The following is a 52,195-nucleotide window of genomic DNA, read 5'->3' on the forward strand; positions in this document are numbered from 1 at the left end:
GCCCATGCAGTGCTTCAAGCCAGCAAACTGAACCAGACCACAGCTGAGCTGGAAGAAACACCTCAGCCTCCCTCAGCAAGAACCACACAGGCCTGCCTTATCGCAACAAACTGTGATAAAACTCTGTTTGCTACCAGAACACTGGCACCTAATCCCCTGGTGAAGTCAGGGAGCAGCTAAAGAAGGGCAGACAGATAAAGAAAAGCACTAAACCCACAGTCCCTTACGGCACACAGTGGCAAGTGAAGCACAGAGCACAATGCCAACCAGACCTGATTTTTCTCTTGGCGACCAAGCACACACGCCCCAACCAACCCAACCCTAGAACTGCAATCAGACCTTTAAAGAGGTTAATAAATCTTTATTTTCCTTTAATAAAGAGCAGGGTGCAACCATCCCGCTGTTAACGGAGTGACTTCATGTTCATTTACAAATTGTCTCCTCTGTTTTAAATGTAAGACAACCTTATACAATGCATTTCTCTAATTCCTTTCATCTCAAAGTGCTTTACAAAGTGACACTGGAGGAAAAAAATCATCCCACAAACCAAAACATCTCCTACAGAGAGATCATCTCATTCCCAGTGCTGCAATGCAGCCACATCTGTTGTGCAATGTAGCAGCTAATGATACAGGATGACATGTAGAGATCAAAAGGTCAGGGGCAACAGGTACAATGAGAAACTGCCAGGGATAGAATTTACCTGAGCTGAAATCTGCAGCTGGGGAAAGACATTTCTATTTTCTCCTCTGGAAAAGCTGATGTCAAATTACCACAAGTCTGCGGAGGCCAAAGAGATGCGGGTTTATCACTAGCTCAAGACCCAGCCAGAATCTTACCCAAAGATGTATTTTCCAGGCTTTTACTCCACATTTGAAACGTATTCCTTTGGTGAAGAGTAGCAGCTGTACACACTCATCTAGCTAGGGTAAGGCAGCACGAGTTGGGGCACTCAGCTGTGGAAGCTAAAGCAGAACTAGGCTGTTAACGACATGGACTTGGAGGTCAGCCCTTTCCGAGCTGCAGGAGGTGGATTCAACGCTACTGTGTATTGTCAGGAATGCGTTCTCCCAGCTCTGGGGATGACAACTCATGTTTCACATACCTACTAACCCTAAGCAAACAATTCTATATGCCAGTACAGCTATGCAGAAAAGGGTCCCCTGAGGAGCAACGCAGCAGCATACTGCAAGTGAGCTCAGCGACAGGAAAGATTGTGCTCATGGGTTCTTCCACAGAAGGTTCTCAGATCTGCTGTGAAGCTGTCCTTGGATTAGGTTCCAAACCAAAAACTTTCATTTTCCTCATCTATTCCGCTCTCCCCTGGACAAAAATACAGCAGCTGTTAATTTTCCTCCACTGAAGATACAGAGTTCCTACTGTAGCATCTCCCAATGGAGCTGACAGTGGTGATCTGGTTCTGGGCACCAACTTGCTACGATGGGAGTTACAATGCTGGCAGAGGGACAGGGTGACATGCATCAAGAGTGCAGAAATGCCATGAGAGATGAAACCTCCAGGGTGGGGAGTGGCTGAGCTCATTCCACAGTCACTAAAAAAAGGGCTAAATTGGCTACAAAACACTGTGACATCCCTCCCAGCACATTTTGAGGCATACAGGAACCACAGCCACATCCCTCACGTGCTCACAAAGATGGCTCAAATTTCCTCACTGGGAATGGCAGCCCAGAAGAAGCTAGGCTTCCCAGTAGATGCGTATCTCTAGGTCTACTGTAAGGTTGGGGAGGAAATCTTGGGGCCTCAAGATAGCTCCCAGCCTGGACATGTTCCTTCTGGAGACAAAGAACCCAGCCTGCGACCATGGTTTTTAGCTGAACAGTGGGAACAGTACTGCCCAAAGCTCTCTCAGAGCAGTAACAGCTCATAGGTATATTTGGGGGTGAAGTATGTACCTAAGAGCACCATGGGGGAATTCTGCACCAAGGACTGTCACAGGGCACCACCCGTCAAGGTCTGCATCTGCTTGTGGCAACTGCAGCAGATTCTCTAGACCAGGAGAAAACATCCTGCACCAACTGCAGCCAAGCTGTGGCTAGCTCTGAGTTCAGCAGTTTCCCTGCTTGCTTTCTTCTGGTGAAGGCCCCAGGTGCACAGCTCCAGCCTCTGCTCCAGCTGTTCCCCCAGCCTGGATCACCCAGTGACAAATTGCAAGCTAAAAACAGAAAAAAAAAAAAAAAACCTCTCTGACTCAGTTGGCAGAAAGCTTCTCTTGAAGGCTCCTTTAAAGGGAGAAAGGAAGTACTTGGAAACAGGCTGTTCATGGCTCTCCATAAAATTATTTGTGTGCTGCTGGCATTTACAGGGCTGTTAGGGGAGTAAGTGGTCAGCAGGACCTAGGTGTACGGCTGGGCACAGCACCCTCCACTCCACAGAATGAGTGGAACAGATGGACAGACAGCCAGCATCCGTCCTGAAAGACTTGCTTACAAAGAGAAGGTCCAGGACTCCTGCCTTGCACAGGGCCAGCCTCAGACTATGACAAAGCAGACTGCATATAAAAACAGAAGTTTAAAAAAAAAAAAAAAAAAAATTGATATACACTGCATATAGGAGACTCCATAGAGGACAGTCTGTAGACGGCCACACCAAAGCAGCCAGGGCCAGCCCAGCTCCGAGGCGGTAGCTTGGCAGCTGCATTCCAGTCACAGTTGGAAGAGTGGGACAGCTGAAGGTGAAACTTGTGCTTCTTGCTCCTTGATCAGCTTTAGGCAGAGGGAGGGTGGGGAAGGAGTAAGGCCCACTGGAGGAGAGGCACTGCTTTCATCTGTTTGGCAGACTGCATTTGATAAGCCATTCATCCAGGAGCAGTTTCTTCCATGCTCAGGCCTCTGCTTACATCTCACTGGGATAAAACCCAAGTTTGGCCAGAGACATCTCCCTCCGGAGCCGCATGACCTCCCAGTACATCAGCTCCACTGTGAAGCAAAATGAGTGTGGGGAAGAGAAGGGGAAAAAAAAAAAAAAAAAACACCAAAAAAAAAAAATTAGTAAGCAAGGTACAGCTGGACATCACCTCATGCTATGCTGTGCTCCCAGTGCAGCCCAGAGCCAGGCTCATCCCCAAAGTGATGAAAGTAGACAAGCTGGAGGGTCCAGCAAGACAGACCCATCAGGTCACCCCTTCCCAGCTCCACCCCAGGGCAAAGCTCCCAACAAGCCAATGAGCAAGGAATGGGCCCCCCTATTCCTCCAGCTCATGTCTTTCTTTTGTCATTTAACCGTTTCTCAAAGACACAAGGAGCTCAGGGTAGCCCAAGCTGGCCCCATTCCTGTCACACTGAATAGGATCTCTTAATTCCTCCCAATGGCCCACCAAAGGCATCCCCACCACAGCCAGCTACCATCCCCTCTTACCATCCTGCCTCACCAAGCCCTGCTGGATGTAGCGAATGTACGTGAAAAAGTTGCACACCGCTGTAATCTGAGAAAGAAAGAAAGAGAAAAAAAGTCAGCTACAGAACTGCTTTGTCTATCAAGATATCAAGAGGCTTGCACAGCACCCAGGAGAGCTCTTGGTGTTCAGTACCTGAGAAATAGTACCACATACTATCAGATGGAAAGAGCTAGGAAGAAAGCTGGTTAAAACAAAAAATTAAATTCCAAATTCTGGGCATCTGCAATCCCATCCCAAGATATTACACTATCCATGAGACATACTGTGGAAGAACTCCAATCTACTGCAGATTTGAGACACGAGTAAACACTACTTAATGTGGCAGCAAAGTCCATGATTTTCCTGCAAAGAGCACTATTGTCTGACTGAATGAAAATCTTTGGAGTTAAAGGTTTGTGCAGAAAGCGTGTGTGCAGGGAGGTGAGGGTGTTCATGACACATTACGTGCGAGTGACAAAAATCAGTCAACTTAAGTCCATGCACAAAACCAACTTTTTGTCTCGGAAATAATCACGTTGCAGGATCAGCTCCTTTGATGTGCAGCTCAGGAAAGAATAAACTTTTAAAATTCTCCATTGAATCAAAGCCTCAACAGCAACATTAACAAATCATTCACCTTCTCCCTTCCCTCCAAAGAAAGGGCAGATTGTTCTCATAACTGCTGGAGTCACTGATCTGTACTGGAACAGTAACAAGAGCCAGCATTTAAAAAGCAGAAAATTACTGTGTTTTACAAAGGATAATTAAAAAAAAATAATAATAAAGCAAAACAATCAAAGCCCTGTACTGAATCAAGCCATGGAAAGCAAACACACTGAAGACAGGTTACCTGAAGGAGCATGAGGCAGGGCTGGAGACCTGCACCCTAGTCATTGGCTAAGAGCCACCTCGACTTCAGGAACAAGCTCAAGCCCCACAGGTCTCTCTCAGTTTGAGGCTTGACCCAAGGGCTCCTCCATCTCAGAGCCTGGAGCAATTCTGGAGGGTCAAGGCACCCTGGGAAGGTGGAAGACTCACCCTGGCCCTGCAGGATGGTGAAATGTAATAGTAATTCCCAGAATCCCCCAGCATGATGCGGTGCTTGCAGGTCCTGGGGAGGCCACTCAGAGCACATTTCCTGCAGGCAAAGAAAAAAACACTTCAGCCTTCAACAATCTAGCGGCACAGCGGAACACAACAGTTCAACAACCTCAAGACTGTCCCCAAGAGATGGAAGTGGGAGCTCAGAAGCCAGACCTGTGTCAGTCAGCATGAAGAAGAAAAAAAAGCCATGGCTGATATGAGCCTTTTGCTCCTAGAAAGATTCCAAAATTTCAAGTCTGGAGACCTTAGGCTAATTATCTGGAACCACGAATTATTCCCTGCCCAAGCAAACTAAGGCTGTACCCTTTGCCTGGCACACAGCCCAAGACAAAACCACAGAAAATATTAAAGAGGTGTGGCTGGACCAGAGTATAACAAATGTCATCTGGTCCCTGCACGTCCCCTCCATGTTCCAAGCAAGGCTTTTGCTGAAGGAGTTCTGCTCAGGTGTATCAGCTCCCCTGATGGGATGCAAACACGCTGGCTGGGAACCAAACCTGGTCTCAGAAGAGGTCAATCCAGAATTTGAGCAGAATTTGCTCATCCTGAGAACTCAAACCAAGTGACACTGCAGCCTTTATGCTAGGCTCCTATTCATTAATTTGGGCCTGATTCGAAGCTACTCTAGTTGAAGCCACATGAAGCAATTTTGTACTGACTTCAGGGGGCTTTGGATAAGGCTTGCAGTTCCTAAGAACAAGCCAATCCCTTCTAGTGCAGACAGAGAAGAAGGTTGGCTTCACAACTGTAAGATTTCAGACTAAGTGAAGAAAATAGTCTTTTCAAGACAGCTCAGCTCCTAAGGAGACCACCAAAAGATGCAATCAGCAAGGGTATAGCATGCCTCTATTCTCTTGCCATTTTCTTCTCTTATTTGCAAGACGAATGGCTCCCAGCACCAGCCAGTTGCCCCTCCATCAAGGCAGGAAAGCAGCATTTTCTGCTGCATAGTCATCACCACATTGCCCAGAGACATAGTGCCTACATAGTGGGAAGAGGGACATCACTTCCCAGCTGCAAAAAATTGCTCTGTGGGCCACAGAAGATGACAACACACAGAAGTAGATGTTTCAGAGAGTTTCTGAGCATGTCTCTGTGCTTGCTTTCCACTGCTATCAAGGCAAGTATTAGCTAAGAGTGGCTGTAAGTGTTCAGATGCAATGAGAAGCAATCACTGATCAATTATTAACACAACTTAAGGAGACGGAATCCTCAGAAGTTGCAGGATGACTGATACCTTTAAGAGGTCCCAAATTTGAGCATTGCAGAATACTGGAAGAAAGAGAATCCTGCCGGTCACTCTTGGCTTGGTTGGTACCACTTGGTGTAACCCCAGCTATCACCACTGTAGCTAGAAACAACCTAAACCACAGCACTGGGACACCTGCCCTTCAGCACTTGGCACACCCCGAGGCATTTTGCTGGGCATGCCACCATGAAAGCCAGTTTTCCCAACACCTCCTGGCCAGCATTTTTCTCTGTTGCTATACAGGCAATGTCATACAGTGGCCCACTCAGTCCCTGCCTCTCTAGGCTCCTGTTGCACTGAGGTCTGCACAAGCAGGGTACAGACACGTAGGTCTGGTAGGTCCCAGCTTGGGCAGGGACCGCAGCTTTCTCCTTTCTGACCCACAGCATGTCCAAAGTTGCCATAAAAATCAGTGTTTTACACCTGGGGAATAAGCCCCTTTTGGGACCTTTATTGCCAATAGCAAGATTCCTTACCATCCTGTCTGCATGGAGATTGAACGGGGTTAAAACGTTACTTAGTTCAGTTCTAGACTCGAAGCTGCTAAATTGCAGTAAGTTAGTAACTTGTTAATGGATTAGAGATCTTTGATCACTGACTGAAAAATAAATACTTCACTTACGTTACAATTTGTGACCGGAACCCACTGTGAAGACACAAAAAAAAAAAAAAATCAAAAGGAAACCAATAAGGATAAACACAGGATGGGTTGTTCTTGGAACAGGTCTTTACACATACTCATGGAACAATTTGCCTAGAGATGACAGAAAACACAGAAGAGAGTGGTAGGAAACCTACACACGAGCAGCATTTACTGTTACAGGAACACCTTTGCTTAGAAGGTGCTCTGCTTGAAGTAAGGGAGGGAAGAACAAAAAGAGAGAGCCCTGACTAAATTTAAATTTAATAGCAGAACAAAATCCCCTATCTTCAACTGGAATATTATGTCGCTCCTGCTAGTGCTCCTCTTCTTTCAGGCAAATCTCAAGTTGTCTCTCACATCAGATACAGTCATGCAAGCTCTGGAGCAGCCATAGCCCCAATTCTGGTGGCAAGGTGACAGCATCAGGTGGGGAAGACTATATGCAGCAAGAGGAGATCTCTTCTGAACTAGGCTCAAACCCACGTGGTGCACCAGCAAGGTCAGGAGGGTAAGGCAAGTTCAAACCTCACGAGATGCAAGAACTTGAGATAACGCAGCTCTGACTTAATCCTTTCACCCGATGTTATGCACAAACATACCTTCAGAGAACATTAAACAAATTGCTACCTTAAGGGAAAAAAACCCCACAAACCTCTCCCAAGCCAAGAGCACTAACACATCACTCGATTAGCCCCCAAAACAGCCAACTACAGTATGTCATCTGAGCTGAGCTAATTCCTCTCTCATGTAAACAGTTGAGCTGAACTACCACTGGTCATGGGCTACAACACTCAGCTGAGCCCTTTGAACTGCTCAGCTCAACTGACTGATCAAGGCCTGGCCAAACTCCACTAGATGGTACAAGAAGACCAGTAGCAAGGAAAAGACAAGAGAGATAAGCACGGTTCCTTACTTTGGCCCACCGCACTCTTCTGCTGACACCTTCGCCACTGGCAGTGTCTGCAAAGCAACTGGCTCAATTGTGAGTGTATTCTCTTCCACAGCCACTCGCACCAGCTCTGACAGCTGCAGCAAAGACAAATGAGTGCAGATATGAATGTGCAAAGGTCACCTCCATAAAGGTGCAGCTTTGGTGCTCTCAGACTGCACAGGTTTTGTCCTCCTTTTCCAGCACTCACCTCCTGCTTAGTGAAGTCCAGACAGGGTCCTACATCTTCTCGATAAATTCTGTCCAGGAAGGAGCAGGATTTATCCAAAGTTGGAGATTCCTTCCAGGCCTGGAACTCAGCAAATAAAATGGAGTCGACCTGCAGCAAGAGTCCAATAGCAGTGGAAAGAGAGAGATATACCATATCAGAAGGTATGTGTTATTATGCAGGTAACCTAACTACAAAATATCTGCTCTGGCATCTAGAAAGGCTCAGACATCACAGAAGTGTCTGAGAGAAGTTGGCTTGTTCCAAGGATGTTTTATCTCCCACCCATCGGCAGTTCTGTCCCAGACGGATAAAGGCATACTGGGCTTATTCCACGAGAAACCTGCAGGCACAGCTCTATCCCATCTTCCTCCAGGACAGGGCAGCACCTCTGCTGCAGGAAACTCACCACACAACCATCAAACAGACCAAATTCCCACTCATCCCACGGCAGGAACGATGAGAGCAGCAGAATGGCAAAGCACAGTGGCAATGGCACCCAGGAGGCAGAACCCTTCTGTAAGGGAAGGACTGCTACAGAAAAGGATGAATTGGAGAAAATGGTGAGGCACTGGAACAGGTTGCTCAGAAAAGCTGCAGCTGCCCCCTCCCTGGAAGGGTTCAAGGCCAGGTTGGACAGGGCTTTGAGCAACCTGGGCTGGGGGAAGGTGCCCCTGCCCACGGAAGAGGGGCTGGAACTAGATAATCTTTAAGGTCCCTTTCAACCCAAACCATCCTATGATCTATGATTAATAAACAGCCATCACCAGGACTACATTAAGTGAGCCCAAGTATGAGCTCACAGGGTATTCCAGCCCTTTAAAGACCACTCCAAGCCCAGAATTCTGGTGTTGGGGAAGTTGCAGAAGTAATGGGAACACTGGGCAGCCACACAAGCTTGCAGAGGCAACCTGAGTGTAGGAAAGGAGATCTCCCACAGAGAACTCAAAGGGTAGCAACAGCTTTCCCCATTCTAATGTTTGCTCATTGCATTTTAGAGTTGGGCCTGCAAGCATTAACACTGCTCAGCAGAAAGGAGCCCAGGCCGGAACTTGCTCCCATCCCCTGAGCCAGTAGGAAGGTTGCTCTCTCCATCCCTGTCTGGCTGAAAATATTTCAGTCCTGGAGACTCTCTGGGACCTGACATCTAAACCCCAGATGGATCATTAGCAGAACCACCAACCTGACTGACAGGACATGTCCTTAAAAGGCCAGCAAATCCTGTTAAAGCTGCCAAAAGGAAAAACAGAACTAAAGAGACCCTGCTCAGCAACACAAAGAACATAAGTGAACAAAGCTGAAAAAGGTGTGGGTTCTAGCACACTCACTCGATGCTATGGAGACTGCTCGCCTGGTACCAGGAGACAGCTTCAGAGCCACAAGATGGAAAAAAAAATAAATTGAGAAAAACATAAACAAAACAAACAAACAACAACAAAAAGGAGGTTAGCATAAAAGGAAGCTAGAACTGAAAGGCTGGAAGTATGAGAGGCAGATGGGTCCCACCCCTCCCCAATGCTGTCCAGAAAGGTTACCTGCCGCAAGGATGAGGAAACATCTGCCCCCAAGGCCTGCCAGCCTGGTTCATAGGTGATGTGGATAGCCTTCCCAGGGATGATACAAAGGAGCAGAGAGAGGAGAGCGGGTAACCCAGACTTTGAGGGCAGAGGAAGAGATAGACAGTGAAGGAAAAGGTTTAGAGAGACGAGCAAGAAAGAGAAGTAAAAAACATGAGACAAAACAGAAGATTCAAAGAAAGGCTCAAGTCCTCCCTTCCACGAAACTAAGCGTGCTCCTCAAGACATCACAGGGCCACAAGCCACACGTTTAGACTTCACGTTGAGGTGCAAAAAGGGATCAGAAATTCTGTCATTTTTAGGCTCAATTTAAGCCAGGGCACATTTTTTCCATAGAGCATCAAGCACCAACTCTCTGAATGCCACGTTCCCTTTTATCACCTCTCATATACACCACTAAGGAATCTGAGAGAAAGAAATCAACAAGTTAACAAAAACCACCCCACCCTTGATATACAAAATTGTCAACTTTGGAAGCTGTAGCCCTCGGATTTTAAACCCCAGGATAACTGCACCACGTGGAAGTTACCTACAGAAAGAAATGACAGGTCCAAATCCTTAACAAGCAAGTCACAAGAGCTAGCATTTCTCTAAAGATCGTCAACACAAGCTTTGCCGAGACTGAGCCAAGAACAGCAAAATGAACTACCCAGTAGGCAAAAGTTGTTGCTCCTTACTGTAGGCAGAGGGGAGGGTAGTCAGTGGCTCAAACTGGGCTCTCAGTTTGGAGCCCCTCTGTTCTGAATGGAGGAATGGTTAGCCTTGGGAGAGGTCACAGGACCTTAAAAAGATTAAAACCTTTTTCTTCCTGGCCCTCAAAGCAGCTTCTAATTGACCACACCTGGCTCCAACTTCCAGCCTATCTGGACTGTTCCCTGCTTGACCAAGAGAAACCAGTACATCAGGCCTTCACAGTTACTGAACTGATAATTTTTCCTCTGGCTTTCTTTCTGACATAGCCTTTGTTCCTCTCTGCCTGTGAACAGAGTTAAAGATCTTCATCTTTTGTTGCTATTGCTGTCTCAGGACAATGGCTATAGCCAATGGTGCCTGAAGCATTTCATCCAAACTCTAGCAACAAGAGCACTGTGCAGAAGCTGACAAGGCACATTCATTGAATCCGCTGCCAAAAGCGGACGTTACCAGCGTTGCCAGTGCAGTCCTGTTTGGTGACAGCATTAATTTCACAACCGGCCCTTCTACGTACGTTGTCACACAAGCCAAGTGACCAGGTGCCTCTGTGTTCCCTCAACAATTTTTCATGACTGAGGCCATAGCTTCCAAAAAACCACTAGGGAGACATATTCTCCCACCACATTCTCTCTCATTTTCATTCTTCCTGACCAAGTGCCCCCTTTCTGCTCCCCAGGACAGCTGTGCAAACATCTGGCTAGTGGAAAGTTCCCAGACTGAAAGATCCCGCTAGCAGCAAGAAGCGTTACATCCATGGTCATGGCAGGTAGGGGACTATCAAAGGAACACCGAAGCAAATTAAACAGGGTTTGAAAGATATTCACAAATGCCTTCTAAGCTTCTCTACACAGTTCCTTCCAGTGAGGTAGGAATTAAGTATAATCAATTAAATATATGCTCTGCAAAGAAAAAGAAGAATACGCCCAAAACCACAGATCAAGTGACTGAGAGTACAAATTGATGGAGGTGTCCTGACATCCAAGCCAAACTAGGTAGAGCTAAGAAACAACAGCAAATCACGCTAGAGCAGGTAGTGGACTCAACTGCCAAGATGCAGCAGAACAATTGGCTTCTGCTCAGCAACTCCTGACATTCTCAGCACTGGTAACTCCTGGATCTGGCCATGCCCTCAGGGACCCCTCAGCTGCTTCCTCTAGCAGTTGTCCTGACACAGCCTTGAACACGCTTCCCAGAAGACGGAAATCTCCACAAATGGAAACCCTCCAGAGCTTGCCTCAGCACAAATTTAGGGAACAAGCCGCTTTACTGCACAAACAGCTTCTCCCAACACTGAAACCACAGAGTTCTCCAGGAAGCTCAGGTCAGAAGCCACCCAACTCCCCAAGCACAGTGACAGCTGCGGCTCCAAAGCCAATGCAGTGAGTGGCTCTCACCCACCTCTTTGCACTCATGACTGACTGGCTCTGGAGTCATGTTCTGGCTGGCAGCTGAGACCATTGCGCTGCTGGTGCTCTTGTTTCGCCCATGGCCCTTCCTGAACACAGCTTTAGAAGGGCTCTGGAGCTGAGGGTGCAGCTCCCGGTTGGGAGAAGAAGGTGTGGATGTGATCACCAGCGTCTTCAGAGCTGTAACCTCTGCCTGCAGCATGTCGATCTGAGGAGACAAGGCAAGAATCAACAGCACCTTCAGCTCCTGCTCTGCTCGAGCTTGCTGCATCCCACCAAATGTTAAAGCCACAGGGAACCAGCTACAAGCCCAGCCACGAAGCCTTCTCCCCATTCTCCCAAATGCCCACCGTCACCCAGAATCTTAAACAGGGCTAAAGAGCAGCTATTTGGGAACCTATCCCTCTGGTCCTCAGTCTGAGCATGTTCTGCTCCAGGCTCTTTTTAGACCAAATAACCCAGAAGAAATTTCTCCTCAAGAAGGAACCAGTTGAGCAGCCCGGTGATGCAGCCTTGTCAGGAAATTCCAACTCCCCAGCTCCCGGCCCTAACCATCCCCAAAGCTGTGGCAATTTAACAGCATATCGCTTCGCTGTGGCTCCCCTGGCATCCATTTCTCAAAGGGGAGCTGGGTCAGCAGCAGACTGCAAGGATGCCTTTTTCCACTCAGTGTCTGCTGGAGAAGGAACAGAGCAAATGCAGCATCTCAGAGAGAGTGAGCTGCAAGCTCTTCTCCAGCCAATGAACAGCACCATGGGCAGGCTGGGCAGGGATGGCACCAGCCTAGCATAGAAATCAAGTCACAGAGATTGCAATTCTCACCTTCCCCCGTGCCTCCCTCAGCTGCTTCTCTGACGCCGCCTGTTTAGTGTTTGCTTCTCTCACCATCTTGTGTGCTTCCTGGACCAGAGAGAATTTTAGTCTGTCTGCTGCAGCCCCAACTCATAAAGCCACCAGAGCAGGCCAAAGCTCTGCCGTATCACATGCTCTGGGCAAGCAAGCAGGGGGACAGACATCACTGCCACATCCAAGGGTTTTACTCTGTCAGCTGTGAAGAGCCTTCCCCCAGAACTTCCCAGAGAAGGTTCTCAGTGCCAGAGCCTGGAGCACATCCCCCTTCTAGGAGTGTAGTTGGCTAAATTAGAGAGTTTAGCTGGCTGAGTTCAAGGTCATCTCTCACTGATACGGGCTGCTGTGAAGAAAGCTAGAAGCAAAAGCCTGCCCCTCCTTACCCTTGGAAATTGCTTTAGAGCTGAGGCTTTAACATTAACACTCACTGTGCGACATCACAGCTGTGTCTGCCTCCAGTCCAATATCTCTGTGACTCTGACCTTGACCCAGCCCCACTGGCTTGGCTTTTTGGCTTGACCTCAGGCCTGCACTGTCACTGCAGACTCGCTGACTGATCACTGGACTATTTTCTGACCCTAATCACTGGCTGTGGCACAGATCCTGATCCAGATTGCTGCTCTACATCTTGCCTTCTCACTGACGAGGTCAGTGTTCTTGCCTGACATGTTGTTGCACTTTGCTCCTACTTTCCTTGCAGAGCGGCCAACCGCCGCTGCTCTGGGCACGGCTGCAACACAGCAAGAGCTGTAGCTCAGGTGGGGGTCAAATGATGGAGGCTAGCTTGAAAGCATCTCCCACAGAAAGAGGGGAGCATTGAGAGTCCCAGCTGAGGCCTCCCCGCAGCGCTGTCTGGAAACAGTCTGTCCAAGGCCACCAGAGGAAGGGTCAGCTCTCAGCTACATTATTTCTACGTTTTCCCTAAGCCCAGGCAGCCAAATCTCCAGGAGGGGGATGCTCTCTTGGCCCTCACACTCAGCACCAGCCTGTGTTTCAAAAGTACAGATGGGTCCTGGCTTTCCTCACTGCCCAGCCAGATCCAGACATTAGAGCTGCTGGTAAGTGGGATTTTGCCAGGATAGAGCTTGGCAAGAATCATGTTATGAAAAAAACAACCAAAAGGCCTTTTGAACACTCACTGGAACAGAGTACATGAGGACATCCAGCTTGTTCCCACCCCAAGCAAGGGCTGACACGAGCCAGGGAATCATCTCTATTACACAGCAGTTGCTCTCCAGACTACAGAGCAGGAACGGGAGAGGGACAGAGAGCTATGCTTAGCTCCAGCTACAGGCTACAGACACCCCACATCTGTTTTTACTACCAGATGTACAGACCTGTAACTACTGTGCTCTTTATGCCACCTCACAGCTGACAGAAGGGGAAAGAAACACATGCAAATGCTCCCCAGGAGCAGGTACAAGCCCCTGCTCTGAGGCTCTGCTTGTAGCACTGCCCAGCTCTGCTTCTGCAAGTGGGAAAGAACAGAGGAAAGGAAGAAACTGTGGGAGTTCAGGGAAAGCCTGTCTTAAAGGAGCTGGATGTAAGTTTAGCTTAAGAAATTATGGGAAAAGGAAGAGGGTGTTACCTCAAATAGGCTAGCTGTTAACTCCTCTAGTTCCTGCTCCAGTTGTTCTCTGACTTTTGACAATCTCTCACATTCTTTGTCCTTCAGCTTCAGCTCCTGTTGAGGAAATGGAGAGGGACACGTGAGCTCATAGCAGGTCCCAGTAGTGCTGATGCCTGCCAGCCCCACCTGGCGATCACCACCTTTCCTCCTCACCACAGCATGGACCCCTGTCATTAAATTTCACACCATGCTTCATGTCACCAGAGGCATCCCTTCACAGGTTGTAGCAGGCTTTTCAGGCTGGAGTCACTCATTTGCCATTAGCCAGGAGCCTCCATAGTAAGCACTGCCTGCCTCAAGGTGCTTTCCGCAGCAGGTTTCCAGGACTAATTTGGATGTTGGCATGGAGGCTTTGGGTCAACCTAGCAACTGATATCCTGCTCCAAAGCACTTCATGGCCACCTCAGCTCAATTCCTCTCCTCTTCTGCCTGCTCCAGACTGCAGCACAATCACATTCAGACCCTGCTCCCCTCAGCACCACCTCTAGGAAAACCCCCACTGCTCAGATCTGTGCCATCATCCTCAAGTGATCTCACAAGCCCCGGACCTTACCTTTTGTGCTTTGTGCAGCTCTTCCTTCAGGAATTCAGACCCCTTTTCACGAATCTCCACTGAAGAGCTGCGTAGACGTGACACATTGAGCTGCTCGGTGGACTGAGTCTCATCCACACCTCCAGCATCTTGGCATCCAGTCTCTGGCTCTTCCTTGCTGCCTTTGGACGGCATTAGTGGCTTCCAGTGTCCCACAGCTGGTTGCTTCTGGCTGTCTTCCTCAAAACTGGCCTGGCTGTGGGGTACCAGCACAGTGAAACTTTATATGGGGGCAATTCACAGGCTTCCTCTGACCCTTGCAACACACCCACCTCCAGCCTCTCACAGGCACTGAGGTGAGGCAGGGAGGGTGTATGAAGAGGGCAGGATGGGGTTAGAAGACCTGCTCTGTGCCCAGCAGCAGCAGCTCCTTTACCCCACATGCAGGCACCACCTCCCTATTGAAGTACTTCACCCTTTTGGCACTGATTGCTTCCACACCAGCAACAGAAGAGACAACAATCTAAAATAAAGACTCCACTCCTATCCTGAGATCTTTAAGAATCACACCAAGTCTAGTTTGAGATGCCTAGACTGCACTCCTTTTAAGAAGGGATAGCTTCACAATAGTCAGTACTGCCTCACAGATAATTCTAGATACACAAAACTTAGTAGGCAAAGCAATGCTATTAGTAAGTCCTGGTTTTACTCTTCTCAACCAGCATGTTCTAGATATTATTAGCTCAGGATAAAGCAGGAGAACTACAGACAGCTGCTCCAGGAATCCCACTCTCACCAGCTTCCAGAGAGCAACAGACTTCAGCTGGTTTGTTTAGGACTCCAGTATACACCCAGTAGACCCAAGTTCAGAGACAGCTTCCCCAAATGAAGGAGAGTAGCAAGAAAAAGTGAGTACAGCTCTCGCGTTCCCTAGAAACACACAGGTCCTAATCCCCTCCACTGCAAACCCAGCCTTCCTCTCCCCCTCACCCCTGCTTCAGAGGGAAAGGATCTGTTTTTAACCTACTGGTTTCCCACCAAAGTCCTCCACAAAGCTAAAACAGCATACTTCCATCAAGCTGAGATGAAGCCCTATTTTTTAGTTTCAGTGGCTGGCAAGCAGAGATGCACTAGAAAGAGAAAATCAAGAGTCATCCAGGACACCATTCCCCAGTGCTCAGCAGGACTTTTGTCAATTGTCAACAGACTAACACAGACCCTGGAAGAGGCTGATAAATTGAATAGGCTCTGCAGCCACTGGGGTCTTATGAAAGGAAAACGTAGGCTTGAGAGCCTGCATGACAGGGCACCACAACCACAATGCTGCCTAGAACATGCACATCACCCCCTCCTCATGCTCTGAACTGTCCTCACGTGCTCGCTTGCCATTTGAAGTCAGCAGGAGCGCGATCAAGACTTGCACACGTGGAAGCTTTCTATCATGTCCAGCCACTCAGCAGGACACACACACACACTGCACTACAGATTAACCTGCTGCCAGTTATCTCTGGGTCACAAGCCTTAGCTGAGCTGTGGTGCTGTCCTGTTCCACAAACAGCACCAATTCTTCCTGCACGCACCTTTTGGCTACGACTTCTTGCCCACTGCAGAGAAGATATCGCCTTCTTTTGGTTAGGTTCACTTTCTCCTCTTCCCTTTTCCCAACCTCTGTATTTCCCTTCCCTGAATTTGCCCTACCTCCTGCATCCCAGTCAGGCCACGCTCTTCCCCCCTTGCTCTGACTCCAGCCCCATACGGCCCAAACGGAGACTGGGCTTATCTCCTCAGCCTCGTGCTACTCAAAAGGAGCCTTGTTCTCCCTCATCTCACCGAAAACCAAAAGGCAGTCAAACCATGAGGCCCAACTACTGACAGGCTTTTTTCTCCTAGGCTATGCCACCTGGCAACAGCGTGATAATACCGCCTTTTCTACTCAGATTGCTCCCTTCCTGCCCCCCTCAAAGCCATCCATGAGCAACAGCTGTCCACAAGCATTTTTCAAAGAGGGAAAGAATCAGCAGCTACCAGCTAATTCAGTTCAGGTAGCATGTGGAAAAGCACACGTGGAAAACTCTCTGAAAGCCTGGAAGATGAAGGGCATGAGATCACCCTTGATGCCATGCCAACTGGACAGCATTTTGACTACAGAACTGGAGGTGGGGGACACGCAGTCGGTATCACAGATTTTGCCGACCTCTGCTGAGCAAAAACGAGTGAAAGCACCAGGATGGTCACACAGTAGTGCTAAGAAGTTAGGAAAGGACAGGAAAAAGCAGCATCCTGTTGACTTCACCTGGTTTTACTGAACATTCACTGGGAAGATCTAGAAGGGGAAGCTTATCCTGGCGATACTACTTAATTTGGAAGTGTACAAAATAACATAAAAGGGTGCACGGGGGAAAGGTCAAGAAAATAAAATTAGTTTTGGCCAGAGGAAAAAGGACAGACAGTGCCTCCAAGCAAAGATAATTCATCTTGAGCTATTCAGCAGGCTGGGACTGCTTGATAAAAGCAATATGCACAAACACGGAGGCATATGCCTGACTGAGCAAGCCGTGACCAACAGAAACTCCCAGACTGGGCAGGCATCTAGTCTGAGGTGCAAGAGAGCACGCAAGTGCAAACTACACGGTGTTCAGAGTGTGCAGCGCCTGCTCCATCCAGTTAGGCTGCTCTGTTAGTAAGTTTGGTTAATCAGAGGAAAGGCAGAACGGCACAGCAGAAATAAAATGGTTAAGAAAGGTCAAGATTAGCTAACATGGATCACTTACCTAAACAGTGACATCGCTAACACGATAAGGAGGTCTCCAAAGGCTCCAAACACTAAGGAAGGGGAGGGGTCATGCAAGAGAATGACCCAAAGGAAGGAATAAAATCCATTACAGGAAGGTGAAGACTTAATGAGAGCAATTCATCCCATAGATCAGGGGAGGCTCTCTGCAATGGATTTGCCATGGGGCATGGGAAGCATGCCAGAGAGAAGTCTATTCAGCAGTTAAACCATTTCTCAGGTGCCATAGTGGAAAACCTCTCTGCTATGGACTTTTGAGATTAAACAGGGCAAATTGCAGAGAACGCATCTCCCCAGGTACTCCTGGATCAGGCAGGAAACACACCAGAAGGGATGAAGCCAGTCCAAGCACCTCTAGCTTCTGTGATCAAAAGGAAACAAAAATCAGAGCACAGAGGAAAAGCTACATTCAGAACCAAGCAGCTAGTAAAAAAAATAAAAGCAGCAGCAAGTCAAAGGGAAATTTCAACAGTCCACTAAACTACTAAGACAGCCAATCTAACCTATACATAACAGGAAGAAAAAAAAACAATGTTGTTTCTTTACAACGCTCTCAAGTCCTCAGATGAAAGTTGTTTGTCTTGGGAGACAGGTATTCCAGTATATTTCCACAAGCTATGGAAGAAAACCAGAGGACACAGAGGATCGGAAGAGTCCTGCCCACACTCCGTAATGCACAGGGACCCACAAACCTATCCTGAAAAATCACCCCATCTTTTTTGACGGAATAGCGCATTCTCCATGCCATGCAAACAGGATCTCCACGAAAGCCTTGGCTATGCTGGCTTCTGCCCAGCCAAGCCCCAATTTCCAGTGTCCAGCTGGGGCTTTGAAATACAAACCCCCCGAGACTAAAAGGCCACCACGTACACTTGCACTCTTGCTGTTGCTGGTCTGGTGCCTCATCTTCCTCAGAAAAATGTATCACATCCTAAAGGTCCCACACTGACACAAGACATGCAAACTTATACAAAAAAAAAAAAAAAACAACAACAAAAAAAAAACAACCAACACCCCACAAGCTTTTAAAGCCGGTTTCTGTAGAAAAAGCAAAAAAATGTGCAGGATCCGCACTTTTTCCAGCGGGCCCCACATGTTTCCTGCAGTGCTGATCTGACAGGGTTATTTCCCGTACAAACAGCCCGTTGGTCTCTCCAGGTTAAACTCTTGCCCTCAGCTGAAGAGAACCTGACTTTTCCATCGCGATCGGGGCAGAAGCCTGACCGCTACACGGTCGGACACAGCGCAAAGCGCATTTTGTGTTTCTTACATTTGCCTCAGCACACAGCGATCGCCCGCCGCGTCCTCACGCCCCAGGGCTGCCGCTGGACACCGTATCTCCTCACGCCGTCTCCTTGCCTGACTTCCATACAACCTCCCGCACAAACACCCGCCTGCGGGAGCCTCGAGAGCGGGCTGAGCCGTGGGGCTTTCGGCTGCCAGGGCTCAAGGTGTTCGTAAAACAAGCAACAGAAAGCCAAAGCCCGGCAAGACACCCTTGTCCCGGCAGCCGCAGGCGGGGGCGGCCCGCCCGGGCCCTGAGGTGAGGGGCAGGTCCAGGTCCGGGCCCGGCCGCCTTCCTCCCCCCCACGCCCCGGAGGCTCCCAACCCACGGGTGCCGGGCTCCCCGGACCTACCCCCGCCTCATGCTGAGTCCCACCGACGCTGCTGCGGCTTTTCACGGAGGAGCGCCCACCGCCGCCCCCATGCCCGGACCCGGACCCGGACCCGAACCCGGCGCCGCCTGAGGGACGCGCTCCCGCCGCCCGCGGGGGAGGAGCCGCGGGGGCGCGACGCCGATACCGCCGCGCATGCGCGCTGCCGCCGCGCCACGCGTGGCGCGTCCCGCGGGTGGAGCGGCCGCGGGGCTGAGCTCGGCCCTTTTGCGGCTTTGCCAGCGGCAGGTCTCTTCGGGGACGCTCCGGCGGGTGGTGCTGCGCGGGGGCCGGTTTTATCCACCCCACGGTCCTGCGTGTTTTCCTTAGAGCTGCGGCTGCCCGAGCTGGGAATCCCGCCCGTTTCCCCTTTCAGCAATAAAAACAGGGATGTTTCCAGAGCTGTGATGCCACGGAAGAGTTTGCAAGCCTGCTGAAAGGCCTCAGGGATAGACGTTAGAAAGACAAACCCCCAAATTACCATCAAGTGTCGTGATTTGGGGCTCCTCTGCCTCACGATGTCTGAGGTGTGTGCTGCTGGGGTGAGTGAAAAGCCTTCCTACAAACTGAGGCTGCAGAGATAACCCTTGCCAGGATGCTGGTGCAGGGGAAGCTGTGGTAGATGCGAGAGGATGTCACTACAATTTGCCCTGGGAGAAGCTGTGTGCTCAGCCAGGGATTCAGACTGGTACCAGTACCTCGTGACACCCTTATGCTCCCCATAAACACGTCTTCCCTCCCTGGCACGGAGCGTGCCCTCAGACTCCTGCTGAAACAGCTCTGTGGGGAAGCCTGGGATGTAAAAAAGTGATAATATACAGAAAGGTGAAAGGATGGGGGAAACCTGGTGGGGGGGTGAAAGGCCTGTGCCGGTTAGTGGTGGGTAAAAATAGGACTGTATTTTTAAACTTGGCATTCAGGGAAAGCACTGGGCATTCCGTACTCTTACATGACTGAGAGAACTCAGTCTTGTTACTGAGCTTTGAACTTTGGATGCTGTGGCTCCAATTCTTAGCTAGCTCATCCTTCCACTCACGGTCTCCAGGAGGCTGAGGGAGCAGAGCAGCTCTCCCAGCAGATGAGAACAGACACATGGCCATACTGATTTACCTCTTCTCTGCAGAGCAGTGGGAACAAACCATTCTCCGTCCACCCATTCTCCTCTCCCCTGCATCACCAGCTGTGCGTGGAGGAGCCCCTTTACCCAGGACATATTCGTCCTGAAAGCCTTTTCCTCGCTTGCTCTGCTCTGTTAGCACAGAGGGGCAAAAAGGGTCAGCCCCAGGTGATTCCTGGGGCATTTGGAAATGACCGATCCACTCCACAGCTCGACACTGAAATCAAGAGGAGCTATGTTTCTAGGAAGTTCATCTTCTCACTGGGGCTTTACCTACAGGCAGAGACAACTCCCACTCGCAGCACTGTGAGGTTCCCACTTCCCCAGTGAGTGCTCCAGGGACTGCAGAGCACATCGTCCCTGTCGCTGGGCGCGTGTCTGCCTGCGGGGAACAAAACAGGCAAAACACTCCTGCTGTTACCCCACCACGGATCCCACAGCCGCCTTTGGATTGACAGAATTTTGATGACAGTGCCTCTGTTAGACCAAATCTGCCCCTGCCCTCGCAGGTCACCTCAGAGTATGTTTTCCAGATCGATCCTTCCCACAAGTTTCCCATTGCTTCCTACCTTGCCATTGCCCTGGGTTTTCCTCCAGGCAGCGGTACCCGCTCCGAGCCTTCGCACACAAGGGCAGCTCCCTCCCTGGTCTCAGCTGCCCCATCCTCTGCCTCGCTGCCAGACAGAACACCAAAGGCAGGCAGGTTAGACATGGTGATCCTTGTATCCATTTCAGAGTGCCGCTGTAGATACTACACAGGGAGCAATTCCCTGTCCCAGCTTCTCCTGGGTGTCCATGTCATCTACAGCCCTGTCCTACCTCATGGCCAGGATCCACGGTGACAACAGAGGCCAACCCCATGCTCTGAAGTCTCGGAGCGAAGTGTCCGAGAGGTTTGTGTCGATGGCTGTAACCTTTGTTATCTTCAGGGAACTTTTGGGAGGAGGGGAAAATCTTCAGCTTTGCAAGGCAGCACCAGAAGTAATTGGTCTTTGTAATTATTAACTCCCAAGGCTTGGTTGGCAGGGACGGAGGGTCCTCAGATTAGAAAGGTAGAACTTCCAGGATCCAACAAAGGCAGGAAGAAAGAGGACTGATAATGCAGACAGGAAGCATTAAGGGAGGATGTGCTGGGGATGCTGAATCCCAGTCACTTGTAAAAATAACTGGTCGCAAGGTGAGCGTGGCCTGTGCTCCCCCTCACACCAGCCTCAAAGAACAGGCAGAGCTATTGAGAAAGCCTGGACAGACCCTGAGATTTTTCTAACCAGATGAATGGGCTGGCCCAGCAGAACAAAACTTGGCAGATAACACTCCCAAGCCGAGGGTTATCATGCAAGCTGCCTCCAGGCAGGAAGAGCTGCTGCCTTCTCCATGCCCTTTGCACAAAGCTAGCTGTCCTCCAGGCCATGGTGTGAAATGTCCCAGTGTCCAACCCGGCAGCTGGTGAGACACAGGTCCATCTCCCAGCTCTGCTTTAAAGACACAACAAACCACCAGACAACCTTAAAGCCTCTGTGCAGCTGGAAGCTCTAACCTGGCACCATCGTCTCACACCATGGAAGTACCTCGCTCTCTCCCACATTATTTCACTTCACCTTCAGTTTCTCAACCTCCCACCTCCTTCAGGCAAAGCAGCATATTGCTAATGCTTTCTGTGTTTTCTTGAGAGTCAGGTCCCTTGCTCCCCACAGCTCTTTCACAAAGGAAGGGCCTCTCCCAATCCTTCCTCTGGGTTTCCGAGACACAGGGATACACTTGTGGCACCCCATTGTGTCCTCTGACCCAGCTTTGCATCTCCAGCCTGAACACCTCCTCCAGCACTCCGAGCAGACCCCTGTCACTTCTGGAGTCCCTCCAAACCATTCCCCAGTGATCTCCTTGCAGCGCAGGCTATGCAGCTACCTTCATATTCCCTCCCAGAGTGCCCACATCTTCCTCTGAATGGGTCAGAAATGAAGAGCAGGACTCAAAATCCTGAGTTTGGTTCAAACAAGGTGCAAGACCAACCTGCAGAGCAAAAGCAGCTCTCAGCTAGGACACCCTGCCCAGCACAGATGCCTCCTAGTCATGGGACAGAGCTCAAGCCTTCTCTAGGCTGCCTTGTCTGCTCGTGGATTCAGATCCTACTACAATATATAAAAAACAAAACAAAACAAAATCACCAAAAAAAAACAAACAGGCCCAGGCTGGGAAGGGAATGAGTAACAGGGATTATCTCAGAGCTTGGAAAGCAGGACTACACCCCTGACCCAGCAAACACAGACCGGATGTTGTTGCTGTGAAAATGAGAATAAAAACAAATGGCCTAAACCTCCAGGCTTCATCCACCCACTCGCTCCCCTCCCTCTCGCCTGTCTCGGCCAGCATGTTTGCTCAACTGGCTACAAGGGCTTCAGCAAGGGTCCTCTGGCATCTCTGGGTCTAAGATCTCTGATTTCATGGAGGGGATCTGCCTTGATTACCCAACAAAGTGCAGCCCCTGTTCCAGGGCAACAGGGTGAAAAGACTGAAAAAGCATGCTGAGCTCCTGACTGAGAACCAGAAGAGGGGGGTGGTGGGTAGCCCGGGGCAGCAGTCAGTGCTGTGTTGCTCAAATGGACGCTGCTAAGAGCAGTCCCACTGTGGCACTGAGCAGGGACCCACCGGAGACATTGTGATTCCTGCCGACAGCCCACAGCAAGCAACCTCACACTCAGCAGCATCCTTTGAAGGATGGGTTCAGCCTGAACCCAGGGGAAGAGACACCAGGTAGAAAAGGAAGAATAGAAGCTGGGAAAGCCAGAGAGAAGGGAGGACTGTCCCTCAGCTTTTTAGGAAGGTCTTCCTGTCTGCTAGCTGATTTGCTCACTGTTTATCCAACAGAAACTTCTCAGTCCTGCATCCTTCCCACAACATCAGGAAGGAGGTAATAGGCAGTCCCTAGAAGTGACATCCAGGACCAACACATTCAGTCCTCTGGAACTTAATCCCCACCATGGTGGCTAAGGCAAGAAAAGGGGGACCTCGCTAAGGACATCATTTCATGGCTGTACAAACAGAACTATGCAACATCAGAGGAAGACAGAGAGATTTGTCACCCTCCAGGCCCCTGAAAAGTAAAATGCAGAGGGTCAGACAGAGATTGGCGTTCAGAAATGCAGGGAGATGCAGAGCTTGGCACTGAAACCTCAAAGCAATAGAGAGTTGTCGTGCTCATATACTGCTGATTTCTCCTGGGCAAAGACATATCTAGATATGTCAGGGAGTGATGGCAAAAAAAAAAGGCTATGAGGTACATTCAGTCTGTCTGTGTACTGAGCTGTTTGTCCAGGATTCCCAGGCATCCTGCCCTTTGGTCCGTGCCATCCCAAATGGCTGCTTATACACACACACGCCAACTCCGCCTCACAGGAGTAAGGAACCTACTGCTACCAGATGGTTCTTGATTTGCCACAGAGCTGGGAAAAGATACGAAGACACTTGTAAAAAGCAGAAGAGCAGGCAGGGACATGGCTTCTTCCACTAGAACAGCAAGTTACCCCCTCCCTGTGTCAGAACAGCACATAGTCCTTGAAAAAAGACATTACCACACTGAGCTCGAGTGCTACAGGGGGGACAGGCAGCACCCTTAGTGTGCCTCCAGCTCTCAGGGCCCCCCAGGATGGCACAGAATTAGTGATGAGTCCTGCAAGGTAAGGGGAAGAAGTCTGGGGGCCCTCACAAAAGCACTGAGGGTCACTGCATCGTCTTCAAACATTCACGGCCAGCTCAAACCTCAGAGGGAATCCTGTCTGTGCAAAACACCACCTCCTCAGATACTTTCTATTTTTTTTTTTTTTTTATTACATTATATTTCAGGAAAGAATGTCAGTTTGAGAGACACCCCTGATGACAGCTCCCTCTATGTCTATCTTAGCACTGAAACTGGAGAAGGGAAAAGGATTTCACCAAACTTTGGGACCCAGGGCATCCTTCTGAGAAAGGCACTTGTTATTCTCTGGGAGACAGCAAGGAGGGCACCATGCCTTTCCCAGACAGCTGCAGCTAACTCAGCACAGACAGTAACCCTTTGGGGTTCCGAAAGAAGGGATTCACTTCCCATCACAGTAACTCAATCTCTGCATCTGTAAAATGGAGAAAATTAGAACAATTCTCCCGGGCTGTGAGGCTGAGGATGGATGTCAGCACCCCCTTGCTTCCTCCTCTGTTTCTGTGCAAGGCAGGCTCTCAGAGCAGCGTCTTCCTCACGGTCTGCAAGGACTGAGGCCACAGGGGACAGGAAAAGAGATCTAAGCAGCGCTGCCATGCTGGTAGCCCCTCAGTTATTTACTTTTATATTAAATTCCACAAATATTTCATGCTGTGCTAGCAGCAGCTCTGAACCACACCAGCTGCCAGCTGAGCTACTCTCAGAGGGGGGCAGCAGAGTCCCCCAGATGCCAGCACATCCCTCCACAAAGAGCAGGACACTTGGGGGTTTGCTGTTTTGTGTTAGCCCCCAGGGCCAGCTACACAGCTCCAGCAAATGTCTCACCCAAACTATTTTCATCCCCTTGCCACGTGTGGGGATGAGGGCTCAGGCACTGAGACCCTCAAGAACTGTTTCAGTCTGCCTGTTCACTAACTCCTCTCTGGATACCTCCCCAAAGGGGGGACCAAACCATGGAGTGGCACCCTTGTGTGGACCACATTGCCTTCAGAGAGGATCCATCCCTGTGCCCTCCCAGCTCTTACCACCATTCACAGCACTCTTTGGTGTTTCAAGACATTGCCGCAATCCTGAATCACTTGGGGACCCTGTCCCAACCCTGTGACCCTGGTCATAAAAGGGCCTTTTGGGAGCAGCCACAATTTAGAAGCAAAGTTTCAGGGCTCTCATACCCCATAACAGAGCAGATAACACAGTAAGTACACCTCTGAGGGGCAAGACTGTCCCAGAGCCTCAGCGAAATGGCGGCACCCCACCTCCTGTCCCAGACATGCCACTCACACCAGGGTCTGAAACAGCACCCCTGCCTCGCTGCTCACCCAGGGCAAGGCTTCAGAAAGGCAGGACAGCTGGGGTGTTTTGGTGCTGGTGAACACTTCTAGGATGCCTAGAGAAGAGAAGGCTCTAGGGAGACCTTACAGCAGCCTTCCAGTGCTTAAAGGGGGCTACAGGAAAGATGGGGGGTGGGCTCTTTATCAGGGGGTGTGGGGATAGGACAAGGGGTAACAGTTTTAAACTGAAAGAACGCAGATTTAGATTAAATAGAAGGAAGAAATTCTTCCCTGTGTGGGTGGTGAGGCGCTGGCACAGGGTGCCCAGAGAACTTGTGAATCCCCACTCCCTGGAAGGGTTCAAGGCCAGGTTGAACAGGGCTTTGAGCAACCTGGGCTGGGGGAAGGTGTCTCTGCCCATGGCAGGGGGTTATAACTTGATGATCTTTAAGGTTCTTTCCAACCCAAACCATTCTATGATTCTCCTTCCCCCTGAGCTGGCAGGTGCTGCTCATGACAGTAGGCACAAAGCCACGTGCTCCTTCAGTCAGTATGAGTTTGCTGTGGTTGGGCCAGTGAGGCAACCCCCTCTGCCTCTGGCCACTGATAAAAGCCCTTATCTAGTTCCACACTTGGAATGTGAGGCTCTCCCAGTGGCCCTCCATGTACTTATTCTCCTCCTGCCAGGTCTGTATCTCATGGTGCAGAAGCAACATGCTGCCTTTTCTCTTTTGCATTGCCCTCCCACTTACCCAGAACAAGTCATCTCTGGCAGGGGGGCTCTGGGGCCAGGGAGCTGCAGCACACCCAGGGATGCAGGGTGTTCATGCAGGAAAGACTCTGGTAAGGCCAAGTGCTCCAGGTCCATCCTTTCCCCCTGCAGTTATACCTATTCTCCTAATGCATAGTGTGGCAGCCTCCCGATTGCATGGCCAGATGTTGTAACTTACTCCCACCAGATGTGTGCCCAGGTCCTTCTGCATATTATGTGATCCAACACAGAGCAGCTTCCACCCAGAGACTATCACAAGTCAGGAGATCTCCATGGTTTTGGTGCCAGGTAGAAGAAGCAAGGATTGTCCCCTCCATTTTTGTCAAAAAGGAATCAGGACCAGAGGTAATCTAACACACTACAGCCCACACCAGAATTAAAACCTCAGATGCTGGCACTGAGTCCCATGTTTTAAATTACCACCTCCCCAGCATTGACAGAAATCCCCAGGACTGCACCAGAAACCCCACATTACACAGATGCCAGGCAGCACCTACTTCAGAGAAACAGTGAAACAACACCCTGGTCTAGGCTCAGTCACACAGAAAGGAGAAACCTATGGTTTGGGCAAATTAATCCCTGCTGCTGATGCTAATCATGTGTCAAGGACACAGGCACATAGATCAGCCCAAGAAAAAGTTGGTTATTACAAGAATTAGCTCTTCATTTAATTTCACTGGAGACTTTGCTGCCTGCTTGCTGGAAAGAGCTTTGATAAAACACACATAGCAATCCCACAGAACCTCACCAAGGAGCCTGGGTCTCCAGCTGCTCTTACCTGCAAAGATGAGCCCTATGTTCCCTCTCCACAGTGTCCCACAGCTGGTTAAATGATGGAGGTCAGGAGGGTCAGAGCACACTTCCAAAACGGGGCCCAGGTGTGGAGACAGGGCCATGGTTTGGCTTAAAGATCAGAGCAGCTCCTTGTCTCCAGGACACTGAATGTTGTAGCAGGTTGGTGAGAGGTGTTTAGAGGGCGGATGCTATTACCAGGGACAACAAAAACAGCTCTGGAAAGGGGATGGAAAGACATGGAGGTCTCATGAAGAGCTGTGGGCTATGAAATGTCCTGTGGCCATAGGCTGCCCAGGAGCCTACAGACAGTCAAGGGTGCACGCCAGAGCAAGACTAATTTGATAAGAAAGGATCTTCATTCAGAGCTTCACGGAAGGGGAGTATCTTAAAGACTTAACAGGAGAGATGGCAGGCGATGGGCAGGAGAGGGGTGGTCACAATTGTAAGGAACAGCTTGAGAGCAGAAAAGGGACTAAGGACCCTGGAGGGACAGAGGCATGGAGTTCTCTGGTTTGGTGGGGGCTTGAGGACAAAGGCAAGGACCGGTGTTTCCCAGGGTGGCATGCAAGAAAGAGTAGTGACAGCCCTCAAGCGCTGCTGGAGAAGCAAGTGGAAAAAAAAGTGAACACATGGAAAAGAGTCTCGGGGTGCCAGTGGCAGACTGGAAGTCCCCAGCATCCAAACCACAGGTGGAAGAGATGGCAAACACATCCAGGGACAGCAAAGATGGTGAGGAGTTAGAGAGAAACATCTGCTGAGAGCCAGGCAGAGCATGGGCCACATATTTCACTGACCTAAGGAGCTAGGAGTTCCCCCAGGGAAGAGAGGGTTGCACAGCCCCCAAGGGTGAACACATTTTATAGCCTTTGTGGAAAATTCCAGCCCTACTTAATCTCCTGGGGCTCCTGTAAGATTGTGACACAGAGAAAGGGACCAAACAGGAAAGAATTAGAGGAAAAATGCCTCTCTTCTGGCAGCCACCATGGCTGTGCCAGGAGTTAGCAGCAGCAGCTGCAGAGGAGCCAGCCCTGCCTCCCCCTCCTCCGGCCGCCTCTATAAACACACAGGGCTTACTCAGATTAGAAGGGAACAGGGCAAAAGACAACAGAGTCTCTTTTGTAATGAGGAAGGATTATGGCATCAAGTGACCGGCTGCAGCTCCCAAGTGGGTTTCAGGCTCCTTAGCACACCGTGTCTGTCAGGTTCAATCCCCCCATGAGCCAAGGAAGGCGGGCTGTGGCGTGGGCCACAAAGGACCCAGCAAGGACACGTGTGGGACCAAACCTCCACAGCCTCCAGAACAGCTCAGGAGCCCATGACTGTAAGTATCTAGTCCTCCCAAGAGCAGATAGATTCTTTCAAAGATCTATCCTCCCGCCTACCCGCGACCCCCTCTCGCTCCAGCTGTCCACTCTACCTGCTTGCTCTCTGTCTTTGCAAAAGCTGCCCGTGTCTGTTTGCCATCTCACGTGGTGGGTGACGCACCTGATGCTTGCTGCTGTGGGATTTCGGTTGCTCCCATGGTCTGATTAGTGCCAGTCCACCTCCAGGTACAACGGTTAGTCTGGGCGGGTGCAGGCAGCGGCTCCCCGGGGAGCGGGCTCTGCACCAGGGATGGTTCTTCCTCCCCATTCCGACACCGGTGTGCCAGTGCCGGTGCTACGGTGAGTCACCTCCCACCACGTACCTCAACTCCAAATGGTATTTGGAGTATGCCAGCTCCTGTGATATCCCAGGGCCATCCCGCACAGGCTGGCAGGCAGGCAGGGAAGTGCCTTAACCATTCAGAGCTGGAGGAAAAAGCACTGGGAAAAGCCCCATATCCCGTGCCTGAGCACAACTGCATAGAGGTGCGTGACATCCATTATTTACATGGACAAGAGCTGAAGTTTTCCATGTTTGGTAAAAAGTGAATCTGTATTTGAGTTACGCAACCAAGAGTCTCCCTCAGCACTTCCAAGACCTGAAGCATAGAGAAAACAGACAGCTTTTTGTAAGCAGCCCCCAACAAATATATGGGTGTTTGCATGCATTTCTCATCTGTATAGCCCATGTGCCTGCAGTCTCTAGAGCAGTTAAAAAACACTCTTCGAAGTGCACTGGCCAGAAGTACGTACTGAAATGGCATGAATGTACATGAGGCAGCTGGGGAGCCCTTGGCAAGGCAGATGCCAGCTCTGCTCCTCCAATATAACCTGTGAGAGGGGATCTGGGGAGAGTTATGACAGGGAAACCCAAAGGAGGAGCAGCACAGAAAAGTCAAAGCCAAGACAATGCAGTTTGGTTGAAGTAGCCAACAAAACAGATTTTGCTGGTTTTCTTCACAGCACCAGCAGACTGGGACCTGAGCTGACCCCACCTAACTGTAGGTCTTTCACTGAGATACTTAAATGAGGAGCGTGGACACAAACTCACCTGCCTTCACCTGCTGCTACTGAGCAATAAGGTCTGAGTTGTCCCTTGAAGTGCTTCTTTGTCCCCATCATTCAGGGAAGAGCCCAGGGCCCCATAACTATGAGCATTATTGCCTCTGTTAAACTGCAAAGTCTGTAACATCCTGGTAACGTGTTAAAATTTAGAAAGATCATGTTGGATAATTATTTATAAACCAAGGGATCACTCATCTATCTTCCTGGCATCGATTATATGAAACAAATCAGCAACCTAAGGATTTTTGGCCTGGTTTTGTTTTTATTTTAAAAAATTCAGGTTTATATGAATATGAGTCTGATTATTAACTGATGATAAAGAATTATTTATCCAGGGTTAGACTAGAAGTGCAATGGGGATGCTGCATGATTGGGAAGCATTTCACAAGCCTGAATGCCTTTTTTCATCCAGCATGATTTATTGTGCAATGTATGGTTGAAGGAGAGGGGAGGTGGTGTTGCTGGAATTTGTGCTCTGTGAGCCTGGCCAAACTCCACCCGTCAGTTCTCTAACAGGGAGGGCTGTTCTGCCTGCGAAACTAGGACCAGCATAGTCCAGATATGGCCCTCAGCCCAAATTTAAAGACAGCTATGCTTGTTGGGCAAGTGCTACCAGAACTGTCAAATCTTCAGGGATACCTTCATCTGGATCAGTACCAAGAAATCTCTCCTTTCTGTGGTTTTTGCTTTCCTTTGGGTTTGGGGGTTTTTGCCAGCAGTATTCCAGGAAGACACTTCTCAACAAGTAGATTTACAGAAACAACATATTTGAAGCAGATACCATAAGAAAAAAAAAAAAAAAGGGGGGGGAGGGAGTAAGCAACTTTGGAGTTTGTGACCCTGAGGATTAAACAACTGTTTTGTGGAAGGGAGTGGCACATGGGCTCTGTGCTCTTCAATCAGCCAGCCCCACTTGAATGCTAGCAAACACTAGAAACTAAGGACTCCACCAGAAAGTATATTTTCTATCATCATAACCAGCTCACATGCAGCTCAAAGGCAGGAAAAAGACGGCAAGCTTGTCAAAGTAATTGCCTACCATAAATTTCCTCCTGGTTCTCTATGTCACTGACTTCATCTTACCTGTCTTTCGATCTCAACTCATTGTTTCTTCCCTCCATCCTTCCACCCATCTTGCTTGCTTGCTGGGACACTTGCAGTGTCCCTGTCATCTCCCTCTGTGCAAGCTCGCTGGCAGCTTCAACATCTGCTCATTTTGTGTCTCCACAAGGACCCGTGATGACAGTGACATACACCAACCGCGTGGCTGACGCCCGCCTAGGCACCTTCTCACAGCTCCTGCTTCAATGGAAAGGAAGTATCTACAAACTTCTCTACTCAGAGTTCCTTATTTTCATCTCTCTCTACTTCACCATCAGTCTTGTCTACAGGTAAGCACCTTTACACTCCGACACTAACACAGCCCCTCACTCAGCCTGTTCTGGACCAGGACAACTGAGCAACGAAGCCTTGGGACAGTGGTCCTGGTGAAGAGGAGTTGGCCAGGCACTCACCAGCCACGGGAGGAGAGGAAAGGTCCTTCCTTGCTGCTCCAGTATGGCTTAGCAGTTGACAAATCTCCTTTTTCTGTGCTGGGAAGGAACAGTTTATCTTCCCTGGGATGAAGAGTTGCATCTGATGGTTACCTACAGAAGAATAGTGTGTTGATCAGTGGTGACCAAGGCTGAATTAGTACTGGAGATGTCTCACAGCAGGGAACTTTAGGAGAGTTTCCCTTGTTATACAACAGGCAATACCTTGGGTACTGACATCAGCTTTGGGACCACAGATCTGTGATAAGGCAACTATACCCTGTGGCTGGGCTGGTTTTGCTGAGGAAAGACAGGGAGCTGCCCTAGGTGGTTCAATCACAGATGCAGCACAGAGGCAGGGAAGCAGCTCTTAGAGGCAGAAACTCACATAAAAGCAGAGCTTTCACTGACATTTTGCAGGATATTAAGTGAACTGTGGTGCACATCCAAGCTCTGTGGCAAACCCTCGATGCCACAGAGCACTCTCCCGAGTGAGAAAAATAAGGGTGGTCCCTGACATCAAACTGCACCACTTACCATACGGTCTCTGCCAGTGACCACTTCTGGCTCCTTTGGCCTGGTCAGCCGGGTATTTTGGGGAGGTGGGCTGATGTCCCAGCCTCACAAGGGCTGTTCACTCACATCATCTCCAGACTCAGCGTAGCAGTGTCATGACTACCCATCCTCGGCTTCCCTTGCCAGACTCCTGCCCCAGCAGGCCCAACAAGGCACAGATTCTTCTTTGAGGTTGATGCTTCTGTTTCTCCCTTTTAGGCTGATCCTGAGTGAGAGCCAAAGGCTGATGTTTGAGAAGCTGGCACTCTACTGCAACAGCTACGCTGAGCTAATCCCTGTGTCCTTTGTGCTGGGTAAGGAGCTGCCTGGGAACAGGGAGGGGAAAGGGACAGCATTTCTTCTCCTTGGTTTGATATAGCTCTGCAGGCAGGCAAGATTTGCTGAGCAGATCCCTCCCACCACCTTTGTAAAGCTCCTCAAGCAGAACACGTCATTCCGTGTTGCAGCTGAGGTATGGCCCCAACACACAGCTTGCACTGTCCAGATGTACTGGCACATTCTGGGTTCTGCCAGGAGGGCAGGCACCAAGCAGCACCAAATAACCCGTGAAACCCAGACTCTGACTTTAGCATGGAGATCCAAGTTGCCCTCCAAGCATGCCTGAGCCCATCCCTGTATGAGCAGTACCAGGCTGCCTACATGTGAGCATTTACATCTCCCACTCCTTTAGGATGGCTAATTTGCTCAGCTCACCTCTAGGTTTCTACGTGGCTCTGGTGGTGTCCCGCTGGTGGGCTCAGTACGAGAGCATCCCGTGGCCTGACCGGATCATGAACTTGGTCTCCTGCAACGTGGATGGGGAGGATGAGTATGGGCGGCTCCTGCGTCGCACCCTCATGCGTTACAGCAACCTGTGCAGCGTGCTGATCTTGCGCTCAGTCAGCACTGCTGTCTACAAGCGGTTCCCCAGCATGGAGCATGTCGTGAGGGCAGGTCAGTACCAGTATTGCCTTTTGGCATGGAGCAGACAGCAGCACCATGCTGCTGTTTTGGGGGCAAAGAGCCATGGAAAGGGCCACAGGACCTCCAGACTGGAGATGGGATAGTGCTGCAATGTGCTCAGCTGCTGTCTGCAGCGAGTGCTAGGCATCTGCTCATGCCCTAGCTCTACTCTTCTGAAATAGCTGTTTATGCTTCCTCATTGCACAGTGTGCTCGTTCCTACTAGTGGCTAGAAGGCTTGTTTGAAAGATGAAGGGTCTCTGCCCATATTTTTTACATAAGGAGAGTGTCGAGATCAGGTTAGTGAATGCAGATATGCTGCAGGTCACGGGGCAGCCCTGGCTGATCAGATTAAAGTAACTGCAGTGCAGTGACTTCACTGGGAGCTGCTCACCCTGCACTGAAAGTGTGCACGGGAAAAGAAGAGTTCCCTGTAGTAAATGACCCTGTGCACAGATCTGTAGCAGAGCATGAGCAGACCCCTGCCAAGTGGTACGTCTGTCCTCCCCCAGGGTAACAGTTTTCCACTGGGCAGGTGGGAATTGGAGCCTCAGGACCTCCGACCTTAACTGCTGGGCTCCCTGAATCCTCTCTGAAGATGCTCCTCAAGGTACAATATTTTACAGTGTGCCCAAAGGGAGATGTCTGCACCTGCCCTAGTCAACTGAGCTCCCTTTGCAATCCAGAAAGAGAAACAGGCATTTCCAGGACATGAGTTATTCCATTCTCAACAAATGTCTAGGTACACCAGGCAATTGCACCCTCAGCAGTACCTTGTCTCCCTGCTGACTGTGATCTGGTTAGATATGCTGCAGACATCCAAAGTGAAAGGAGATAAAGCCTGCGTCTCACACTTCTATAACTCAGTGTTTTAACAAGAACACTTGTCCTCCTTCTATGTGTCTCCCAAAGGCTGAGTGCCTGAGTCTTTCCTGTGATCTTTAAGGAGAGCTAAGGTAACCACCTGAGATTTAGATGTTTTCATTTCAGATGAGATCAATTCCTTTCTGCCCTCTATGGCCATCTCTCCCCCATCTGCTCTTTTCCTTCCAGGCCTCATGACACCAGAAGAGCACAAGAAGTTTGAGAGTTTGAATTCGCCCCACAACAAGTTTTGGATCCCGTGTGTGTGGTTCTCCAATCTGGCTGTGAAGGCAAGGAACGAGGGGAGGATCCGGGACAGCGTGCTGCTCCAAGGCATCCTGAATGTGAGTGGCAGAGGTAGTAGGCAACTGTTTGAGATCCTCATCCAGTCCTCTGGGTGGAACTATAGGGATTTCCAGAGTCAGGCAAGGAATAGGAATGGTGAGGTAAGATGGTGAGCCAAGCCCGTCCCTGGGGATATTACATTAACTCTGATGGGAAATCCCCTCACTGCTACTCACCAACTTGTGACAGAACAGAGCTTTTCATGGCCTGCTGACATGGTAGCAATGTTACATATATTAGAGGTGAGGGGAATGTGACATCTTTCTCAAATGTGGGACTGGGAGGAACCATGGGATTCACATCTAGTTATGGTAGTGAGAGACACCCACATAGCAGGTCCTTAATCAGCCTTCACACACTCCAGAGCAGCCAACAACAGTGGCCAGTGGAGGTCTCTAGGATAGAGTTGGAAAGCTACAAGGAAGCATGTTACCTGGAAGAGACCAGGAGAAGTCAAAAGCATCCCCAACAACCAAGGTCCCTGTAGAAAACATCACTGTTGAAAACTCCTAGTGCTGGGGAGCAGGCCATGCTCCACAGGTGAGACCTGGCAACAATCCCTGTCCAGCTGCAGAGAAAAAAGGGTCCAGAGCAGCTCATCCTTCCTGGTATTCATGTGCAGAGAAAGTCACATTGTTTCTATTGCCTGGAGTGAGATTCATCTGCCCAGAGAGATCTCCCTCTGGGCTGTTTATCTAGACTCACTATATGGTCAGGAGAGAGAAACATGCTCCTGAGATATTCTTTGCCTAACCTGCTGACTGCTCATTTTGTGAGGATATAAACTCTGCTAGGAAGGGATCTTGGGCTCAGACGAAGACCCCCAGGCAGCAAGGAGTTGCTCCAGGGCAAGTGTAAGAAACTGCTGGTGGTCTGCTGGGGTGATGCTGGGCACCAAGGGAGCAGGAATCCTGGCTGAGACCCCCTTTCAGAGGAGGTGTGAGCAGGAAGGAATGGGCTGGAGAGGCTGTGTCCCCAGCAAGTACATGCAAAGTTATACAGACAGGCCATTCCTTTCCCCCACTGCAGGAGCTCAACACCTTGCGCAGCCAGTGCGGGCGACTCTATGGGTACGACTGGATCAGCATCCCTCTGGTCTACACTCAGGTGAGAAGGGATCCCCCACATCTATCGCTCCACTGCCAGCCTCTGCATGCTGCCCCATGCTGCAAGGGGCACCCCCATTTACACCCACACATGGGCCATGCTGCCACGAGATATACTTGGACCCCTGACCCCCACCTACACACGTCTCACATACGTAGCTCGGCAGCGCACACCCAGATTGATTTCCCAAACTCAGACACAGCCACCTCTACAGAAACACCCACTGCCCAGGAGTAACTAACCACAATGTGTGCCCCACAGATACACGCAGACCCACTCCCTGCACTGCCTTGCAGGGAGCACATCCCTGAAGCAGTTTCTTCCTCCTCAGTGGAGCTGAGACCTGTCCACAGCTCTGATGGAGTTGTGCTGTGTGTGAAAGAGAGCTGTGTGTGTGTACTCAGCTGTTCAAGAGCTCTCTCGATGCAAACCCAGACAGATGCTTCGGCACCAACTCACTCCTTTGTCTCATTCAATCCAGCTGCTCAGATAACACTAATGCACTCTACTGTGAAACAGGAACGGCTTCCGCTCACGCAGTGCTGAAGGTTAATGGGGAACATGTTGGGAAATGATATTCCTGCACAGCCCAGTGTCCTGCACGCAAGGAGCAAAAGCATTATCATAGCCAGTCTTTGCTCCCCTCTGCAGTAGACGACCCACTTTTTTTTAGAGGTGCCCATCCCCAGTGCAAAGTCTGTCATTCCAGGCACTCTCTTACCCATCATGAAACAGCCCTGCACTGTTCACCGCAAGGAACCGCGTGGCTAGCTCCAGAATCTTGTGATGCTCGGTGTTTGTTTTGAACCCCCTTGCTTATTGCATCAAGAGACCACGCAAAAGTCTCAGCTGCTTTTAATTTGAAAAGGGGAAGTTTCCAGTTCCATAATTACAGAGAAAAGCACAAAGCTCATTGTAGCCTTATATCTGGGCAAGCAAGCAGGCAAATATAATAAAAGCCCAATGTGAGGACCAGGAAGGAAGGAGCTAGTTCAGAGCTGGCAGCACTGCCAGGGTTCCCTTCCCTCACTTGGAAACGACCTGCCAGCATGGACTGAGCCACAGGAGGCTCGAGACAGCTTTCAGGAGAGGCAAGGACAAGAATGAAAAGAGCTCACATCACCCCTTACTTCAGAAACAAAACAATCATGCAGCCATGTGTTAGTTATTTAAGTTCTTTCCATCCGGGATGTCATGTGCTTTCTTCTACCGCTATCTTTCTGTAATGCCTACACAGATGTCATTCCAGGGATGGCGTGGAATGAAAACAGCTAAAGGGCAAGGGGCATACTTAAAGGTTTCTGCTTCATGTGGAAATGCCTCTTCCTGTAAAAAGAAGAGGAGAAGCTTGTCATAATGGAATCCAAGGATTTCAAAAGGCTATAGAGCCAGCAGCTCGCTGCTATTTGGAGATGTATGGGGTGGAACTGAAGAGAGATGCTGGGAAAGCAATCTGGGAACTCAAGCTCCTCTGGCATCTGTGTCCCCTGGCATCTTTCCCAGGTGGTGACCGTGGCTGTTTACAGCTTCTTCCTGGCCTGTCTGATCGGGCGGCAGTTCCTGGATCCAGAAAAGGCATATCCTGGCCACGAACTAGATCTCTTCGTGCCCGTCTTTACATTTTTGCAGTTCTTCTTCTATGCTGGCTGGTTAAAGGTAAGTCCAAGAAAATACATCTGGAGCTGGAATCTGACCCAGCCAAGGGTTTTTCCCAGTGTGTGCTCACCAGGGACCCAGCTGTGTTCTTTGACCTATGAGCAACATGCCAGGTGCTGGCAGACAAAGGGGAAGCTGAGGGCTGAGGGTATTGCCAAAACCTTCTCAGTTTGAGTGTCTCACCCTGGAGATCAGCTGCGTGTTTCCTAAGCTTTGGTCCCGACTAGTTTAGGGAAAAAGAGAGGCAGTGGTGGTCTGCAGTTGCAGGAGGGCTATGTGTGAGCAAGGGGCAGTTATCTGTGGGTACCAATCTCCCAGCCTCTGTTCTGGGGAGGAACAGCATTGCTCTGAATTCAAGGGACATCACCCTTGACTATGCCCCACCAGCCTTTTCCTTGCAGGGAAAGGGGCAGGTATGACCATGATAATCTTTGCTCTCCACATGCAGGTGGCTGAGCAACTCATCAACCCTTTTGGGGAGGACGATGACGACTTTGAAACCAACTGGCTCATTGACAGGAACCTGCAGGTAAAGTGAAAGCAGGGTCCTCCAGCTGAGCCTGACCTGTGGAGGAACGCTGAGGCAGGACAGAACTGGAGGGTTTAGCGAGGCCCGTCAGCACAGTCACCAAGTTCTCCTGCACAACCTCTGCCACCCACCTCCCATGCCTGCAGCGGAGCGGAGCAGCAGTCCCTCTTACCCTTACACTTCCCTGACGTGTCAGTGGCTGCATGTTTAGGAGCCCAGGATCTCCAGAGGGAGATGCATAAGGCTTTCCAACAAATAGGAAGGGGAAGGGGGCCAGCTCAGTGCTCCCCCACAGCAGCCAAGGAGACACCCCAGGCTCCAGGAAGAATGTGGGTTAAGACCTGTGCCAGAAAAATTCCCCCAGGAAATGCCCACCATGGAAGACAGGGCTTTTGGCATGTCTTTGTACACAGAGACCAACTGCAGCTTTAGTCTCTGCTCTGGCACACAGGATGGATCCAGACTGCTTGTTTCACACCCTCGCTACCTTTGAACGACAAATCATTCCTGCCTCTCTCTACTTTTTACACCCTGTGTATCTAAAACTGCCTCCTCTGCTTTCTTCCATGCAATAACTCTCCACCTTCAGTCCTTCTGTCCTAGTGAGCACATTGCTTTCCTGGCTCCTTCAGCATAATTTTCCTTCCAATTAATCAAATCTCTCCATGTGAAAAACAACCCAAGTGACGAGAAACCACACAGCAAACCCAGCCACTTGCCTCGCTTCTGTGTTACCTTGCTTCCTCCTGCCCTGCATTCCTTTCTCCACAGATAACAGGCACACATGACACTGCTCACCCTGTATGACACTTCTGCCGTCCCCTGCAGGTCTCCCTTATGGCAGTGGATGAGATGCATCAGGATTTACCCATTCTGGAGAAGGACTTATACTGGAATGAGCCTGACCCCCAGCCACCCTACACTGCAGCCACTGCTGAGTACAAGCGCCCATCGTTCCTTGGCTCAACTTTTGATATCAGGTGAGAGACAGGGTGTCAGAACAGCACACATTTACACCTTGGATCGAGTCTCATGCACCATTTCATACTTGAGGAGCAAGAGCAAGCAGCAATACCTTTCTCCATAGTCTGTGAAACTTTGCTCTAAGATGCTTTTAAGCTCATCCAAAGACAATAACCAACATCCTCCACAGAAAAGGATGTCTCTGACCTCTCTCCCCCCCTCCCCTCTACCATGAGCATCCCTGTTGTGGAGGGCCTAACACGTATCTAACGGCAATACAGGAAGAGAGGCTTGCCACTGGCAGCAGCATTCCGTGCTGCCAGCCTCTCCACCAGAAACCACCTCTTTTTGCAGCTGTGTAACAGCCTCTTTTGCCTTTCCCCAGCATGCAGAAAGAAGAGATGGAGTTCCAGCCCTTGGAGCAAATTAAAGAGAATGAAGAGGCCAACCACTCCACACCGTTACTGGGACACCTGGGCCGCCTCCTCGGCGTCCAGTCACCAAACTTCTCCAGGTCCTCTTCCCGGATGAACCTGCTGCGCAGGCGAGGAGACCCCACATCCCCCTTTTCCCACTATACGTACCAAGACATGGGCAAGTCTGGAAGCCCTTGCAGCATCAATCAGCCAAGGGGAGACTCCAGCTCACAGGAGCAGTGGGACAGCGAAGATGGAAAACTAAGAGAGTTTGATGCCTTCATGTCAACCCCATTTTACGAGAGACCTGGTTTCTACAGTGCTCCCCAGACACCGATCAGCTCTATCCCCATGATTTTCCCTTCTAGACGCCAAGGCCGCAAGAAGCCTCCTGCACTCTCCAGCATCGCTGCCTGCTCGACTTCCCTTAGGGATGTCATTGTCAACTCCTCACCTTCCAGAGTCAGCGATAAGAGCCAGAGCTCCATTGGCTCAGGTGCAAAGGAAACGTTTATTTGGCCAACAGATCGGAGCAAAGGTCCTGACTCACTGGTTATAACAGTAGAAGAAAAGAGCAACTCGAATGGTAAAAGCAGAGAAGCTGCCACCACAGGAAGTCCAGGAACTCAGTCCACAGCATCAGACAGCCCTAAATTCCCCTCCTTAGCAGAGTCCCCAGACCATGAGACACAGGGTAGTTTCAAGAGTCTGAAGAGCTTGAAAGCTTCCCACCCACCCTGGCTAACCCTGGAGAACACGGCATCAGCCACTCCCAATTCTGAGCATTCAAGTGCCTTTCACACCCCTAGTAACAAAACCCCGAGAGGCAGTGCCTCCCTCTGCTTCTCCTTCACACCTGTAACATCTCCAGTGCTGGAGAGATCCCACACAGGGAACGCGGGCCCCAGTGCTCACAGCCTAAGCTTAGAAGATGCAGCCAGCGCTCCAGACCCACATCCAGCAGAGGTTTCCAGGAACACGAGAGATACTGGAAATGGAAGAGGCAATACTCCTCCTACAAAAGAGTCAAGAAGAGCAGAGAGTCCATCCCCCAATGACTCTGGTATCTCTCTAGCTGAAGGTGACTATGTGGGGCTGATGGAGGTGATCATGGAGACCAGCGAAAGCACTTGTGAAGAGCAGATAGATCAGTACAGCTAGAGAGCAAGATACACTCAGTTCTGTTGAGATACCTGCTGTATTAGTGATATTGCAGTATCTTTACACCTGGCCCCACTGGCACTCACCCAAAGAGAAGGGCAGGGCAGCCAAACCACCTACTGCTGGAACATGCAGCTAGAGCCCAGCCTAGGCTAAAGCCAGCACTAAAGACACACTGCTACTGGCCTCAGGCACAGTGACAGGCACAACTTCAGCATTGCAACAATAACAAAACAAACCGCCCTCTACATTTCTAGCAAAAGAACAAGACTGAGTGTTAAGTATTGCAGATGCCTAACAGCAGAGCAGTAACTCAGCACACACCAGCTTCAAGAACCTGGAGTGCAGGTGTAGCCCAAAACAGAAAAGAAATGCAGCTCGTAAGGACACCTGCCCCTTCCTCCTCACAGCAAGAAATGGAACTTGATGAGCTTTATGTTAACATTTGTCACAAGTCATCACAGGTCTTAGGAATTACTCTACTGACAAGATACTCCAGGGAAAGTAAAGGACAGAAGCAAGTCACATCATTTGTGATACAGACCCATAGTGCTCCTCAAAATCACATTTAACTGGTGTTTTGCAGTACTGGAAAAGGAATGGGATAAGGCAGGGCAAGAGTCCACCAGTACAGGTGGTTGCAGTCAATGGTATTTGCCCAGCACATCTGCCACTGGTTTGACAGTACTCAGAGAAGTCATCTGGGTGGTAGCATACACCATACAGCTCTGAGTTTTTACTGTCTTCCTTAAGAAAATAAAAACAATGCTGAAGTCCAAGACCATCTGTTTTGTTTCCTCATTTTAGTTTCCATGCAACAGGAATTTAGAGAAACCAGTTTTGCTACTTCTGTTTTCAGAAACAGCTGCAAATCTCCCACAGCACAAGGGGCACATGACAATTTTACCTCCCATACCCCTTCCAGTGCCTTCACAGCTGCGTGCCCTCCCTGCCTGCCCCATACAGCTCCTGGTCCTCAGCACGTCACTGCAACTCCCAATACAGTCCTTGAGGCAGTTCCTGCAGCACTGCTGTTTCAGTCCAGCCAGATAACAACCCGCAGCTCTTAAGTCTCAATGCACAGCACATTTTTTCCCCTATGCAAGTGTAGAGCGATTTGTTAGGTGCCACTTCAGGAGCCTCATCTAAATTCACAGGGACCAATTCAGGAAGCTCACGTGCTCGAGCCTTCCTTTCACACATTCATTACGGCAACACTTTCCGTGGCAAAGGCATTTAAAACACAACTTTAGTCACTGAGCAATTCCTGCAGTAGATCCCACCCGATTCAGAAAAAGGTAATTTATAAAAATGCTAAGCAAGTAAAACCTGATCTGTCTAATGGACTCCTTCATCCATGCCCAACTTAAGATGACTGTCACAACAGAGACTACAGAGCACAATCCTGCAAGTGCAGGCCTCTCGCTCCCGGGAGAAACAGAAAAAGCCAACTTGAACCAAGTCACTTTATTGGATGGAGGGCAATACACAAAACACAAGAGAAAAGAGGGGCGATATTTGGTACAGAGTAGGAGAACTGTTATCTAGATAGCTGAAGATGCATGCATGGCTGGACAGTAAAGTAGGAGTCCCACTGAAACCCACAGGGTGGCTCTTGGCAAGACTTCAGCTCTCATTGTCACTGTCCCCTAGGGTGTGCTTGTCAAAGAGATACTCTGCCATGCCATATTTTGGTGCCCCCATCTTCCGCAGGTTGGTCACATGGTCACCCAGCTCTTTGATGGATTTCACCTGCTCATCCAGGTAGTGAGTCTCAATGAAGTCACACAACTGAAAAGGGAGACAAAAGAGTTTAAATTTAGGCCTGGACACAGCTTATCCTGCTGAAGCAGCACCTGAAATCCTACCAGTCCTCTCTAGGGAAAAGATACAGAATGATGATTTTAAAGCTGCAAAAGATAACCAAGAGGAAGAAGCCTTGAGTTTTGCCTCAGCAATGCCAGAACAAGATCCATGTGAGGCATGCTTATCTAGTCACACTCGCTCCAAAACCCCACAGTACAATGTCAGTTCATGAAGTCCCCTTTCTTCCTCATTACAAGAAGCAACCAGAAAGTTTCTGAACGTATTCAGAAGCCCCCACTGCAGAGCACTTGAATTCAGGACAGTGAGGATTTACACCTCTAGAATGGTTCAGCTATGTTCTCTTTACGAAAGCCCCTCTAACTTATGCAAGACACTTCCCAGACTACTTTGATTCAGACACATGCGAATCTCTTTCTGATACTAAGAAGCTTCAATCTAGCCTTGCCAGTAACATCCATCTGTGAAGAAACCTGTATTTTCAGATATTGTATTCTGAAGTGTCAGGGCTTTTAAAACTCAGAAGTGATTCCAAAAATCTTATGACAAAGGCCTTACAGGCATCCATTGGTTTAAAGTTAGAACTCAGGCCCGACATAAACAAGCCTTCTCCATAGAGCTCAATATATTCCTTCTCTTCAAAGTGCCTTCCACATGAGTGCTCTCTGCTCCCAAGACCAACAGAAGGGTTTGCACATGGCAATGCACCCTCTGTTCTGTAAGGCAGGCCCCAGCCACCACAACACACTGCAGCTGGTCCTCCTGGAAGATGGCAATAACCCCAACCTGGGCCCTTCCCTTAGCCTGCACCACTAGTTCACACCCTTTTTTCACCCTCAGGAATGGCAAGGACACCCAACTCACTCCCAAACTCACACAATTAGATACATACAAGCCCCCTCATTGCACAGCTACATTCTCAGCTTCAGCATCCACTTACGTGTGGGTCATTCTTTTCAGTTGCCAATTTGTGCAGTTCTAATAGTGACTGGTTCACGTTCTTCTCCAGGTGGAGGGCACACTCCATTGCAGTCAGTCCATTCTCCCAGTCATCACGATCTGGCTTCTAGAAGGGGAAAACACAACCATTTTTTCTGTAAGTACCCACAGACCATTAGGGAGCAAAGTCTTTCAGATCAGTCTTGAAGCCTGTTTAGACCAAGTTCAGGCATTCTGATATCTTCAGAAGCTTGGCACACACCCAGAGCACACTCTGAACAGAACTGAATGCATACTCCAAGGCCCAGACCTGTTCCCATTCCCTAGGTTCTTGTCACATCTCACTCCAGTGAGGGAAATAAGTAACTCAGATTCATATATCCCCAGTGGAGTGGACAATGGTGAGACAAGTCTCAAAGTCCATGCCCAGACATTTATTAATTTTCCACAATGTACTAACTGGATACACAATAATTGGCTAAGTATATAACAAATTATGGCAAGTGATATAGTATGCCTTGTGTTACTTAATGGTAAGAAGGGAAAATGGAAAAAAGAAAGAGACAAAGAATAAAGAAATAGAAATCAACAGTCTGGAGTCCTGCATTGGTCCCATTCAAGTTAATCAGGAATAAATCCATCTTGCTGCTTTGCATCTATTGCTTGCTCCCTTCCTCTCCTGGCCCCCCCTCAATTTATACACACTTTCCTTGGGTCCATCCTTTAGGTCAACCCACATACCTATGTATCACATGTATAGGGAGGGGTAAGGTACTTCATGGGATGATGTAATTAGCATGATCTTGTTAATCTTCATTAGCAGATTCAGGGGTGTCAACTTTAATATGTGTTTTGTGGATAACAAAGCAAAGCCCATTCACCAGAAGCTTGAAACTTTACAACCTGCACCAGAGCAGAGCCATCCTACCTTCACAGGACTCTCCCAGCTGCATCCTGTGCTAATCAAGCTGCCTTACCAGCTCCAGACCCCACATTATTCACCCCATAACTAGTTTCATCACTTGAGTTTGAGGCATTCCTTGGCTCAGAGGGCCTCTGCTCCCCCTCATCCCTTATCTCTTTTTCAGGCTGTCTTTCTCAGCCTATTTTGGGGAGTTACAAGTCAGCTTTCAGAGTTCTCATGCTGTATGTTCTCTGAGCTCCTGCAGAGAAGACAGCTACCAGAGCTACTTTCTTCCCCCTCCCATTAAAATTTACGGCTTAAACATTTGTCCATCAGCAGGCAATGGGCATAATCTCAGAAATGAAGCAGTTAAGACATCAGTACAGGCAAGCCTAGTCTTCACCTCAGAACTGCCCAGTAGAGAGTCTGGTGTTTACAAGTACTCAAGACTTTCTAGTAAGCAAGGGAATTTTTCTGAAGTGCCCATCGCTTATTTTGCTGTTTTCCCCACAAAGACTTGTCTTGCATTAAACCAGCCCTACAACACTGTCGTTAAATGTAAGGTAGATGAACCAGTTGTGCTCTAGTTACCCTCATCTCACAGTGAACCACCCGGGGCTAGGCATCCTTTTCTTCCACAGGAAGTACTTTTTATTAGTCAATCAGCATAAATTATCAAATTACTACTCATTTCTAGATTTTGGGCAGAGTGCCACACACAGATCGCAGCAAGTGGTATGCTTATCTACTGTCAGCTGCTGCTCCTTCTGGGAGAGCACACAGAGTGAAATTTGTCCCCTTCCAGCCTGGAGACAGACCACAAGTCTCATGCTGCATGAGATAGGACAACCCATAGCTCCACTCCTCACCTTGATGTCCTGCAAGAAGATGCGTCCGCCCCTCTGATTCTGTAGCTTCATCAGTTTCTCAGCATGCTCACGTTCCTCATGCGACTGATGCCGGAAGTACTTGGCAAAGTTTTTCAGAGCCACATCATCCCGGTCAAAATAGTAGGACTGAAAAGTAAGAATTCAGATGCTCAAAACCCCAACCCTCTCACTCCAGCAGCCACATAAAGCCAAGTCCTTACTGGGACTTCAGACACATCCCTGTCAGCCCTACTTCAAGATGGCTGAAGTCCAAGCTAAGGCAACAGCAAGGCTGTGTGGCAAAACCCTTCCCTTAGTAGCAAGTTAGATTTCCCTGACTAGGATTAAATTTTAAACCCATGAACACAAATAAATGGTATTTGTGGTTCAGTTCTGAAGACACAAAAATACCGCACCAAGTTACCTGTTTTTCTGAGCACCATTGAAATGCCCTAAACACAGCAGACTTGAGAGGCCTTTTTCAAGAAGGAGAAATCATCCCTGCTTCCTTTGTTTGCCTGAGTTTGTTTACAATGATCACAAGTCAAGGTTCTGACTTGCAACACCAGTTAAGGGTGGTCAAGAACTCTAAAGTACTTCTGCAATGAAGCTCCCATGTTTCTCTAGGCTTATCAGGGATTAGACTAAGTAGTACACTTTCTACTTTGGAGGGAAAGAAAAAGTATCACATTAAAAAGACAAAAACTTAATTGAATTAAAATATGTATTCAACAGTAAATACAAGATCATATTTTTTGAAAGGAAAAAAAAACCTGTAACAGCAGTTAGAAGCCCTCACACAGTTTGTTTGTTCTTTGGTCAGAGCCATTACGCAGGATTCAGTGGAAAGCTTTGTACCAACTGCCAGTTATTTACCAGAAACTCCTACAGAATACTCTGCTCTTAACCCAACAGCCCGGAGGTTCAAGGTAAGACACTGGTGCTTGTATACCACTATCATCCATCAACATAATTATATTCAGCTTGTAGCTGAGGTTCAGAGTGTCATAGTAACACACAATCAAGCTGTAAAGTTCTACACCTGCATGCCACAACACACTAAAGTGCCACTAGAAAGTCTCAAGTTACCCGTACATCTAAAGCGCCAAGATTGCTGCATAGAGATCACAGCTGCTGTTTGGCCCAAAGTTATTAATCTCAGCTATGGCTAAAAATGGGAGTCTCATGCCAAGTGAGATATGTAAGCATAGCACCAAGGAAACCACAGTTTCCTACCAAGTCACTTCAAAAAACCATGACCGAAAAACCTTGCCTCAGAGACAAGAACGCCTGTGGGAAAGGTGCCAATCGCTTCGTTAGTCAACTCCCGCTATCCAGCCCAGCCCCAAGGGCAGAGCCGCTTGGAAGCTGCTGAGTTGTGCTGATAACAAGTCCGCCAAGGGCAACGGACAGAGCGCGGTAACTGAAGTTCGCCACCGAGATAATGGCCTCACCTATAGAAAACGAGAGGCCGCCCCACCCCCTGGGGAAGGCCGAAATGCCCCCGAGGCGGGAAGGAGGGGGGAGGAGGAAGAGGAGGAGGAAGAGGAGGAGCGCGGCTGCGCCCGCAGGCACCGCCCGGCACTCGGGACCCCCCCGCCAGCCGGTCAGGCTGCTGCGAGAGCCCAGGCACCGCCGGCACACAACCTGCGCGGTGCGGAGCCCCCGCAGGACAGGCAGCATCAGCTATGCCTTTAGTCCTTGTAAAACCCTTCCCTCATACCGCTATCCCCCCCCAACACAGCCGTCATACCTTCCCTCCCCCTTCCTCAGGAAGGTGCGACATTTCTTCCCACACCCCAGCAGGGCCCAAACATCGGGCGGGCCTGGATCTCTCTTGGGGGAGAAGCCCCACCGAGTGGGCTCGCCACCCCCCTGTCCCACCTCAACACAAGCGTTCCCGAGTAAGCCCGAAGCGCCCCGCTCCCCTTTATCCCCACATCCAGGCCCCACACCGGCACAATCCCCTGAGCAGACGGCCCCGCTAAGCTGCTCACCATGCTGAGGTACACGTAGGAAGCGTAAAGCTCCAGGTTGATCTGGCGGTTGATGGCGGCTTCGCAGTCCTGGTGGTAGTTCTGGCGCACCTGGGAAGGGGGCGCTGCCATGGCGATGCCTGAAATAACTGAATCCGGTGGGTACGACGGTGGGGTCTGAGGGGTGGCGGCGGGGCCCGAGCGCGGCCGGTTCCGTCCAAGCACTGTTGACGCAGGAACCCGCTCCGCTTCGCCTCGCCGACGCGCTCTGCCCGCCGCCCGCCCCGCGCCGCCCCTTTTATAGCGCCGCAGCGCCCGCGCGCCCCGCCCCGCCCCGCCCCGCGCGCCGAGGGGGCAGGGCCTTCCCGCCGCCCCTCTTGCTAGCCCAGCGTGACTCAGCACCTCCCCCGACGGCGCGTGCCTCGCCCTTCCCAGCCCGCGGTGGGCGGGGCTTCCACCCCCCCCCTTCCCACAGCGCCGGCCAAAGCGGGGGGGGGGGGGCCATCACCCCCCCCGCCCCCTGCACCCCAAAACTGCCAAACCTCCCCCGGCCAGGTTTAGCCGACCCCAGTCCCAACCTAAATGTGAAGGCCGGAGGTGTTTCCTCGCCATTACACGGGGCTCCCACCCCACAGGGAGGGAGCAGGCCTGGGGCGGAGGCCCCTGGATCGAAGGCCCTCGTGGCCCTGTGTAGACCAAGATGTGTTTGTTCAACGAAAAACAGCACAGAGCTTTAAAACCTTAATAGTAAACATTCGAGCTGCTCAATACAGCGTTAGGATGGAAGGAATTCATGCGGTGGTGGATGGTTCTTTTCCCCTTTCGCTTACTCTGAAAGCGGTCATTTGGACTGGAAACCAGTAAAAGCTCAGCTGGGTGTCAATATCAGCTGCTGGCTCTGACTTGCCAGAGTCTCTCTCAGTGGTGACGCAGGTGAGTTTCCACATTTCCTCCTTTCAGCAACCAGGTCTTCCTTTTAGATACTGCCTCAAAAATGCTCCTAAGAAATGCAAGAAACGATTAAATACAGGTGAAAAACCTTGATTACCCCGATGAGCCAACGAAATCCATGCAGACAAACATGGCTGAGCAGCACCATCACCCTTCAAAAATGCTCCAAGTTATTAACAGGCACCTGCAGCGATGGCTCTTGCTGTTTGCTAATGATCTGGGGAGGGAAGCACCCTGGATGTTAGCACCAATCATGACTAAAGGCACCATACACAAAAAGCTGGTGAAAAACGAACATTTCTTGCCCTCCGATGTTTGATTTGATGGATGGTGGGATTTAAGATAGTCAGCTATCTATAGTCAGCTCAAACATAATGCTCAATTATAAAGAAGTAATTGAGAAATCAAAGGTCAAATGGAAAAAACCTGAGCCTTCTGATAATGAGACGATTATTTCAGCTGGTTTTAGTACTACCATGGTCACTCAGTTTGTGTGGTCATTTATTTTCAATAAACATTGGATTTGTTTACTTTCTGGTTTCTAAAATTTTAAGCAGATAGGAAGTGCAACCTTGAGGGCGGAGATGTCCTACTTAAACTGAGAACATCCCATAACAGCAGGCGCCCAAAATCTGGGCTTTTACTAAGCCAATGTTAATGTCGAAATTCATCAAAAATATTTCAAGTCACTGAGCCTGTAAACTCAGATTAAATCAACTTTCCTCTAACCAGTTCTTTCTACAAAGTTTTAGTTGATCTCTGAACTTTCCTGGTAACGTGTGAATTCCTACACATGACTGCATAGCTGTGTCTGCGTGTAAAGGACACCGCAAGGCTTGTGTCAGCACAACAGCACTTTTTGAGGCACCCTGAACACCTGAAGAAACAGGCAGTCTATGGCTTCCTTTGTTTTACTGTTTTCTGTTGCTTGTGTCAGTTAACCATCAGAAGTAATTAAGATCTGTAAGTTAACGTGGGTCATACCTATTGCTTCAGCAGGCTGCCAGGTACATTTGAAATCTCCTGTTCTCCTCCCACACAAATGCTTATGTAAAAAAAAAAAAAAGTTATCACTGCTGGGCAGACTTGCATTACTGTTTCTTGCATTACTGTTTCATACTGTAGTATTTGTAGTATTTTCACCAGCTTGCTGTTACCTCAAACAAACTAGACATTTGGCTGAAGAGGCTTACCAAAAGTTAGGAGTTGACTTCCTGAAACACACACACATGTATAACTTGACAGTTCATACTGGCAGTTCATTGCAGAGTACATTTCAGTATTCCTAAAGACTAACCTTGACCCTACAAAACACTAAACAATTTCTTTTATATTACATTTGCTGTTCATGCTCTCTTTCCACCTAATCTCTTTGCCTGTGACTAACAAAGGCACACTTGGAACTATGAGAAGAAAGTTGCCCAGCAACTTAGAGATTGCAAGCTAATGTTGTTTATTTTTTCCAATCCTCATTATATTGTTTCATGAAAAGGCTGTGCAACAGCACAGTTTGCAAGTAACTGAGCAAAAAGTCCATTAATAATAGCAGTATTTCCTCTGTAGTTTGGACAGTCTGTGCCACTCGTGATTAAATGTCAGTAACATTAGGGAAGTCCTATATTCTGCTTTCTGGATCAATTGCAAGTCCCACAATTATATATTATCTTTGATGATAGCAGATTTACGTGGCCAGAATAGGGCACTCTGGATTGTACAGCCATGGGTCATGATATCTTGGTGACCAACATGAAGAATGTTCAGCACTCTGGTCTTCTAAGAGTTCAGCTTCAGCTCTACCCAGACCTCTTCTGTTGATTGTGCAACTGACTTTATCAAACTACTGTCACATTGTGTTTTAACTTTGACTTTATTTCATACTGTTTTCCTATGGCTTGGGTTAAGCCTTCTTTTATCCTGTGCCTTTCTTCCTGAAGAATGCATTTCAAGCATTCTTTGGACGAAGCCTGCTAAAAGCATTACCATACTCAGGCTGGGGTCCCCATCAAATGACATTCACATTCAGTAATTGCAAGCTCATTTTTTGCATCTGACACTGAGTGGCACACTACTTTCTATCATATTATTTCCAGTAGCTAATAGTTAATTTCACGCCTGACCATTATTCATTAAACTATTCAAACTAGAGGGGGGGATCCTTGCCTTTCTCATTCAAATTCAATAGATTAAGGATTTGGTGTATGCTGGAAAGAGAGCCTGGTAATCCAAAATACTTTTTTCAGTACACTTTTACACACCAGCATCACAGCTGTCCAGGGACTGATCCATCCTCCCAGCAAAGCGCATGCACAGCGTTGCTTTGAATTCATGTCAGCTCTCAGCTGCTTCATTGGCCTGAAGCAAAGGCATGCTTCATGCTGCCCACAGGCCAAAGTCAATGTATTGTCTGCCTACACAAGCTTCAAATTGTTGAAGACAATCCCTGTTTTCCCTTGGACAAGATCCCATCAGAAACAATAGAGAAAGCTCTCTTGTTTACAGCTTAGCTATTGTACACAGAGCACAGACCCAAACATCAGCCAATTCAGGGACAGTAATGCTTAGCTTGCTCATATGACAGCTGGAAAGGAGAACTTAAGTGTGAAAAAATAATCAGAGCTTCTTTGGTGAAGGTTTCCCTATATATACAGAAGATGATTAAGTCAGAGAACTGGTGGATAGTGGTCAAGATATACCTAGGTGCAGAAAAATCCACCAAGACTCCGTTTGCACACACCTCAGAGTATGTCAGCAGAGTCACACATCGTGTGTGTGTGTGCACGGGCACACGCGTGCGCCTGTCTGTCTGTCTGAGGGAGTCCCAGCCTGGGCCAGGGGTAAATAGTTGTTAGTTTGGGAGCCCAGAGAGGTGTTTTAAGAGGGCAAGACACATGGTTAGTGCAAGTTTACACAGACAGGGCCATGCATAGCACCATGCAGCAAAAGCATTTGACATTGGCAAAGACTTTGCATAGGGTAAGGCCTAGGGTATGCTATTAAAAAAGGGGCAAGGTTCCGTGACTTTTAGATTCACTTTAATATCATCGATACTGACTCTACCTGCGCCTTTCTTGGGTATGACTCTTCCAAACGATGGCAGTGATCTTACTGTGGTTGAAAATAAAATTTTTGAACAGATACTGGAAAATATCTGCATTAAGTAAATTCTGAGCTGGTAAAAACAGAAGCCAGATTTTTGCTGATACAGTCCCTTAGCAAAAACCTAGCATATTACTTAGGCATCCAGCTCAATGTTCAACAAGAGGGCTCCCTTGGTGTGAGCAGAGAGCTCACTGTAGCTGGACAAGCCAGAATGTTCAGGTGTGTGCAAAATTTCATTTATCTTCTGTAGAAATGGTTCCCCTCTATCTTTAAAATGCCTGCTTTTTTTTCATGTTAGTTTAATGGCTAGAATAACAACAGATCTGAGTTTAAAATCAACAAGTGTTCCGAATCCAGTGAACAAGAGAGAGCTGAATATGCCTCAAATATTGCATCAACAAAAATACAGTAACCTTTTTTCAAAGCTCAAAGTCCTCTAAGTAAGATAAATTGTGCATCCAGTCAAATATTTGTTATGGAGAACTTCCATTCCACCCACAAACTTCAGTGTAATTCAGCTCACTGACTTTATGTAAACACAAAAGCAACCCTAAACTTGGCTCCAAGGTTGATCATGTGTCTGGAAATTTGATACTAATCTCAACCGTGAGTTTTGAAAGCCGTTTACTAAAAACATCTGGGATCCACTTGTTCTTGTAAGATACCCTACAAATGGAATCACCATCAACTGCAAACTCCTCCTCTAGCACCTTGGGCAAAATTTTGTGCAAATTTTTCTGTCATTTCTTCTGGGTGCTCAAATTTCTCCATGTGGAAACCTCAGGTTTTAGGCAACAGGTTTTCACTGAGTACTTACGGCACAGAATGCAAATGACTGGGTTACGCAGAACTGCTAGTTCCTGAAAACACAGTCCTAAAACAGAAAGACAAAGGATATTTGAAGTTTCTCTAGGAAATTCGCTTAGAAGACAACTGAACACTAATAGGAAAAAGGTCCCAAAGACAAAATAATCTCTAATAGTCTATACAACAGGATTTTGTAGACAAGTAATATAAAACCCATTTTAGACAAAGATTTTCTAAGTCGTGTTACAGTTTTCTTTTCTCTCTTGGAACATTTTTGCACAGTCAAAGTGAAATGCCACAGATTACAATTCTCTAATTTGTTCAGAATGCTCTTTTAATTTTTCTTATTTGACATGCCTCTAAAAACATGCTTAGAGACAAGAGAGTGAGGAAGAACAATGTTAATAATACAGTAATTGTCTGCCCAGCATGGCCAGAAGCAGAACTTGGTGAATTTACTAGCATGTATCAGCCCCATTTAACCGAATTTCAAGACTGACTCCACAATCTGTGGCTGAAAAGGTCTAGCTCTGATCCCAGTGACAGCCTGTGCACTAAGCTGACGTAATGTAGCTTTCACAAGACACATTGGCCAAGTAGCAAAAGCCACAATTAGTTTAATGTTGACATTCCACCACAGGCCACAATCCACAGCATTTGCTCTACTGTCATCATCCTCTTGTAGTGTCATCTACTTTTTTCCCCTCTCAGATTTACAAAGTCTTAAAAAGAAGGGAATGAGGAGGTATAGTTGTCATTCCCTGTTTTTGTTGTACTTAACTTTTTCCTCAAATACTGAAAAGCTGGGGGAAAACAACAAATGTGTTTGCAAACAGAACCATACAGCTAAAGTCAACAACCACAGGGAAATTTCTCAATACACCGAAAATCACCTCCTTCCTATCGTGAATTCCCCTGCAAAACACTGGTAAGCATTCAAGCCTCCATGAATGATCGGGCAACTTTCATTCTGAGTAGCATGTATGAGCAAAATGTAATTTTTTAAAGATGAGGTTTCATTTGGGAATCTATCAAAGAGACAAACTTTAAACAGGTGTCTATCCCCTCTATCCCTCAGGCTGTCAGCTGAGGCCATCAGTTAATTTTGTGGGGATGCACAAGAGTTGGAGTCGGCACAGGAACAGCACTATGCCTGGCCCCATGTGTGACACAGGGAGCCCACGTGCTCTCAGCGCTGTGCTGTAGCACACCGTAGGGTCGTTAAGCAGCAATTAGTGGTGGCACTGAACTTGTCAGCAAGAGACAGAGACTGGTGAGGGAAGTAAGGCAGCAGTACAGCAGATCTGAGGAGGAGCCATGAAGCTCTTCCAAAGCTTCCCTATCCCATGACTGCGCCCATAAAGCAGGCTCCCCATCTGCCAACGCATGCTCGTATTTTTAATTATTGCTCATCCCCCAGATGCCATTTTGACAGTTTGTGTAGCATCAAGTTTGAACAGACATTATACAGCGTTAAGCCTTCCAGAGTAGGTGGTGTTTGCTTTTATATTTAGCCACCCAAAAAGGTGCAGGCGGACAAATGCTTTCAAGCATGATGAGAAGAAACAAGCTTTTACAGGGAACTGGCAGTTAAACACCAGCTTAAAGAACATGCACCAGCCCGATAAAGCACCAGCTCCACCACAAAAACAAGCAGCAGCCCATGTCATGATCTCTCGCAGGCAAGACATGCTGATGGAGGGGGGCACCTCCAAACTGCTGCTGTTGAGGTCTCTCCAGGAACTCATTTATTTCATGGCATATTTAGAGGAAGGGAAGAGATTAAATCGTTTTAGTGGCTTAGAAGAACTGGAGGGATTTTCTCTATAGAGGTGAGGCATAGGCTGGTGAGGGCAAGTAAAAAGCAGAGGGAGTCTTCTGAGAGTCTGTGGGAAAAGCTGGATCCTGCCATGCTGTGAAGTGACACTGAAAACACCCATGTGGTATATGCAGCTGCGAGGCAGGCACAGCTCCGCAGGCT

The 52,195-nt window shown here is 48.9% G+C and overlaps 3 protein-coding genes across 8 annotated transcripts; 1 reads left to right on the top strand and 2 right to left on the bottom strand.

Moving 5' to 3' along the window:
* Nucleotides 1-340: 340 nt before the first annotated feature.
* Nucleotides 341-29,986, bottom strand: RAB3IL1 (RAB3A interacting protein like 1). Of its 6 annotated transcripts, none has more exons than XM_042785103.1 (13): nucleotides 29,839-29,985; nucleotides 28,742-28,883; nucleotides 20,367-20,471; nucleotides 14,256-14,490; nucleotides 13,661-13,756; nucleotides 12,046-12,123; nucleotides 11,216-11,431; nucleotides 7,530-7,658; nucleotides 7,304-7,416; nucleotides 6,370-6,393; nucleotides 4,433-4,532; nucleotides 3,376-3,442; nucleotides 341-2,936 (listed from the first exon to the last, which is right to left on the bottom strand). In XM_042785103.1, exons 2-13 carry the CDS (start codon nucleotides 28,810-28,812, stop codon nucleotides 2,854-2,856), a joined length of 1,317 nt encoding a protein of 438 aa, XP_042641037.1. In that variant the 5' UTR covers nucleotides 28,813-28,883; nucleotides 29,839-29,985; the 3' UTR covers nucleotides 341-2,853. The 6 variants fall into 6 exon arrangements, with proteins under 6 accessions (XP_042641037.1, XP_032862869.1, XP_042641038.1 ...); XM_033006978.2 differs by lacking the exons at nucleotides 20,367-20,471; nucleotides 28,742-28,883; nucleotides 29,839-29,985 and adding exons at nucleotides 9,083-9,202; nucleotides 17,006-17,057; nucleotides 18,296-18,526; XM_042785104.1 differs by lacking the exon at nucleotides 6,370-6,393 and having other exon boundaries at nucleotides 29,839-29,986.
* Nucleotides 27,354-39,624, top strand: BEST1 (bestrophin 1). Its single transcript, XM_009962382.3, has 10 exons — nucleotides 27,354-27,647; nucleotides 29,987-30,146; nucleotides 31,062-31,156; nucleotides 31,563-31,796; nucleotides 32,858-33,012; nucleotides 34,043-34,120; nucleotides 35,624-35,776; nucleotides 36,225-36,305; nucleotides 37,134-37,285; nucleotides 37,654-39,624. The coding sequence occupies exons 2-10, from the start codon at nucleotides 29,995-29,997 to the stop codon at nucleotides 38,843-38,845; spliced, it is 2,292 nt and encodes a 763-aa protein (XP_009960684.2). The 5' UTR covers nucleotides 27,354-27,647; nucleotides 29,987-29,994; the 3' UTR covers nucleotides 38,846-39,624.
* A 673-nt stretch (nucleotides 39,625-40,297) lies between these two features.
* LOC104357029 (ferritin heavy chain) lies at nucleotides 40,298-45,672 on the bottom strand. The gene is made up of 4 exons (XM_033006756.2): nucleotides 45,379-45,672; nucleotides 43,382-43,528; nucleotides 41,610-41,735; nucleotides 40,298-40,636 (listed from the first exon to the last, which is right to left on the bottom strand). The coding sequence occupies exons 1-4, from the start codon at nucleotides 45,487-45,489 to the stop codon at nucleotides 40,472-40,474; spliced, it is 549 nt and encodes a 182-aa protein (XP_032862647.1). The 5' UTR covers nucleotides 45,490-45,672; the 3' UTR covers nucleotides 40,298-40,471.
* Nucleotides 45,673-52,195: the final 6,523 nt, after the last annotated feature.

The sequence above is a fragment of the Tyto alba genome, unplaced genomic scaffold, assembly GCF_018691265.1.
Source record: "Tyto alba isolate M040663 unplaced genomic scaffold, T.alba_DEE_v4.0 Super-Scaffold_8, whole genome shotgun sequence".
Taxonomy (NCBI): Eukaryota; Metazoa; Chordata; class Aves; order Strigiformes; family Tytonidae; genus Tyto; species Tyto alba.

Excerpts from the sequence above, each read along its gene's own strand:
- RAB3IL1 (XM_042785103.1), bottom strand. The coding sequence starts at position 28,812 with ATGATGGGGACAAAGAAGCACTTCAAGGGACAACTCAGACCTTATTGC. Across the intron at positions 11,432-12,045 it reads TGAGGGAGGCACGGGGGAAG|ATCGACATGCTGCAGGCAGA; the intron begins GTGAGAATTGCA and ends TTGTCTCCTCAG. Across the intron at positions 7,659-11,215 it reads TCAGTCATGAGTGCAAAGAG|GTCGACTCCATTTTATTTGC; the intron begins GTGGGTGAGAGC and ends CTCTTGCTGCAG.
- BEST1 (XM_009962382.3), top strand. The coding sequence starts at position 29,995 with ATGACAGTGACATACACCAACCGCGTGGCTGACGCCCGCCTAGGCACC. Across the intron at positions 31,157-31,562 it reads CCCTGTGTCCTTTGTGCTGG|GTTTCTACGTGGCTCTGGTG; the intron begins GTAAGGAGCTGC and ends GCTCACCTCTAG. Across the intron at positions 33,013-34,042 it reads TGCTCCAAGGCATCCTGAAT|GAGCTCAACACCTTGCGCAG; the intron begins GTGAGTGGCAGA and ends CCCCCACTGCAG.
- LOC104357029 (XM_033006756.2), bottom strand. The coding sequence starts at position 45,489 with ATGGCAGCGCCCCCTTCCCAGGTGCGCCAGAACTACCACCAGGACTGC. Across the intron at positions 43,529-45,378 it reads CCTACGTGTACCTCAGCATG|TCCTACTATTTTGACCGGGA; the intron begins GTGAGCAGCTTA and ends CTTACTTTTCAG. Across the intron at positions 41,736-43,381 it reads TCTTCTTGCAGGACATCAAG|AAGCCAGATCGTGATGACTG; the intron begins GTGAGGAGTGGA and ends TTCCCCTTCTAG.